Source organism: Camarhynchus parvulus, chromosome Z, assembly GCF_901933205.1.
Source record: "Camarhynchus parvulus chromosome Z, STF_HiC, whole genome shotgun sequence".
Taxonomy (NCBI): Eukaryota; Metazoa; Chordata; class Aves; order Passeriformes; family Thraupidae; genus Camarhynchus; species Camarhynchus parvulus.
In genome coordinates, this window is record NC_044601.1 from 60,025,115 (window position 1) to 60,084,042 (window position 58,928).

Genomic DNA, 58,928 nt, shown 5'->3' on the forward strand with positions numbered 1-58,928 from the left:
GGCTGCATTCAGTATTGAAAAGGCTCAGCTATTGATGTGCAGCATAAAGGAATGCAAACATGTACTTCATTAAGGTGTTTACAGCCAGCTTGCCTTCCTGATCTTCTGCTCCAGCAGAAGCTTTTTCCATTTGTGCCTGAAGCGCAGAAGCATAAGTTCTTCCAGAGGCAGGTGAATACTTTCTGCTGATGATTTCTTACAATGGATTCGTTTTGTCACAGCAGAGGTCACCTTCATTCTGAATTACCTGGAGACCTCATGCAGTATTTACAGCTGGGTGCTCCTTCACAAAGAGCTAGGTTTTGCATAAATCTCTACAAATTGTGTGAAGGACTTCATTTTCTGGGATAGGAAGGAGATTTGAGTATTGAGCTTAGCTGAGTCTGAAAAAAGCATTCTGTGTACAGAACTATACATGCTTTTCCAGGGTAAATTGGAGAGGGTGAGGAGTGGAAGGGGCAAAACCCTTCTTAGGGTCTTGCTTCCTTTTTCTTGGTTTGTAATAAAGTCAACATGACAAATGCTTTTTGCCAGCATTTGCAGGATGACAGAACTTGATAGGATAATAGAGTTAACTTGGAGAGGAGTGGACACAGAAGATAAGGAGAGCTGATACTTGAGCTGGAGAGACAGTTACGTGGGGAGGGCACCACCATGTTGAGTACAAAGGCAATGAATGGGGTTCTTCAGCCTGTGTTAGCAGGGCATGGCTAGACATTTACACACAGTTCTGAGCCCCAGAGGGCTCCCTCTGCTTGGGTGGTAAGTTTGACTGGAGTCACAGCTTTAAAAGTGCTGTGGACGCTGAGAAGATGTAATGGAGGACTGCTACTATCTTGGCAAGTGTTGGGATGGGCAGTGGATGCTCAGTGCTGCCCTGGTTTGGATGCTGTGGACCCCTGTAGAACAGTAAATGCTGGTGTTCAGTAGTAGCATGTTTCTCTGCTTTCAGCAAGCATTTGTTTTCCCTGGTTTTCATGTAACCTAGTAAAACAAATAGGTACTTACCTTAATGTTATCCCTCAATGCTTAAAGTAGGTGAATAAGACATGCCTAGGAAATGCATCTGTAAATTTTTCTCATGAAAAATTTTGCAGACCTAGCAAGACTGATTTCCTGTGGCCTTGACTTTCTGGCCAGACCACTCAATTTTGTCCTTTCTTCTGACATTTCCTGCCCTTGCCCATGCCAGAACATCTTCGGTCTCCATCCATCTCCTCCCTGTTCCTAAGTCGTGTGCTGTTCCAGCATTTTCTAGGTTTGTCACTGCTGCTGACTTGATGGACTATTCAAAAGCTGTGACTCAGGTTCTGGAGGACCAGGTAATGCTCATGACTTGACATGGCCTGGCCACATAGCCTCCAGATTGCCTGTTGGAATCTACCAACTTATGAAATAATTTTTTGTCAAATACCATCAAAATTATTTATTGGTTTTCAAAGCAGGTGATGGACATAACATTGATTAGATGCCCAGTGTCATTAGTAAGGAAATCAGGGTAGGAGAATGCAACAGAAACCTCTGTACCTGCAGCTCAGGCGTGATCCAAATCTGAAGTTCTCAGGCTGAAAGCAATGCTTCTCTCAAATAGGAAAATCTGCTCGTTTACAGTCAAGTCAGATATCCCACTTTTCTCTGGGATTTAAAATGAAGTAAATTTTTTTAAATCTTGCATTTTGTCTGTTTCTGGGTCCTGAAATAAAATTTTCATTATACTGTAGAAGCCAAAATTCAGTCTATTTCCTGGAAACCAGCTGATATTTCTACAAGTTCTGAAACTTACAAACCTTATTGCTATTTGAAGAAAATTTCCAATTAAGAACAGCTAACGTTACTAGAAATAATGTGCAGTTTTGCTAATAGAGTGTAAACCTTCAAGTCTTCTTAAGACTTTTAAAAGTCAGAACTCTGTGGGCTCACTTTGCAATCAGTGGGATTAATTTCCTTTTGTTTTAGAGACATTAATTGAAAGTATGTTTATGCATGAATGTGATAACAGAGATGCTAATTTCATGTAGAGGGTGTAAGTGCCCTTGCTTTATGTTTTGGTGATGCAATAATATATTTCCATTCTCACGCTGATCCCAATTCATAAATCAAAACAGAATGTTCCTCACTACCTTCCTTGAGTTCACTATACACATGAACCCAGTTAGTTTCCTACAAGCCACTTCCTGTATTTTCCAGTTTCCCATCCCAGACTTTCCACTGTGGATTCACCATTAGAAAATATTTCTTCCTTTTCTGATGGTTGTTAATTTAACTTTGGAAAATACTGGTTTTATACCCACCAGCTGCCCTTAGCTTTTCCTTTTGCAGGAGGTGGTGGGAATATTTGAAGGTCAGATGAGAAGTACTACAGATGACTTAGGCAGTTCTCAAAGTACAAGGTCTCTTACTTCGCTGTCAATACAGAGCATGGTTGGTTGGGAAGTTGTATATTTATTTTATTGTTGTTGTTGTTATTTTATTATTGTTATTATTTTGAGTGAGTAAAATCCTCCTGCACAGCACTTTTTCACAAACAAAAACTGCATCAATAAAAAAGCAGGGTGATAATCCCAAAATGTATATTTTCTCGTGCAGCATATCTCCTGTAAATTCAGGGCTTTGTTGTGACGGTGCCTGCACAAGTGACAGCAGAACAATGGTCTGTTCTCCCAGCAGATTTGGGATTGGGTTACACCCAATCCGCAGCAAATGCAAGGAGCTGCCAGAGGGAGTCCTGCTAATCACTGCCCAGCAGTGCCCTCACACTGCTGCTTGCCAGCTGATTTTATGGAAATCAGTGTTTTGCTTTTGTGGATTAGCTTTCCATCAGATCAACTCGTTGATCCAAATCACCCCGTGGGGATGCAGGAGGAAACAAGAGGAGCAGATTGTTTGAGGATGACCGTCTCACTTAGCAGCCCCCAGTCAGAGCAGATGAGGTGAAAGGTGGAACCGCAGGTGCTGGAAAAGTCACTTTCCAGCTGCTGTGCTGCTGGAAAAGAGATAAATCCTGGGAACCACCTCTAATCTGCAGTGAGCTGAAATGCTGTAAACAGCAGGCATGGCCAGCTCCAACTATTTAACACTTCTGAGGGAAAACAAAAAGACAGGGAAGAAAGAAGCACAATCCAAACCAGCTGTGTTTTGAGGTTGCCTGTAGAAGTCTTACAGGATGATTTAAAGAACAGCTGCATTGGATCTGACCTGTAAGTAAGGTGAGCAAACCCAGTGGACTCAGCTTATGGCCATCACACATGTTCTGATGCTCTTCACGCCTGTAATTCCTTAGGCTGTGCTTTGGTTGGGCTGGCAGAGTCTTAAATACCATTTTGCTGCCTGGGCTGCGAGCAAGCAGTGATTGAGGGCAGCTGCTGAAAAGCAAATATCGTGTTCTGACTTGTAATCTAAAAACAGCCATTGCTCAGAAGGTGGTTTTGGATTCCTGGTGCGTTCCTGCTGTTCTCTTCAAAGCTTCAGCCACACATAGGTGAGCTGACTGGTTACTCCCCCACACTCCTTTATCATATTTCACTCACTTACTTCTCATTTGTATTTAGGTTTAATGCAGGTGATCTGCTCTGTCTATAATCTGCCCATTATCTCTCTCAGGTGTAGAATTTAGTACTTTCTCTAATTTTCCATGAAAATTTATCTGCCTAATGTTGTTCTGAAAGCAATGGTCCTTTTTATGATTCAAATTGCAGCTGAGTAGCTGTCTGGCAGAAATGATGATGAAAAGGGCAAGTTAGTGAAAAGAAATACAGTAATAGTAAAACCATTACTCAGTGGCTTGGAATTAAGTAGAGGCTGCATGAATATGGCAAACGTCCAGAGTTCTGCAAGCAATAATGAATGCTAGAAACAGCTGAAATACAATTACCAGGGATCCAGAATGATTTTGGCAGCAGGAAATGACTGAACATAAACTTTTTTATAATCTTTGGGTCTTATTAAAGTAGTAATAGCCCTTCTTGTGCTGGTTGCTGACATCAATATTCTGTCTAGGTTGATGGACATCCTTCTTCTCCTTGGACGTTTTCCCTCTCAGTTATTAATATACAGCTTTCTGCCTTCCAGTTTCAGCCTCAAAAGGAAAATATCTCTCCGGCTGCAACATACAGAGGGAAAAGTTGTCTGACATCTTTGCATATGTTAGGGGAGCATTGTAAATGGCTGTTCCCTGCCAAGAAATTTCTTTTGAAAAGTTACATTTAGTCAGTAAAATAACACCTGAGCGTGCCGAACTAGAGTTGAAAAAAGGCAAATTTAATCATAGGACTGAAAAGGAATTCTTTAATACACCGGCACTGAAGAAAGGAAAGAAGAATTAACTCTTTCCATGGAGAGGTGGGGGAAAAGACACACTGGGCTGACTGTGCCCCTGCAGGCCCAGGGGGGAGCAGAGATCCACCTGCAGCCCCTGGAGGAGCCACAGCAGAGCAGGTGGATGTGCCTGAAGGAGGCTGTGACCCCATGGGAAGCCCGTGCTGGGGCAGGTTCCTGACAGGAGCTGTGGCCTGTGGGGAGAGCAGCCCTCACTGGGGCAGGTTCCTGGCAGGAGCTGTGGCCTGTGGGGAGAGCAGCCCTCACTGGGGCAGGTTCCTGGCAGGAGCTGTGGCCTGTGGGGAGAGCAGCCCTCACTGGGGCAGGTTCCTGACAGGAGCTGTGGCCTGTGGGGAGAGCAGCCCTCACTGGAGCAGGTTCCTGGCAGGAGCTGTGGCCCATAGAGAGAGCAGCCCTCACTGGAGCAGGTTCCTGGCAGGAGCTGTGGCCCATAGAGAGAGCAGCCCTCACTGGAGCAGGTTCCTGGCAGGAGCTGTGGCCCATAGAGAGAGCAGCCCTCACTGGAGCAGGTTCCTGGCAGGAGCTGTGGCCTGTGGGGAGAGCAGCCCTCACTGGGGCAGGCTCCTGGCAGGAGCTGTGGGCCCACAGTGGAGCAGCCTGTTCCTGAGGGACTGCACCCTGTGGAGGAGACCCGTGATGGAACATTCCATGAGGAACTTCAGTCTCTGGGAAGGACTCACCTAAATTAACATCTGTGGGTATTCACCCAGTTACCATCACCCATGGTGGTAACTGGTGAGTGACCTCTCCTAGTCCTTATCCCAACCCATGAGCCTGTAATTTTATGTTCTGCCCCTGCCCTGTTGAGGACAGGAGTGACAGAGTGGCCTTGGCAGGCACCTGGTGTCCAGCCAAGGCCAACCCACCACAAACACTTAAACACAACAGCACCCCTTAACAGCGTCTCTTCAACTGTGTGAGCTTTTTGAAAACCTTTATAGCAGGATTTTCAGCCCCTTTAGGTATGGCTGAGTATGAAGATTTTTGAAGGAATTTTGAATGAGTTAGAGATTTCTGAGGTTTTTTTATCTTTTACATAGACAGGGGAAGGGGGGAGTTTGGCCCACATTTTTACTGCACGGTTCAGAAAGTCAAAAGACTCTTAGCTGTAAGACATTTTAAGGATTTATTGACCAATAAAACACTGTTAAAAAGGATATTTATGTTTTTGACCCAATGCTTCAATATTTTGTCTTACAGACTCATGTTACAGTATAAGCTTTCTTAGCCAATCATGTTATGATACACAAACCTACAGTACTGCATTCTAAACTTCTTGTTTACATTTATAACTACTTTTATTCTTTCTATATCCTAAACTCCAAAATTCTAAACCTTGTTCTTCTTAATTCAACATGTCTCTGCTTCAAACCATAAATCCACATTCTTGCTTCTAGTACCTAAGTTTGGAAGCCGTTTCCAAGGTCTCAAATAAAATCCTGTGTTTAATTCTAAGCTTTACCTTACAGGCTCAAAGTTCCGAGAATCCCCTGCATTTTGGATTCCAACAGCTGAGTGTAAAAGGTGTTGGCCACATATTTCATGTGTCTCTACTACTTGTTCAATTTGTTTAACTGTTGGTCTGCCAGTAGGGGCAGCCATGCTTGCAGGATGAGCTTGTTCAGTGAGAATCACCTACTGATTCAGAACTCCCAAGCCTCCTGAAGGTCTCCCTGGGCCAATTCTCACTGATGAGCTATGGCAGTCTAAGCGGTCTGCCTCACATGGGGCAGGGAGTAGCTGTGCCACCACTCAATGGCCACTTTGGTGGGCCAGCTCCATCAGGTTTTTGAGATGCATTTGATGGCAGTGAGGAGCATGAGGTGAAGGACTGCTCTGTGGAGAACTGGTAGAGGAGAAGCCTTTCAGAATGGTGCTTGTGTCAGGTGCTGGCTCAAAGAGCTGTGTTAAAGAAGCTGTCCCCAGCTGTTTGATTTATCCTGTGCTCAAAGCAGCAGGGCTTCTTATATAAACCAAACTGCATCAAAGAAGCTTTATTCCTAACTGAAGTAACCTACTGGACACTGAGCTGGCCAACTGCCCAGTCTTCCTGCAGAAGGGAAACTGGCAGATGAAGGAAAATTAGGAATCTTGATTTTTTTTACTTTTGTCAGCCGTGCTAAAGAGCCACAGTAAAAAGTCTACTTTGAAATAGTTTTATCTGTCTGTGTATTTTCAAATTTCTGTGCAACATCATCTTTCCAAAACAAACATGCCAAAGCAAAATGGTAAAAAAGTAATCTTCCCTAAACAGTCTTGGTCCTTCATATTCTATGCTATATTTCCTCATGTTAATGGCAAAATGAAGTCCCTGGTACAGTCTGCTTCAAGCACAGCTTCATAAAAATCATTTACTGAAGTTTTACTTCCGATGAAGTAGTATAGCTAAGAGCAACATGGACTTGCAAAGCATCAGAAATAGTCACAAAACAGAATGTCAGAAACACTTAGCACTTTGTATTAGCCTTGTGTTAATAATGATGAACAAACACATATTCAAATGTGACATTCATATCTGAGGCCAAATTATAACCTTGAGGTCATGTAAGACGTAAGTAATGCCTTGGTTTTGGCTGCAGGATGTTTTTGACTGATGGTAAAATGGGCCAAGCTGGTTCTGCAGTTCCAGGCTGAGTTTGCACGGAGGGAAACAGAATACATTTGATTTAAAGAAGAGGGAAAGTCCTAATTTTTGGTTTGGGATTGTTTGGTTTTAGGGTTTTTTTGCAGAGCTGTGTTTCAGAGTGGGACCATGCTTCCAAGATAAGGAGTGCTTTCTTTGCTTTGGCATAATGTCTGGTCCTGCTCTCCTGCTCTGAGCAGTGGGAGATCACCTTGCTGGGTTTCAGCCACAGGTGTGTTTTGACCATTAAGGCCAGTAAAAGCTTGTGCCTTCTGCTCATGTATTTATTCTGTTTCTGCATTTGTTGCTTGGATTGCGGTTTTCTAAAATTTTCTTTCTGAAGGGCTTAACTGTGTAGTAAACAAATGTTAATTAAAATCACTGTTTTATCCCTTAGCAAAGAGAATTAAGCTGGTACCTAAGTAAATATTAGGGAAAGCACTTAGTGAGAAAAGGCCATACATACCAAAGTAGGACACCTTGATGCAGATGGCTGACTCATCAGTGTGACATAGTCTTAAATATGGACATGTGTTAAATATGGAAAGCTCAGATGTCATTTGTTGTACCTCAGCAAGAGCAGAAAGATATATATATATATATATATATATATATATATATATATATATATAATTTTTTCGTCCAAAGATGCCTTGTAAACCAGGCAGAGATCTTTAGTTACTGTCTATGTAGGTGAAAACACTGATAACACTGTGCAGCCCTTCTCATTCCTCTGCTGCAGACAAGGGCCTCTCTCACGGATGCATTCCTGTTATTTGGAGGTTCCTGCACCACACCAGGGCCACATTTTTAGGCTGCTGGATGTATTTTTATTACCAGTTATCAGCTGAGTTTCTCCACTAAGATTTTGTTTCCAACTTCCATCTCAATTTGCAACCAGTTATAATTTAGCTGCGATCCTTTTCCATCTCTCCTTCCCAAGGAAGTCATTTGAGCCTTGAATGTCTAATCCTGGCTTCATTGATGTAGCTTATTGCTGTGAGCATCCCACTCCCCCAGGAGCTGTGGGAGGCAGATTTTTGGGAGGCTGTGTGTTGTGTAGTCAGCTCTGAAGGAACTCTGTGCAGAAGGAACTCTGTGCAGTTCCTTCTGCACAGGAAAGTGATCTGAGGATCACCTGCCACCCGCTGCTGCTGCACTAAGCCTGAGGCTCTGAGGCAGACAGATACCATTGTTCTGGCTTGGAGTTTTAATGTAAGTGGATTCAAGAGCAAAGGAAAGCTTCTTCTGGCCAGATCAAGGTAACATTTGCAAGAACTTAGTACCTTTAGAAAAAAATAAATACAATAATGCAGAAGTAAGTGGCCCTCCGTGAGACACCAGCACACCAAACTAAACAAGTGATGCAAGCACTTTTTCACACTTCCTTTCCTTTTCCTCCCAGATACAGAAAAGAGTTTTGGGGAACCACTCTCTTGCCAAGCTTTTCAAGACTGTTTTTGTCAGGCTCACTGCTGCTGCATGTCTGGGCATGCAGGGAAATGCACCAAGCTGCCAGTTCACTCAACAGCCAGTGAGGCTTCTGGATAGGGAATGCTCCTTCCCCGTACCAGCATCCCTAGAAAAAGAGTCCTGTAACCTTTCCAGCTTTGCTGTGTATTTCTGGTGTGGTCTGAGCTCTCTTTGCCTTCATCAGTGAAGTTTCCAGTTCCCTATCTTCTTCCTCAATCCAGTTTTCAGGGAGAGAAAAAAATACGCTAACCGGCAGAAATATGAGCATGCTATGGAGGTACAAGGCTGATGGTAAAACTATCCTTTTTTCTTTGTTTTCTGACACTCCCTGACTACTAGTCAGGTTTCTGCTCTGTTTGAATTCACTGTGATAGCTACAAATACTAATTTTAAAAAACAGGAGACATTCTAGAATCACCTCACTCTGTGTCTCATAGTTAAACACTTCTCAATCCTGAGATGAGCTCAGTTGCTTAGACCATGGTGCTAATAATGCCAGGGTTGTGGGTTTGATCTCCATATGGGCCATTCACTTGATGGTCCTTGTGGGTCCCTTCCAACACAGAATATGCTGGGATAATGTGATCTTTACTTAGTTCTGTAAATATAGCCTCATGTTTGGTGCTATATTAGTACACAGCAGGAGTCCTTACACATTTGTAGCTCATTAATAAACTCTTAAATGCAATCAGGACTTATGAAAATGTACTTACTCCACTGGACAGCAATAAATTTTTAATAGCTGGCTAACCTTAGAAATAATGCTAAAATGCTTATCAATCTCTATTACGCAGTTAATGTCCTGAACAGCCTTTGTCCCAACCATTCAAATTATCAGGCCAATTTTAATTAGGAATGTGGTCTGCAGTCTAGATTCACTTAAAAATTCTTTGCAGATCCCCTATGAAGAGATTTCTGTTTGAATAACAGCTCTTTTGCAGCAGATTTATATATTTGCATAGATGGTTAAGTGCTTGCCAGTGAAATTGCTTTAAAAACCATCCCATACAATGATATAGCAATGATACCATTTTACAATACAGGACATAGATGTTTTTTAACAGATATGATCCAGTGCAGAATTAACCCCCCAAAATACCAATCCATGTTTGACTTGTTTTAATCCTTTGGGGATCAGTTCACAGGATAATACTCTGAAGCTCTCTACCTTGCAGTCACCAGAGGCACCTGGATGACAGGTCAACACAGGAAGGTGACAGTGCTGTGGAGTGCTCTGATGCTGAGCCTCGCTTCTGAACTCCCACAGCTAAGGGCAAGTACATCCCCTCCAAAATAACCTTCTGGAATTTTCTCCCATTGACATCGTCAACCATGCGAGGCAGTTCACAGCAAGAGGGTGAGACAGAGTGCTCCCTTGGACTTGACTTGAATTTTATTCTCCCACGATTTCAAAGCTAACTTCAGCAAACTAATTAGACACGCTTCCAGAGCTGCCAGTGTACTTAATCTACAAATGTTTATCAGTGTTTTCTGCTCCCTGGGTAGAAGGTACTACAGAAGGTATTGACATCTGTGCTAGACTTAAAAACCTTCTGGCATTCCCTGTGATCACAACCTCCTGTCTGCCATCAGGAGTACAAACCACCCCACACAAGCAGGGTGTGCTACCTCTGCCAGGAGCAGCACAGAGAGTGCAATGCACTTAGCTGATTTCTCAAGAGAAAGGTAACTTGGAAATGAAGCTTTATCTCCCTTACAACAATTTTTATAGAGGCTCAGAGGTGGCTGCTACCAAATGCTTCTAGACTTTTCCTCTATTTCTCAGCTGCTCACACACCTTTTCTGAGTTAATGTGACTACTAGTTCCTGGAATCTGTACTGTTCTCCCTCACTGACCCCATGGCTCTGTTTGCCTCATATTTACAGTGCTAAAATTACCACTAATTGTTTGATTGTCTCTGCATGGGCCTCTGGTCATAACCAGAGGGTGTAAACCTACTAAGAGTATTCAACACTTATTCCACACACACTCCGAATGCACACAAGTACTCTCTATTTAGACAAAATGAATGCTGCTCTAATCACTATTTATTTTGTAAATTAGAACTCGGTGGAAACATTTTCTTTGCGCCATCTGGCTTGATGTATTTTTTAATCAGTTGATGAGTATTTTTCTATGTTACAAGGAGCAGATAGTAAAGCATTTGTTGCATTAGGATGTGAAGTAAAGACGTTTCAAAGCTGAACTTGTAAAAAATTCACTGCATTAAACATTTTAAATTTTGCCAAAATACCAAAGACAGTTTTGGTGAAGGTTTCATAGGGCTCATTTTGCACAATGAACATCTGTCAAGAAAACGGCACATTTTTCCTGGGAATGCTGGTTGAACAGGACCCCTGTGTAGAAATGACAAGACTTCACAATTACAAACAGCACTTTGACTAATAATTTTGTCATTATGATTTCACTGCTGTAATTGTAATAGTAAAATAGCCAGTACAGATCCTTGCAGCCAAAGAATTTCACTCAGATACAAGAAGGAAGATGATATTACAATACAAAGATTTCAGGAACTAGCAAATCATTTCAACTCTCCTGGAGATAAGAAAATGAGAGTATCTGGAAATACTCAAAGTTAAAGAATGCTTTTTAAATTAGCAAATGCGCACAGCACTTTTTCATGTCTGCCTTTGGTCTTCCTAAAATGCCAGTCATTCTTTTTCTAAAAATCCACAAGTTATTGTAATTGCAGATAAAAAACCTAAAAGCAGCATGTGCTGGTTTTTAACTCAAAGTCTTTTGAAGATAAATTTTATTACTAAGTGTCTGCATCTGATTTTATATGAGCTCAGTGTTCAATACTGGCATTTATGTTGCTGAAAGTAGTAATTATATACACAAATTTCTGAGAAGCCTAGAACATTTTCCTTGAATCATCCTAAGGGAGAAGCTTAAAAAATGGGTATTGGAAAAGTTACACTGGCAAATTTTGAGTTTATAAATTAACAATTTAAACAACATCCAAGCAGTTGGGCATTTAAAGTGAAATTAGTTTGTTGTACAGCTAGAAAGTCATCAGTGTTTTTTTACTTAGAATAATTTGCTGTTAGTGTTGGAAAACCCATTCCTAAAACTAAGAAGAAAAGCCCAGGTGGTCCACCCTGGCTACCGAAGGATTTATTTAGTAACCAAAACAACAGCAAAAGTAAAACAGGTGCAGCTGAAACTGAAAGAGACAGTATTACATGATCACTGTGTACCAGACACTACTTCTACGGTCAGCTGACCATTGACTCTGGTTTCTTCCCACATACAGTATCACACACAAGCCTGCCCACTTGTCTCTTATCTCTGATCTTCTCCTTCTTTCATCACTCCATACCTTTCAGCATCTTGATTCTTCTTGGTAGTGCAAATCCTCTTCCTGGAGATCACACTGATAATAGTGCATAGGACAAATCTCACAACAGTTTGTTTCCAATTATTTGCTGGCATTAATGTCTAGTCTACCACTCAAGAAGCATGTCTGTAATCAGCATGATATTGAAGACTTTTTGGCCTTAAGGAATTCCTATCACATTTGGTCCTGATCCTTGGGTTTCCATACTTTGTACTCCAGCATAGTGCTCCTTCAGCAATGATCCTGTGCCCATACATAAGACTGTCCTGTCAATAGATCCCTAAAACCATACAGGGGAACATGGCCTTTTTCTGGGCCATTGTTTTGAAGTCAGATCCTCACATGGATTCAGGCCATGGCTCCACCTGACACTTGCTTTTACTGGCCTAAGTGGGAGTGTTAAACTTTCACTGGGAGGGAATGGAAGGTACAGGCAGGAATGTAAACAAGCTTGACTGGTGAAACTGCTGGATAGTGGAGCCATAACAGAGTCAGCAGCCTTCTTCTGGAAAACAACTCCTGTTTTTTTGCTGTCAGCTTCAAAACATGCACATGCTATTAATCTGACTGTTCTTCAGGAGAAAATCTGCCCACCTATGTCTTGTGATAGTACTGTGGCAGGAGCAGTGGGATTCACCCTTTGCATCTGAAGATCCAGAGCCTGGCACATCTGTTAAGCTGAGGTGTCTGCAATTTCTCACTTCAAATAGATGTGTGTCATGCTCCTGACATTCAAGTTGTGAAACATTTGTTTGTAGGTACAAGACTATGAGCTCCTACCTCAGGTGTTAAATAAAGTTACTTTTTTGGGACCTGCTGTCCCAACACACACTTTGAATCAGTTTTCCACTCACTTTTCCTGCTGACATCACTGAGGTAATCCCTGCTCCCATGGAGAAGCAAATCATGGCAACTGCAACTAGCACAGCAGAAAGTAAGACTCTGAGATTCATGCCTTTGGTCTTCTCCCTTTTATTTCAATGTCCCAGGTGGCTAGCAGCAATTAAAAATATCCTACCTACTTCAGAACACTACTGCATTCTGCCAGAGATGGGCTTAAGGATAAACTAGGATGCATTACAAGGTCAATTTACTGCAAGATGAACTAAACTATTTATAGACCACAGCCTGTGCTTTTGTATTATTACTTCTTAACAGTGTTTTGAAGATTTTGGGCCTCAGGTCTCTGGACAACACTGGCATTGGGATGGGGGAGGAAGGGGAGTCTGTACCCAACAAGGTGCCCAGTGGCAACGCAAACAATCAACAGCCAACCACAGTGCTGGGGGCTACAGCCTTCTGAACTCCTGATAAAGCCATGCAGGACTCAGAAATATTTTTCAAATACTGCTTGGCACTGCAAAATAAATCACAGTTATGAAGGTCATGAGAAAGGATCTCCAGGTATCCAGAGAGTGCTCCTCTCTGGCACACGAGCTCTCTGCTGTTTAGAAAGGATCAACAACAACAAATTTATGTGCTGAAATATGTCTTGTTTCCTATCCTTTTCATTCAAATTTTGGCTTTGTATATCAATGTTGCAATGGTGTAAAACAAAATAAAAATAATTGGCTCAAAATTCAAGTGTTTGTGTTCTTGATTCGATTCATGCTGAACTTAGTTTATGTTCATCAGGTAATGAGTCAGAACTGAAATTAATAAAGAAATACATTTGTTTGAAATGATACCATTCAAGTTGTGCAAACACTTAGTTTCTCAGTCAAAAAAGTGACTGTTATGTATAAGGAATTTCAGTGGACACCTCATCATAATAAAAACTAAATTGATCAACAAAAAATGATTAACCCATTAGTGATCCTAATTTGTTTGCTTTTGTAACAAAATACAGAGAAGAGGGCAAATCAATAATATAATTAGCAACTTTTAAAAGACTATTAAACCAACTATTTTAAAGACTGATTTTCACAAAACTGAAGTAGTGATGAGTCCTTTGAGGCCCTTCAGGAAAGGATAAAAAAAGACAAAAAAAAAAAAAACAACAAAAAAAAAAAAACCAAGGAAAAAAAATTATGAGCTGATAATGGACATTCTATTTGTTAACCTTCAAAATGCAATCAGCACAAAATGAAAATGTATTTAAATGCCACAGTAATCTAGTGGGAAAGTGAAAATAAGTGTAACAGCCCAAACAGTGCATTCTATTGATAAAAATGGAGATGATAAAATTGCTTTAAGAAAGGAATTAGAGAAAATGTAAGTTGTGCTTGAATGTGAATTGAATGTAGGCACAAGGCAAATTATACCAATGATATTACTAAAGTGAAATGTAAGAATTGTTAACATTCCTGTCAGAAAATGTTTAACAAATAGCTTCACATTCTGGGAGAATAGGTAAATATTATCAGGCTTGACAAAGATTAAATTCTTTCCAGTAACAGTGCATTAAAAAAAATAGCAGCACTGCAGTTAAGTAATTTGTATCAATAAGCCAGGATAGCTTGCATACAGGCTTTTGAAATATCTTTTTGGAACCTCTTTTTGATCTCCAAATATGGCTCTCAATAAACCTTGTGAGCTCCAAAGAACATGAAAAAAGCTAATACAGTGACTATGTTAAAAGAAGGCAAAGGGAATGACCCAGGTTAATTACATGACTGTCATCTGGACTGTAATCCTCAGGAAAATATCCAAGTTGCTCAGAGAGGACTAAATGAATAAATGTTTGAGTTTCATTACAACTCAGAAATGACATTTCCAGGAAACACATCTTGTATTGCTCTTTTTGTATCTCTACTTTGAGCAAACATTAATTTGATAAAAATAACAGTGATGCTATATCCTTCAGCTTTGGTTTGGCATTTGAGCTGGTACAGTAGGACATTTTAATTAACAAAAAACCCAGAAAGATAAAAATATCAGAATGCTGCACAGTAAGTGGACTGTGAATAATCAGTAGGCCTCAAAAACCAGAAGAGGAACAATCAGCAAACATTTGTGTGAGTGATCTAGGTCCTCTGGGGATCAGGATTGTCCATCTGCTATTCCTTCTTATGCTGCACCAAATTGTCGTCGAGCCACAATAGGAAGGGATGCTATAACTGGGGATGTGGAAAATAATGAAAGCTAAGGTCACTTTCAGAGTGACTCAGAGCTCTTGGTAAACACGGTCCAGTTAGAAAAAAAAATCAAAAACCCCAACAAATTAAAATACCAAACAAACAACTCATTAAAACCAACACTCTATTTATTCATATATTTTATTTATACATTAAATACCTATTTTAATATCTTTATATCTATGTATCTCATAAATACAATATTGGTTAAATGCAATATTCTAACTGTGAACTAAAAAGTGTAAGCCATCCTCGCCTACAGCATGACCACCTTTATTCTGCAATAAATGACACTGCCTGAAAACTTACATGGGATTTGTCCTTGATAGGAGTTTTTTTTACTTTTTGGTGTGCTGCATACAAAAGGGCTCCAGGTTTGAAAAGGTGCCCATCAACAGCAGAACTGAGGGGCTCCATCTCCAAAATCTGAAGTGAAAACTGTTGAGAGCTCACCTGAGTTCACCTGACATGTATATATACATAGAATCATGAAATCTTGGCAGAGGTTGGAAGAGATCATCTCATTCCAACCTCTGCCATGGACAGGGACACAGAATCACAGAATCAACCAGGCTGGGAAAGACCTCTGAGATCTTTGAGTCCAGCCTGTGACAGAACACCATTGTGCCAACCAGATCATGGCACTGAGTGCCACATCCACTCTTTCCTCAGACACCTCCAGGGATGGCAACTCTGCCACCTCCCTGGGCAGTCCAGTCCAAGGTCTAATCACCCTTTCTGTGAAGAAATGCTTCCTAATGTTCAGCCTGAACCTTCTCTGGCACAGCTTGAGGCTGGATCCTCTTGTCCTGCCAAGGCAAGAGGCCAAACCCCACCGGGCTTTCAGGGAGTTTGCAAAGAGTGATAAGGCTCCCCTTGAGCCTCCTTTTCTCCAGACACCCCCAGCTCCCAAAGCCGCTCCTCATCAGCCTTGTGCTCCAGACCCTTCCCCAGCTCCTTTAGCCTTCTCTAAACTCCTCAGTGTTTTGTGAGGGGCCCAGGATGGCTCACGGGACACTCCAAGTGTGGCCTCACCAGTGCCGAACCCACGGTACGGTCACTGCCCCGGTCCTGGGCCCACATGCCTTCCACCAGCCCAGGCTGCTCACAGGTCACCACATCCACCCCAGCAGTCGGACCCCGTTTTCTGGCTGAACTCGAATGCTCAATCATGGGAACAGGCTGCCCATGGATGTGCTAGAGTCACTATCCCTGGACGTAAAGAGCCGTCTGGATCCGGCGCCGGTGATGTGGTTGAGGGGTTACAGGGGCAGTTCTAGGCGGACGGTTGTACTGGATTGTCTCGAAGGTCTCTTCCGACTTTAATGATTGTATGAAACCAAGCGGACTTGCGGCTGTGCAAACGAGGCCCTCGTGGAAGGGCACCCCGATCCCGAAGGCAGCTCAGTGCCCGCCCCGGGTCACGGCGGCGCTCCCTCAGCCGCGGGTCCCTTTCCGGCGCCGCCCCGCCCGGCGCTGCCACATCCTCCGCTGACATCAGCCCGCGCCGCCATATTGAGCCGCCGCCGCCGCCGCCAGCGCGGCTACCCCGGACCGGCCCGCTCCCCATGACTGCCCTCGGCCGGGGCGCGTAGGGCGGAGCGGCTCCAGCCCGGCCCGTCCCCTCCCGAGCCGCCGCCGAGCCCCGCTCTCTCCTCGCCACCATGACTTCCCTGACCCAGCGCAGCTCCGGGCTGGTGCAGCGCCGGACCGAGGCCTCCCGCAGCGCCGCTGCCGCCGATAAGGAGCGGGGCGCCGGCGGCGGCCCCGAGGATGAAGGGCGCCGGGACGAGTCCGGTGACGACGAGAAGGGCGATTCCAAGGAAACGCGGCTCACCCTCATGGAGGAGGTGCTACTGCTGGGCCTCAAGGACCGTGAGGTGCTGCCGGGGGCGCTGGGCAGGGGGTGCCCGAGGTGACACCGGCTTTTGGGGGTGCTGTGGGGAAGAGGAGCCTGGTGGTGGGATGGGATCAAGGGCGCTGCAGAGTGAGTGTGGCTGTGGGCTTGGGGCAGAGGGGATGGGGGACGCGATGTGCCTGGATTTTGTTTGGTGTTTTGGAGGAGGTGGGGAAAAGGTGCACGGATTTTGGGGAAGGGGAACCCGGCAGAGTTTGTGGCGCTGCCGTTTGGTTGCGGGATTTGCAGAGGGGCTGATATATGAATACACATGAGAGGGAATATAGAGGACCCGAGAGGACCTGGATATGGGGGCCAGGGCTTCAGGCCAGCCTTGGACTTGAGGGCCTGGGTGAACCTGGTGCATTTATCCTCCTTCAACTTATACGTGCCTCTAATGTGGGAGGGAGATAGCTCTACTCCTGTGGGTTTTGTCAGTCAGAACTCTGGTACTTACGAGGTCCTCAAGTGCTCTAGGGTGCTGAGCAACCCTTTTCTACTAAGACTTTGTAGAGTAATGCATGTGAAAAATATCTTAAACCTGGGGGGAGGGTTATATGACAGAAATGGGCTGTGAGTAATGAGAAGCGTGTCAAAATGAAGAAATGGCATTATTATATAATTCTGTATTTTTACTGAATTTTATTTATTATTATTTTTACTGTATTTTACTTTTTTTTTGCTTAAGAGTTTTCCATGATACTGTAAGTCATTGAGGACTTTGTTGGATTTTTTTTTGTTTGAAAAAGGCAGTCAATATAGAAAGCACACACACTGTGGAATGAGAGTTCTATCAGGGAAGCAGTTTAATTTGATGTGGTGTATGATTAAAGGGTGATACACCCTTATTTTAGATATGAGATACAATATGGATTTGATTAAGTGACCAGCTTTGCTTTTTTTTTTGTCAAGTAAACTTGCTTTTGTTTTTTAATTTGTGTGACAAGTAAATAATTTAATCCAGTTCACTGATTTGAATGGAAATCTCTTGAAACTCTGCCTTCAGGAGGTCAAGATAAAATGGGAGGGAAGCTGGTAAGTCGTATGTTCTTTGACAGGGCATTGCATCTGCAATAAATTTACTGGTTGATAGTGAATAAAGAGTGGTTTTCTTGATTAATGTTCACTTTTTAGCACATATCACAGCACCAAGGCTGTCTGAGTTAAAGCAGCGTTTGGCCAGTACTCTTGGGCACATGGTGTGACTCTTGGGGATGATGCTGTGCAGGGCCAGGAGTTGGACTCAATGATCCTTGTGGATCCCTTCCAACCCAGCTTATTCTGTAGTTCTGTGATCTGTGTATGTACCTGCTACAGTAGCATTGTGTTTCTCTCTCAGACTGTGTGTTTCAGAGCATATTCTTGTAGTCCTATCATTTCAGATGGACCTTGCCATGGTGTCCTGATAACCTCAGTAGATAGTGATCTCACCTTCTGCGTGTGATGTTGAAGGGTTGTTGAATTGAATGCATGTGAGCATTTTTCTTTCTGCATGCCTGAGTAGTTGGGGGAGAGTAAGTTAGGAGTGGCAGGAGCGATTGCTGGCAGGATTGGCTTAGAATACCTTACCTTGAGAAAAGTGGTATAAACTGGGTGATCTTTCCAGGTTTTTTGACCAGGATTGTGTGCTAAATCTGCTGAATTGGTGGACATTATTCTGTAAAGATCTCAAGGTAGGGAGCATTATGTTTGCCAGGAGGAATATGTGGCACAAGTCTTCGTGTTGCATCAAAGTTAACATTGGGTCTAAAAGTCTACCTTTGTGATAGTGTGCCTCAAAGTTATAAGTTATCTGACTTTGCTAAGCACAGCAGTGACATACGTTGAAGAGGATCTGTTATTCCTTTGTAGAGGAAAAGGAACTGAATGGTTCCAGTGGCATGGATATCCCTAAGTCCCTTGAGATTTTGCAGTCGAGACATCAGACACAAAGAACTGTAATTTCAGCTCTTGGGCAGGGGGCTTAAATGCAGGAGCTGTAGCATACCCTCTTTGTGAGCTTTGTTAGACGTGAAGCATTGGGATTTAGACTTTGGTTTAGGGCCTGCTTGTGCCCCTGTGTACAGGGTACACAATTTAAACCATTTGTCATGTGTTTTCCTTCCAAAACTGGAAATAAAACTACAGGCTCTTTTTCCAGTATGAATATTTTTTGTTCTCTGTTGTTCTAATGATAAGTAAGCAGAACCAGCTTACTTTACACATCTGGAAATGTTTTTTTTACAAAGTCTTTACTTCCAGTAGAACTGATTTACTGTAGCATTTGAGTGAGACTTTCTCAAGAGAGCAAGCAAAGCAAAGCAATATAGAGTCTGTGAAGTGTAATTTTGAAGCTATATGAAGTCTAAGGGACAGGCAAAGGCAAGTTTATGAGATACAAGCTTGATTGCAAGTCTGTAAATTTAAAGCTGAGAATATCCTTCCTGTTTATTCCAACAGGAGAAAACAATTTAATGTTTACTTTAAAATTAAAAAAAACCCCACAAGAAGTAGACTGGATTGGCCAAAGAACATATGAATAAAAAATATAAAAACAAGAACTCTGTTTTGGCCAAAGAACATATTTCTCTATAAATAGGTGCTTTCCCAGAACACTCAGTGATACATGCGTTGACTACACAGCTTTCAGATTTTTAGGTAATTTTAAGCACTAGTGGATGTGGCTTAACTTCATATGAATTGTATACAAAATAGCTTACATGTACAAAGCTACTTTTATAATTTCTAAGCATACATGGAAGAGTCTTTGCTACTAGAAGACAGTTTTTCAGGAAGATATTTAGTGATGCATTGATGAGTTCAGTGTTTCCAGGAGATTGTTAGATAATTGTATACAAAATAGCTCACATGTATGGAGCTCCCTTTATAATTTCTAAGTGTACACGGAAGAGTCTTTGCTACTAGGAGACAGGTTTTAGTGATAGGAAGATATTTAGTGATGCATTGAAGAGTTCAGTGTTTCCAGGAGATGGTTAGATACTTGTGTGAGTCTTGTTTCCAGGGTGGTGTGAGGGTTGTAAACAACCACAGCAAGACTTTTAAGTTGTTGTCTGGTTGCTGCTGCAGTATGGAGTCAGTGATGGGAATTTCTGGCAGATGTAAAACAAACACACCACCCCTCAATCCTATTCCTGACATCTGAACACAATTACCTGTATTTGTACATGCTTCTTGGACATGGCCTTTTTGTTTGTTAATGTTGTGTTCCCCACCAGTTTAGCCTAATTAAGTTGTACCTAATGTATGTGTTCTGATTGCTCTTTTCCACCAACAGTTCTTTTTCAATCTGTATTTTCTGTGTACACATAACTATTTTTGTATTCCAAAGTCAAGATACGTTATAAGGGATATGGGCTGAAATATGTGCATGCTTGCATAACACGACAGATGCGGTGTCCTTGGAGGAGCAGGTAATAAACTGGAAGAAAATACATAACTAAAATTTTTCAGGGAGCCATCACAATACCTGCATGTATTTGGAAATCCTTCAGAAACGTGTCTGGAAAAGAAAGGTTCATCCATTTAAAGCAGAGCAATAGCCAGTTGCTATAGGAATGAAAAGCATGCGCTGAAGTAAACCAGTGCTGTATTAGGTAAAAAAAACAATATTGTGATAGGATGGGTCAAAGCCACAACAAAAGGGAGTTACCGTGTAGAACTACTGAAGCAAAAGAAGGGAGTAATAAATATTGGAAGTTATATTCTAACTTATTTGAAAATGATAGCTAAGAGATGAGTACAGGGTAGCGGTTTCATGACAGGTCCTCCCAGCATCTTGAAATTCAGTCTCATAAAAATGGAGAGGTTGTGAGGTGGTCCTGCTATGTAACTTGCTCCACTGAATTTCATCCTTGTAGGATTTCTTCTGGTTGTGGGTTTGGGTTGTTTTTTCTTTTTTCCTCCTTTTTGAAATTTTCTTTTGGTAATTGTTTGGAATCTATTAAAATATAGCAATGCACTCAACTGCTTTGATCCTCTATACAATTGCCACAACTAAACAAATTGAAGCAGAGAGAGAGACCTAGCACCCAGCAAGATAAATTATTTATTTGGTCTGTAACTAATTCCTCACTCACTGAGAGAATACTCATGTAAAGTATGCTGAAAAATACCTGGCTACTGCAGTCTATTGCAACATTAAATATTTCTTAGATTTTTTACCCTTTCTTAGCTGAAGACTAAAATGTCATTTGTGGGAATGAAGTAATGTTAAATCACTTCATTAGGTACAGAAATTATTTTGGATCTTTGTTACTTATGTTTGGCCTTCAAAAATTTCATTTATTGCTGAAAATTTGGTTTTGCATCATAGCTTTGTGTCCAGATAGGTCACATGAAGGTCTCCAGCTTATGATATTTTTCATTGTATTGAAGTAAGCTTTTAGGGAAGTAGTGTGCCTGCTTCAGATGGGCTATTTTGTATTGACCAGATTAGTATTAAAATGTAGTTTCCTTATAATTCTTACAAATATGAGTGTCTCAATTGGTTTCTGAATTTTATGTTTTAATCCTAAAAGTACTTTTTTGAAAGGTGGCATAGAAATTTTGAAAACATTCAAAACGTGGGTGGTGTTTTTCCTGCTCTTAAGGCTTGACTTAGTGAAATGGATACTGTGATGCAGAAGTCTTGGGAGGATTTGCCTTTGTAAGAAATTAACAGGTTTTGAAAAGTCTTCTTTGTATCCTTTTAGTCTTTTTTTGTCTCATGAAAACAGTTTCAGCAAGAGGCCGAATGTCAATTTAGAAGCGCCCAAGTTTTGCTGGAAAATGTCTGAGACAAGTGTAACTCGAAGAGGCGTCCACTGGGAATTCATTCGCATTGCAGTTGAAGAGTGATGTATGAATGTGTTGAAACCTGGACAAAGACATGCTTTTTCTCAAACGTTCAGGGCCTAATAACAACAGAGTGTGTAATGTCTGCGGTGAAAAATTCTTTCTTTCATAGTTGCCTACCTTTTTGGTCTTTTTATTTTTGTATTTCATGTTCTATAGATAAATGACAGACTAGGATAAGATGGGAGGTGTGGGAGGAGGAGTACCCCATTTCTTTTTGCTACAAGATGAGTAAAGTGCCTCTTTACCATGCTGCTGAGTAAATCCTGCTTTTGGGCTCTTTTGAGGATATGCTGATTTTGAATCATTTGCCTGCAGTTGGTGTGGTTATCCCTGCTTTCATAGCGTGGTTAATCTGTAATTGATGTTATTTTTCTGTAGATAACTTTGAGTGTGGAAGGTCCCTTTTTTATGGCAAGCTGTCTGGTGTAGGGCAAACACAAAAACATTGTCAGAGCATTTTTAGTAGTGCTTTCCAATTTTTTAAGTGCTCTCAAACAGAGCTTTAACTTAAGCGCTCTTAAAAACATGCCATAACTATTCTTCCTCTCCCTTTAGCAAGCTGCTTTTATTAAACATTTTGAATAAAGTATATATATAAGAAAATTTTGCTCTTTACTGCTAGAAGATAAATAATCATGAAACTGAAAATAATATTTTATATTAAAGAAGTAGTGGTTTTTTTCAGGTATTCTTTAATCCTAATGTAGCTAACATTTAGTGCGACATAAATAGCATGTATTTCAATTAGTTGAGGCCCATGTAATGGACTTCTTTGCAAGGGTAAATTGACCAGACTAAGTACTGTAGATAGTATCTTTAATAATTACTTTCTTACAGATCATATAATTACTACAGCACATACTCATCTCTGTGTTGCATTACTGGAAAGAGGGGAAACTAGTCTGGAGTAAAAGTGCTTGGTTTCCTCTGAACAATATTTTCAGTCCATTTTTTTAATAAGTTTTAGCAAAGGAAGAAAAGAATTAGTTAACTAGCCATGTGCCGCTTTTAACTGTTTGGGTTTTTTTCTGGTTTGCAAACAGGTCTTAGATAAATTTCAGTTACTTACTTTCTCTCAGAAGTATTGATAAAATGTTACTGCAGAATGATTTCACATGTGCTTTTCAGACATAAGAATTATGAGATTACACGTAAAATAGTTCTCAACTGCTCTCTTCCTCCAAGTACACTGTGTGTAAGCCTGGATGAGTAGAAGCACAAGTGAGTAGCAGCACAAAATCACTGTGCTGTTGGTCTGAGTGTGAACCAGCATTGTGCATGCCAAATCTTTCCCACCTCCCCCAATAAAACCTGTACTAAACTACCATGTTTCACCTTTTTTTTTTCTTTTTTCCTCCCATGTTTGTGGTGGACTGTTGAGATAATACACTCTATAAGCGAGGTCTTTTCTAAAGGGAGAGATGTTATTTTCAAAGCTCTCTTTTTATTTGTGGATGTTACAGGATTTATTCATCACACTGGGAAATTAGTTGTCAGGCTTTTTGCATATCTTTCTGTTGCTGATACTCTTTTAAGCACTTGTAAGCTGCTTTTTGCTGTATACTTTCTAGTCATCTGCCTTTGTGGTCTTATTAAATAGCATGATGTAGTTGTGTTATTTAGAGTCCTTAGCTGCCAGACTGTCTTTTGTACATGGTTTATACTGGGAGGTTTGTGTTTACCTTGTCATTCTTGTACAGCACAGCACATTGCACTTCCATTTTTTTTGTTTCAATAGACACTTGATTTTACTGTGGCACTGGGCAGTCTCTACCAAGAGAGAAGCCTTCTGTATGTATTATGTTGTAATTTCAGTATTCTATCTTCTGCAGTGCACAGTGACCAGGCAAGTATATGACGCTCGTTGTGTAGCTTGGGGTAAACGTCAGGTGGATATTCTGCCAGTACTAATCACTCAGGGAGGGCTAACTGCAACTACACTGCTTAAGCTGGATGTACAAATGGAAGTCCTGCTTTAGGAGCTTCTGCAAGCTATGCCTGAGATTCTCAGTTTATAGTTAGTATATGTTGAATACTAAATGGAGGAACTTATTCCTTTCAATGTGAGAACAGTGCAGTGGGTGGACTTTTTATTTAACCTCAACAAAGATGTTGACATGGCATTATTATGAGTTACTCTGTTTCTTGAAGATTGCTTGCACCTGGACAAGTGAAACAAGGGAGGAACTAGAAGCTTGTTCTGAAAAGAACTGAAAGGAAGATGGATGATATTTAGACTAAGAATAGAGGAATCTCTGTCCATTATGTGCATGCTTTTTTAAAGACCCAAAACACTACTCTAGAATTCCATTTGCATGTTAATCAAAATTAACCATTGTGCACCTCCCCAGTTTGAAATAATTCAGTGTTTTACACAGTGTTCTTAATTGTGGCTGCTGTAAAAGAAAAGGTAGAAGAGAGGGAAGGTGTAGATGTTTTATTTGGGTGCAGATATGCTCTATTTATAAGGACAGAATTATAATTTTAATAAATGTGACCTGCTTAGTCAAAGTTAGTGAAACCTCCACCTCTTATTTAGTTGATCGATAAGGGGCCTGCTTTGTCTGTATCAGAAAGAATACTAGATTCTGGTTTTTCCTTTTGTTTTTAAGAGAAGTGTGCTGGACCTGTCTGCGGTAGAGTTAATTTTCGTCATAGCAGCCAATATGGTGCCATGTTTTTTGTTTTTGACCAAAACAATGTTGATAACAGAAAACAGTGGTGATAACACACACCCTGTGCTTTCTGTTGCTGAGCAGTGTTTGCACAGCGTCAAGGCCACCTCTGTTTCTCACTCTGCCCAACCCTTCAGTGGGGGGTGCAAGAGGCTGGGAGGGGGCACAGCCAGCACAGCAGACCCCAGCTGACCAGAGGGGTACCTCAGGCTGTGCAGTGCTATGGTCAGCAATAAAAAGAGAGTGGAGAGAGTGGGGTGGGTGGTCATAGCCAAGGGACCACCTGAGCATCAGTCTGCTTGTGGTGGGTAGTAAGCATTTGGCATCAGTTACTTTTGTTTTTTCACTTAAGGTCTTCATTTTCTCTCCCCCCATGCCAAAGTGACTGAGGGTTTTTTATGGGAGTTTTATGGGACTTAGCTGCCACCTAGGCTCAGCCCAGCACTAGGGGACACTAAATTCTAATTTAACATTTCTTTCATATAAATGTTAGATTTTATGTTCAGTGACAATAGGAGGTAGAGTAGAAATCAGTTTGTTGAAATCAAAGGTTATTGAACAAACTAATTACGTCTTAATTTTGCACCAATATGGAGAATACAGATTGGACACTGATGGAAGGTGGCTTTACAAGAGTCATGCAAATATTTGAAGTCATTATCTGCGTGTGTATACAGTTAATCGTGAAGAAAGTTAGGCTTCTAAGTTTGTCTTTTCATTTCTAAATGAGCAGTCAGACTCTTAAATGTTGATTTAATCAGAGGTCTCATAAGGGTTCAGCAGTGTGTGTGCGCTAGTTTCTCTTTAGAAAATGTATGGTTTTTTTATTATCTCCATTTTAATGAGAGATATGCCTGTGTAACGTGTGTGTGTACGTGCTTGAAAACATGGGCAGTAACATCTGGCTTTAGTGCTTTCAGTACCTGACAGTAGCTGCTGTGTGTTACTTATTCCTAAATGCAGTGGCAGGTTAATCAAATACCTGACAAGTTACTTGTCAAGAATACTGTGCTTTGTAGAATATGTAAGCATGCTTTCTTAAAGTATTTCTGTGTTTGGCTGTCAGAACATTTCAGAGATTTCCCCCACTAACTTATCTTCTATTTATAACTAGAGTACAATTTATGTTTCAGTAAATGGCTAATGATTTCATTTGCATTAAAAGAGGTAATCAAGAGGGAATAAAACTCAAAGTCCTTGCCTTGTAGTATTCCAGTAATAAACACTCCTGCACTCTGGCTTGACTTTTTCTTCTTAATTTTCAGAAGTTTCATAGGTTAGGATGTACCATTAGATGTTCCTGCAAGTTTCTGGGTTGAGAAGGTGGTGGCTTACTTGAAAGGTCAGATATGCAGGAAAGAGCTATCTAGTATAGGTTGAAAAAGACTTAATATAATGTGAAGAGGAATCCAGTTTATTTAAATTGCACGTGATTGAAGTTTGAATATTTTTCCTTTGACACATGAGAAAATCCAGAGTATTCCTATAGCAGTGTCTTACTTGAATATTTTTTTTAGTATTTACACATTTTGGGCATCTTGTTTTTTTCTTTTTATGTTTCCTGATGGCACCAGCTTGAGAGGAGCTCTTGACCCCTTGAAGTCATGGAGGCCCAGCAGAGAGACCTTGACAAATCAGAGGGTTTGATACCACCAGCTGCGTGAAGTTTAACGAGGGCAAGTGCCAGATTCTGCAGCTGGGATGGAGGAACCCCAGATGTGGGGAGGAGTGAGATCCTGGAGATGCCTCAGGCACATGGCAGGATTGTTTGGGGTGTCCTGTGCAGGGCCGGGAGTTGGGCTTGATGATCTTTGTGATGCCCTTCCACCTAAGGTTATGGATACAGGATATGATAGATTATGATGCTGTGATTTCTGAGGGTGGACTGGTAAAAGGGATGAATGTCTTCTAAAATTATTTTGTTTTCAGAATGTCTTCAAAATGTTTCTTTCCAGCTATTTCTTTTATTGTATCTGAAATTCCTTTGTTACCCATTTTAGAGATATCTGAAAAATGAAACTCACGCTTTTGGTAATTAAATCTGTTGTTTGTCTATATAATACATAGAAAATAGCCTTCTCTGAATGCACCCATATCAAGTGAATCTGGGTCGTGTATTTAACCAAATGTTTTAAAACAGGTTTGTCTGTAGAAAAGTGAAAATCAGTATATGATAGACAGTAGGCGTGAAAACCATTTAGTAAGGAAAATGGAGGGTTATTCTTTTAGAATTTGCTAATAATTAAGAATTTTATTGAAACATATTGTTGTCTGAACCAAAATTCAATTTTGTGTTTCAGGATTGCTTAGTGTCTTGGAATCTAAGCTGGGGGACAAAAATGAATGTGTTCTCAGCTTAACTATTGTTCTTGTATTCCAGAATTGTTTTGTGCAGAATGTTTTTTTTATTACTTGTTTGATAAGTCCATTGATGGGGGAAAAGATTGAAGCTATTATTGAAGAGTTGTTCAAGCAAGACACCCTAACCCTGAACATCTTATTTTATTTTGGGCTAAGGCCACACGGTTCCTTGCCAAAAGAAGTTGATTTGGAACTTCCCAAAGAATGCTGCCAGAGAAGCTGGACTTGGTTTTCTCTTTAAATGTCTGCCATTGTGCAGTACTGTAGTGTCATGGAGTATGTTATTTTCTTAGAGGTAATAAGTTGATAGCTATTAAGAGCTAATAAACTGAAATATGTATTTTGAATGTATATTAGAAAGTAAGAAAGGCTGGGTCATTAAAGCATATGCGTAATTTGACTGTGTCAACCTGTATTGTTTGAGACTTATTGCCTGCTGCAGCTTCTGTGCTGTGATTACATTCAGGTTGATATAAATTACAGGGACCTGCATTGGAAAGAAAATAACATATCTTTTTAGTTCCCTGAAGATGAAAATGGATCCGTTCATATAAGATATCTGTGGTGAGAGCAGTCATCCTTTACCTTGAGAATTCAATTTTGGACATTCCAGCCTATGTTCAATGAATGTTGCAATAGTTTTTCCTTTCCCTCATCTTCTGTAATTGTTTTCTGTTTTGCATTTTCCCCACATTCCAATAAATATGTTTAGTTAGGCTGGCAGAAAGGCTTCTAATTGGTTCCTGCTGGACTTCAAGGTGCTTTATATGTTTATTCCATCTAAGGCTCCTGGAGCTAAGTCAGAGGTTCACAGAGGTCTGTATAAGGACCTAGCTGAGGTGGAACAAATGGTGGCTGGCTGCAGAAGAGGAGTTCTAGCATTGACCAGCATTTCTGTTTGTCATTGAAAACTCAGAAAAGTTTGTGGACCTTTTTGGATTTTGTGTTCTTGCATTCCAAGACCACTTTGCCTGCTATCATGCTGTGAAGCTTGTTGTAACAGTATGCTGGAAGGAAAGACTTCCTTTTTTTTTTGTTTGCTTTTTTAAAAGAGTTCCTTATTTCTAAGGGATAATCTAAAATTTATGTAATTGAAGTTTTTGACTGAAAAAGTCAGGTGTCAGATTTATTGGACAAATACTTTATAAAACATACTCGGTATTAAGTTAAGCATCTATAGCATCAGTCTTGCTGACTCTGACCCCATTCAAGAGATGCAAAACTGTATCAGTTGTTCCTTATGGAGCGATGACATTCCTAAATAGATTACTGACTTTTAACAGCTTTTCATAGCTAAAGAATATGTAAACTTATTGCTGTTTTATTACCCAGTAACTCAGTTACTGACTTTGATTTGCCTGAGATTTCTTTTTGCATTTGTGTTATCGCAAAGAAGAGGTTTGCTTACCTGCAGCAGTGTCAGACCATTTATCTTTCTGCAATCAGCAGTTCCAGTCAGCAGTTTCACCTTCAGCTCAAAGGGATAGGAACAGAATCATGTACAGGTGTTAGAAGACAATGCTCCATACTGTTCTTTGTCCTCTCCTAGTGCCGTCAGATGGTATCTCCTTTTAATTCAAGAGGACGTAGTGTTTCTGTTAGAGAAGAATGCTGGTGGTAGATGCATTTGGAATGCTTAAAATGAGGCTTTTGGGTCACCAGAATGAATTGAAACTCTATGATAAAACATTATTTACCATAATAAACTGAGTACTGTTGTTATCCTTTCTCTATATGTTCTGCTTATATTTTGTACTTTGCCCATTTGGATTTTGGAGTAGCTCTAAGATGTGTTGTAGAAGTTCTTCAGGAGATGTAACTGCTTTTGAAAATTCAAAGTAGTATTAGTAGTTGTTGAGAGACTACTTAAGGGAAACAGTTAATTAAGATGGTTGTTGTCTTTTTTGAGACTATGATAGCCCAATGGCTTTCACTCCACTTGTACTTTTCATTAAAAATCCAAATACTTTTAGACAGTGTTTGTTTCATAAGCAATCATAGCTGTGAAGCAGATTAAAGTTGTAAAGTTGCTTGTGACCAGTTCTTACATTGGAGATAGGATGTAGGGGGAAGAAAGCAGACATCTCTGATGTGAAAATTGTTGCAGACCAAAGTTCCTAATAACCCTTCACCTGCTGCAGAGCACCTGGATGGTGTATGCTGTTAATCCTTTCCCTTCTTTTCTCCCCAGCTCTCTTTCTGTCATAACAAATCTACTACTTGAGGAAGGAACTTGTTGACTAAAAAAGTGACAATTCTGTCACAATTGTGATTAAGTCCATTATGAAATACAACTTGCCACAGTCTCTCTTTCAAGATAAATTTTCTTTGCTTTTCTTTTGCAGTAGGTTTCAAGTGGGTGACAGATGATGATTTTATTATTATTATGTTCTATCTGTGCCTTGTGTTGGTTAATAATAGTCTAGTAGGTGCCTCTGAAAGAACTTGCTGTTTCTTCAGAGAATCAGAAAGGGATGCTATTGCTGCCTTGTCAGATTTAAATAATATAACTTCCAGTTTATGATCATCAGGGTAGTCATTGCTGAAGTATGAAATGGGGGGCTGCTTTTTGTCTTTTCTGAGCATATTTTGGTCATGAGTGCCTTCAGCACAGGTATCCCAATAATATACAATTGTTTTTCCTCTGTTTTTGTCCCCAAGACTAAGTTCTAGTTGAAACTATTCAGGTTATAAAAACTATTCAGGGTTTGAATGCAGTTTATCTATTGAAGTGTGGGTTGTCACGGAATGGCGTGCTGTTACGTTTTGCTGTCTGTCCCAACCACATTCTTTACCTTTTCCACTCTGTCTCTGAAGTTTGCTCACATGCATGGTGAATCAGGTGAGGAAAATGTCAATTAGCTCTCAGAAAGACCACTTGCTTATCCGGCTGACTACACAAATGCTGTTGTGGGTTCAGATGAGAGAACAGCAATGTACTTCCATGGAGTGAAGAAATGCTTTGTCTTCAACAGCAGTTCAGGCTTTCTACTGCTTCCTTGGTTTAGTCCTCAAATGGCTAAAAATGAAGATATGGGGAAGGACGTACCTTCTCCAGTTACATGCAAGGTTTTGTGCAAGGCTAAAATGAGATGTGGTGACATTGATTTGAAAGGTCACTAAAACTGAAATGAATCTCTCCAAGGTAAAAAGTAGTGATTCATAAGTGTTGCTTGTACTGGGAAAGTAATTGAACTCTGGGGTATCATTTTGTCCTGTTTCTTTTCCTATTTTCCTGCTGTTTTTCCCCTGGTGTTTCTCCCTGCCACTCTTGGTACCTCTAAGAGAAGAAATTTGAGTATACATACATACATATGCTAGATGTAAGTAGACTCTTTGCTAATTGTGGTATTCAAAATGAAAAGCAACTCATATAAAATTTATACCAGCAGATGACTCAATTTACCTTTTCCAGTCCTACAAGTGATCTGAACTGACTTTGAAAAGTTTTTTTTCCAAGTTCCATGTTCACTTTAGTTAGTCCATCTCAGGCTTAGATTTCTTGACAACTGTTTCCTCGTATGCTCATCTGAACAGTAGAACTAAACATTGTGGTTTTATCTGTCCCCAAACTATATATTTATTGTTCTGGCATGTGCATTTGGCAAGGGCCCCTAATTGGACCTGCAGGTAATTGTTCTCAGTAGCTTCCCCTGATGCCAGCAAGCATGGGGAATTTTCCAGTGTGTTTGTCATCTGTGATTTGTGAGAACATAAAAATAGTTTGCTGCACACTGGAAAGAACAGATAGCAAGGAAGAAACACCTGTTTGGGAAAGCTCAACACTTGTTTGTATATAAACAAACCTGTAGTTTTGTGTCTCAGAGCTTTTATGTTGCTACCCCCAACAGTGTTTGAGTGCCATCTATGCAGAAGAAAGGAAAGTAACAGCAAACTCCAGCAAGTTTGGGAACTCTGGTTTTTATTTTTTATCATCTAGGTAGAGTTTTTTGCAATTTTTTTTTTGACTGAAATACTATTCTAATAGAGAACAGAGTACCTGTAAATTCCGAATTTACTGTTTACTAATGTGAAAGCTTTCTTTAATCTGGATTGCGCCTCCTAGCTGAGAAACCCAGAATCTGAGGATTTGATGTCTTCTGACAAGACTGTAAGGTGTATTACCTCAGAGCTGGGACTCCCAAACTCCTCAGGAGTTGTAGTTGTTCACTTCTGCTTTCTGTTGTTTGGCCAGCTTCCCTTCTGATTGAGCTGCCATGGCTGGAAAGAGTTTAATCAATATTTTATTTGTTTTGTCTATACATGAAGTTTCAGAAATTGCATTATTTACCAAATTTCAAAGTCTTTTTGTTTGTGTCTTTCGTAATAGAAAAATTTAGAGTTTCCTGAGAACAGAAATTCAAGGGTTTGGGTAGCTGTAGTGATGTTTCTCCTTTAGAAGGTTCCCTTTGATTGATTGGTTTATTTTGGTTGTTTATTATAGATGTTTTAGTTCTGTGTTTTCGTAGAGGGTGCTAGGTGAAGGTCTAAGGAGTACTATTGAGTTTGAGTTTAAAATGAAAAGGCTTTTAGTAAGAGAAGTATAGACTGGGTGGTATTATGTGCATTATCCCAGAGAAACTTCTGTTGTGGTTCCTCATAAATGTAAATTGAGTCTGAGTCAGGGCCAAAACTTCGACCTAACACTGACCTGTGATAATAAATATGAGGCTGTGTGGATCTGAGGATGGGCCTGAGGGACCTGTTAAGTTAAAATAAAGAAATACTTTATTTTTTTGCAGAGTAGGCGTTAGTAACCCGCAATTTACCTTCACATACTGTTACATGACTTTATGATGCTTTTTTAAAAGCCGCTGATTTCCAATTGCAATGGCTCTGTGATCTGCAAAGTAATCTGCAATAGCTTGAGACTCTTTGGATTAGAATGCATTGGCAGCTGCAGTCTGTGTTCTGTAAACAGCTGCCCTTAACCACATGAGTTAAACACATCATATTTATTTATATTACCATGTGTGTACTTTGAAGCCTCAGAGTTGTAATTCTGCAAGCATTTTGCTTTCCTTCTCTTGAATCTGAGGTATTTTCATGGATTTTTTACTGTGCCCTGCTCCTTTCTTGTCTGTGCCAGGTATGGTAGAACTGCTGTTCATCTATTCCAAAGAAGTGGAGAAAGAATATATATTTCTGTAGTGGGAAGAGATTTTTAACAACTCTGATAAATAAAACAAAGCATTCTTAATTAAAAGATTACCCAGTCCTTTCTGAGTCTTTTGTTCTATGTTTTATTAAGAAAGTTTTATTTTTTTAACTGTGTAATCCATTAGGGAGTACTTCTACATAAACGTGAGATGACATCTACAGCTCAATTGGATTTTTTGCACTGTTACTGCTTCAAATTGCACTTAGGAAACAGAAAATAGTGATGTTGATTCGGTGGGGTCTTTCTGTTTGGTTTTTGTTTTTTAGTTATTTGTTGTTTGTTTGTTTCAAATAGAGTTAGTGTGACAGTAGCCTGGAAGCTGTGAGAGTCGTTGATCTGTGAAGGTTGGCTGTTTTGTGCTTAAGTGAAATGATTTTGAAGTTTTGTGCAAGTCTTAAAGCAGCCTTAATGGTGTAGAAATCACTAACATGGCACCAAGTATCTTGAGACCCATCTGATCATTTTTTGTCTTCTCACTCTGATTTTTTTACATACTTACGAAATGATAGTGGTCCGTGGGTGCAGTGCCCTGTTGGATCACAGATAAGGTGTTAGCAATCTTCTTTAAAGAAAAGAAAAATTACAAACAACCTTATGAATTTTAAAATCTCTTGGGTAACAATGTCTCTAAAGAGACTAAGTAGAAGCAGGAAGTGGAAAGTCAGGTAGTTTTGGGAACTGGCCTCTGTTATACAATGGACTGTTTAATAGTTGGCAGTTTCAAGTGATTAATGAATAACTAAAGAGGAATACCTGTGTGAGCTAGAAATGGGTAGAAGTCAAGTGAATAGGAGAAAGTGAATAAATGCCACAGGAGTTGGTGGGAAAGAAATGGCCTAATGAACACGGATTTTAAATAACTTATTCTTAAAGTGGAAAGAGGATCTTGGTCTCAGCTCTGTGCTTTGCCATATCTGGGTGGAAAGTCAAACTTTCAAAGTTAATATGGAAACAAGTATTTGGTGTAAACTTTATTCTAATTTCCCTTTTTGCTTGTTTAGCAAAACTAGTTTTTAGCTGAAAGTTTCTAGGTCAGGTCTGACGAAAAATGCTTTTGTGCTATGTTTGTGTAAATAAACATGACAGTTGTAAACAGTTTTTTGATCTTTGAGTCATTGTAGATTTAAAATTTTGTCTTGCAAGCTATTCATAGCTTAAAGTGCTATTCTAGTGTGATTGCTGTCAGATAAAAATAATCTCCTGCTTTGTAAGTCTTACCCCCTGCTGCTTAGCAACTTTAATGAAATAAGTATTAGAGTTAGAGAGTTTATAAAGCTGTAAGACTTGCAGGAAGAGGGATGAAATAAAAATACTTGGTATTGTATTGGTGAGAAAACCTGCACTGTTTAGGAGCATTAAATAGTAGAATGAGTTGCATTTCTGCATAGTGGTGTTTGATCTTCAGTCAAGTGTTTTGAGACTGCTAGGAATTGGAATAAATGAACAGTTTTAAAAACCATGTCCCTGTCTTGTTTTGTGTGCTGTAATGAGCACACAAAATTGTCATTGGGGGAATTGTCATTCTGATCCCACCCTCTCCCTGAGAATGTAACCTGTCCACATCCTGATCCATGTGTGGTTTACAGATTGGTTGTTGTCTGTCAAACTTCATTATTGTTCTTGTTTTTTAAAGAAGTTTTAAAGTTTTTTTGAAACTTCTGCCTTCCTATTAAAGCAATTGAGTGGAAAACCAGAAAAGAAATTGGCTACTGACTCCTAACCTGTGCGCTAGCTTGGTTTATCATCTTTTAGCCCTTGTTTCCTTACAAATAGTGCATTATTCTATTTTGCCATTCCACCTTCTCATAAATTATTAATCTCCACCCCTTTGTTTCTCTTTTGAGCATCTTTTCTAGTTATGCTATATACCAGTTAAAGCAGGTGTCAAGAGGGTGTTTGGAATATCAAAGATAAGTGTTTCCCATTCATTTTGAGTTACTCCAGGAAGATTGAGTTAATTTAAAGGATGATTTAGTTAGACTATTTTGCCTGTGAGTTTGTGCTGTAGATTTTTAGTTTGCTTATGTATTGTCTGACTTCAGAAATTATTATGTAAAGAGACTGACTGGAAATAGAATGTAGGAGTCATATCTCTTCCCACTCAAGCAAATACTGCACTTTATCATATGTGTTATGTGGCAAAAAATGTCTGGTGCCAACCAAAATCTTAATTACGGAATGGCATTATAGAAGTAGCTGATATCTGCAAAGTATCAGCTCTAGAGTAGAAGGCTGATTAGATAGCTTCTCAAATGCCTTTCCAAACTCATATTTATGGTGTTTTAAATAAATATATGGGACCTATTTCAGGAATTACCTTAGAGATTCGGGGCTTTTGTAGACTTTTCATAAGTATTGGTCATCTATATAATACAGCTCTTGAAAATAGCTGAGTGCAAAATTGAAACAAGTATTCTCACATTCATGGAAGGCTGTAATTTATGTCATTAGTTAGGGACTGGTTTGTAAATTTAGTGGACTTAAAATATATCTCCCTTGTATCTTTATATGTTGGCAGCTTTCATCTGCAAAAATAAGAAAGTTGGCTTGCTCTTATTTTAAGCTAGTCTTGGTTCTTGGTTATGGCAATTTTATGAAAAGCAGAACATTCTTCTGCTTTTCCCCCACCTTGTCTTGTGTACAGCATCTTTCTATAAAGTATCCCAAAGCTGGTATTTCCAGAGGTGCTTCACTAGAGGACTTTGGAAATATCTTTATGAATCATATCAAACATTTCTCAGAACATTTCTCAATGATTTTACTTTTATCTTAGATACTCAAATATTAAAAAATATGCAAGAACATTGTTGGCTATTCCATATAAAATAATTATTTTTGTAAAATTTTTTTGGTCATAATTGTTGAACAATGGAGTACAAAAATCAATAGTTGTTTCTAGGTACTGATGAGTAAATGTATTGGGTCAAGTGGTCTGTTCTGCCATTTCAGCAGACAGCTGTCGATGCAGAAGCATAGAGAAATCACAGTAGGTGAGGTGTGCTTAGTGGAATAAATGTGGTTTGCAGTTTGTATAAGAACTATGCTTCAAGCTGTAAAAGCACATATTTTCAAGGGATTTAAATGACAAAGTAGTAGCTGTTATAAATATTTATTTGAAAGCTTTTTTCTTTTAGTTTACTATGTTCAAGCCAAAATAATTTGTTCTGTAATTTGTGTTGATTACCATGTTTGTGTTTTCCAGTATACTCCATAGTTAAAACTTAATATCCACTTTTAGTTTATTATTGCTTTCTGAGTGCCACATTGTTTATGCATGTAAAATCACATTAATGTTTCTTGGTCAATCATAAAGCCATGTGATGTCAGTAAGGCCAAATGCCTGATGTCTTAAAAATATCTTAAGTTTATTTTTACTATGTATAAAACTACACTTTATACCTCACAGTTCTTGGTCTTGCCCTCTTTCATTCTGTATAATTTTCCTGAGGATTCCCAGTTCTTCATAAGGCAGAGACTGAGTGTCAAAACTAACAGAGGATGAGACTGTTTCTCTTTCATGTTTTCACGGCGGGAATGATAGTGACTAGCGATGCTACTTCAAAAGTGTGAAAGCAAGAGAACTGCTTAGAGAACACAGCAAGGCCCTTTTTCTGTTCTCTTTCAGGTGGAGATGGAGATATCTTAATGTCTTTCTTTCTTCACAGGGTTACACATCGTTCTGGAATGATTGCATCTCCTCAGGATTGCGTGGCTGTATGTTAATTGAATTGGCATTGCGGGGGCGGCTCCAGCTGGAGGCCTGTGGAATGAGGCGCAAAAGTCTGCTAACAAGAAAGGTAAGCGCAGGAAAATGGTCACATTCACTTGTCAGGCTCCAGCAATACGGGAGCTATAAATTACAACTGGTTCTAAGAAAAAGCCTGGGTTTTTTTTTCCTTTATGTGATGATGATGATTCTGAGTAATGACCTAAGGCAGATGTGCAAAGTTAAAAGTTGTTTCGGTGGTGAGATGAAATGCCTTGGAACATCTCTGGTACCTGTTCTGTGCCCGTGTTTGTTCCCTGGATGTGTCACTGGTGCTATTGCTGACCAGCCGTTGCCAGTGGCTCTGGCTGGGGCATGGTGGCAGCAGTTACTGCCAGCCACAATCTGCCAAAGGAACTGGATTTTGCAATGCCGGTGGGATGTGGGCTCAGGCTGAAAGGAACAGATAACTGCCAGACAACTGATGTGTCCTGCAAGCCACCAGTTTACTTCTGGTGTGCACAACACTGCAGTTTGTGCTTGCATTGCATGGGAAGGAAACCATAATTGTTCTTGGGACCCCTGAGAACATACAACTGTCTAGTTCAAGCATGAGGCTGGTGTGTTTAACTGGTTGTGCTCTCTGACCTTCAAGATGGCCACATCTCTACGGTCCTTTATAGAATTGGGCTGAAGATTTGAGGCCTTTATTTTTTACTTTTACCACTGAATTTTCCCTTGGTACAAAATGTGCAAAGTCATGCTCTTGGAAGAATTTTTTCTTCATCAGCATTAGAGGACACTTGTAAAATAAGCCTATTGAAAACCTGGTTGAATGTTATCTGTCCTCCACAAATAAATTCTCTTATGGCACATTTCTCTGTCAATATTATCTTTTCTAAATTTTAAGGCAAGCTTGTGAATTCCCTAACCTCCTCCCAGCTCCCTTGACTTCAGAAAAATCAAACCTCTGTTCTGACAAACAGTCCCTACTTCTTTTAGCCTCGTTTAAGCATATTCAGCATTGATTAGTTCGCACATTTTTTTTTCCTCCAGAGCTTTTGGCTTCTTAGGCATTCAGTAATCTTCTTAGGCATTCAGTCAGGAGTTATTTTCATTCTGTGAAAACCTTGTCAGTTCTATCTACTTGAAATATTAACTGTGAGGTTGCTGGGCTTTTTAAGAAAATGGAAAAATAACCTGTATGTATATTCACTAAAGAACACAAGCAAAATTATTGGTCTGAGTTGTGATTGGTTTTTGTTTGGTTGTGGTTGCGTGTTTTTTGTTAAATTTTATCGTGTGGTTTGTTTGAAGTGATCTAACATCTACGCAATTTAGAGGTTTTCTTATTCGGCTGTTGTAAAGTATTTGAGATACTTCTCAGTTTTCAGGCAGGAGGGTTCTATAAAAATAGGCATTCATTTAAAATTTAGATGAAGGTTGTTTTCTGCTTAAGTACTTCCCTGCAAATAAAATCCCTAAACACACCACCTCCATCAATTTAGAAATCAGTCTTGTGAATGACTTGTGTTATTTTGCACCTTATTTGAAGTTTTCCATTAACACTAAATTTCAGTTTTGTTTCTGTGTTGGCCAGATTTAAGTCTCTACTTTGTCAAGTGTCCTCCTTGTTCTGCTTCTGCAGGCTTTGCTCCCCATGCCCTTAGCTTTGGCTGGGAAAGAAATACTGTGCCTAATAAGTGGAAAGAGCTGTCTAATAATACATCCAAGGTTGTAATTCAGGGGTGAAATAATTTACTTTGATCAGTTTAGTTTTTACTGGAACCACTCTCTTGATCTTGTCATCAGATGGGGCACAAGTGATAAGGTGAGGAGAAAGAGGGTAAACTGGAGTTTTTCGGGCAGTAGCACAGATGTATAACCAGCTAAGTGTGACTTTAATAATATAATTAACTTGAAAGAATGATAGCTACAATGATTTTCACTTAAAGCCTTAAATCAGGTTGATCTCTGCTGATAATATTTTGTACTTCAGAATGGATCAAGATGCATTAAATCTATGATTGAATGCCATAGAGAGTCAAATGAGACTGAGAAAAGAGTGGACAAGGACTTGATGGACCTTAGTAAGACTTTGTAAGTGGATATGATGTGTTACACATGGCAACATCCTTGTAAATTTGGCTTAAGAGTGTGTAATTGTCACACCATTTTGGAGTTCTGTCTACTGGCATCAATATTAGAAACAAATAAATTAGTTTTGAGGTTTGCAAATGGTTATTGAGAATAGAAGATGGTACTCTACATTGCCTTACAGGCTCAGAGAGCAAACCAAATCAATAGAGTTATTAGAATCAAAAGGAATCCCAAAAAATTCTTGGCAGATTTTCTTCGGTATTTTATTGCTAACAATTCTGAGCAATTCATGCAAGAGTGAATTTTTGTATTAAAACTAGAAAATGAAGTTTACTTAAAAATCTGTGCTTAGTCTTTTAGCTTTGCTTAATTAAAGAGCTGCATTGTGAAAAATGCAAATTAAATATTCTTTATAATTGAAATTTCCTTAGTTGATAAGTACCAGGCAAATCTAATACCTGATTCATCACTGAAAAATTGGAATAAAGAGTATTTTTTTACAATCAGGCTAAGTACCAGCATCTCTGAAGAAACAGGATGTTCCCTGAACTATGGAACAGTATGACATTTCCAGAACACCTTTCTGACTACCCTAAAGTGTTAAGAAAAATAAGAGCTTTCGTTTCCTGCTTTTCATATGTGTGTGTGTATATATATGGAATTGTGTTGATGTATTCATTTTTCTTTCAATCACCTGGTACCTTTTCCCTGATACTTGTAAAGTGCTAGTGTAAACTGTTTAAATTGCCAGATATAATAGTAACAACAACAATATTAACAACTATTATTATTATTAACAACTGTAGTAATTCTTCTATAAATAAAGAAGGATTTTATTTAAACATACTGACTTGAGCTAGTTTAATCTGTAAGTTTTCATTTGGTGCTCTTGATTTTGTCTCCTGAAAAAAAATGTATTTGTGCATGGTTTCTGTAGCTACTTATAGGGGTAAACAGCAGTTACATTTTTTAATTTTGTTATGTTCCTCTGAATCAGTTTTTTTGTTGTGCTTTCCTGAGTGAAGAACTCAAATAATTTTAGAGGTTATTAAATAAGAGACTTATATTGTATTGCATTTATTGTTGCATGTGAAGGGGTTTATTAGTGCATGTGTATTTTCCTTAGTAAATGTGGTTTAACTGTAATTAAATGAAACTCTATTAGTTGGCAGTGTGTTCTTCAGAGCTGCAAAACCTGAAGATGTCATGAACCTATTTTTATCTGTTCGTATATTGAAGAAAACTAGTTTTTGTACCTTTTTTTTGGTTGTTATTTTCATGCAACCTTATTGTTTAACTCAGTAGTTTGAATAAATTGACGTGAAGCAGTAAAATGGACTGTATTCAGTAACTAATTTAGTGCAGTGTACTTTGTTCTTGGGAGGTAGCAATGAACCTGGCTAGATAAGTGAGTTATTTTCCTTCAAAATACAGCTTTAAGTTTGTTATTAATACTATAATTTTAGCCCATTAAGGTTAATTTAAGTTACAGATTAACCTCAGACTTAAGGTATTTTGAATTAAAGCACATACAGCTATTTTTTTTTTAGTAATGAAAATTTGCCTTTTTCAATGTTGCATATTCTTAAGAGAGAGTTTGTTATTTTTTTAAAAAAATTATTTTGGTTTTCCTAACTGGTAGGTTTTTTATTGACGGGTATGTTTGTCATATATGAATGATGTCAAAATACTGACTCTGTTTTATTCATTCTTAGGTGATTTGCAAGTCAGATGCTCCTACAGGGGATGTTCTGCTTGATGAAGCTCTGAAACACATAAAAGAGACCCAGCCTCCTGAAACAGTACAAAATTGGATTGAACTGCTTAGTGGTAAGCCTTGCACATAAGGCATTTGCTTTTTTTACCCAAATAAAGCTAATTATCTGGCATCACTAGAGATTATATTGCAAGGTTTTTTGAGAGAAAATATGCAAAAAAGTTAATTAGTCTGTCCTCTAGGGTAGTCTCTTGTTGATTGTAGCCTTTAATCAAATATGAGTAACTGTTGCTTTTGACTTAACTTGGTACAGAAAGGATCTGTATGGAAGTGTCAGAGGACATCTCAACTCAGTGGAAGAGGTGCCTTCTGCTGACTCTGAAGTAAATCAGGACTGCACCCTGGAGATGTAACTGCCTTTCTCTGTGTTTGGAGATGATGGTTGGTGGAAGTTCAGAGCCTGAGTGTGGGCACTGAGTATTCAGATCTTTCAATAAAGAAAGGAGGTGAAGAGCTCATAGCTCGCACATAAAACTTGAGGGTGATTTGGCCATTAATCATAAAGAAAAAATAAAGTGTTAGGAGTTTTATTTTTTCATTAACTGAAGAAATGTAATAAATATTTTTAAATGTTAGATACTTCTTGTTGATCAAAACAAAGTCTTCAAGATGAGTACTTTGCACACAGCTTTCTGTGTAAAGCTAGTAAATAGTTGAGAAAGAATGAAATGTCAGTGATCATAGAATTTTGAATAGGTTTGTTTGGAAGGGACTTTTACAGGCCATCTAGTTCGGGCCCTCTGCAGTCAGCCAGTACACCTTCCACTAGACCATCCAACTGGACATTGGATGCTTCCAAGGACAAGGCACCCACCACCTCTCTGGGCAATCCATTCCGGTGTCTGATTGTAAAAAACTTCTTCCTTGTATCTAATCTCAGCCAACTCTCCTTCACTTTGAAACCATTACTCATGTCCCAGGCTCTGCTAAAATGTCTGACCCCATCTTTCTTGCAGTCCCCCTTTAAGCTGAGAAAGGCTGCAGCTCGATTTCCTTAGAGCCTTATCCTCTCCAGGCTGAGCTGCAGACAGAATTGATCAGTAGCCTTCGTCTGTTTTCACAAAGCACATAGATGCAGCTTCCTTGGAGTAGATCAGAGCTGTACTTCATTTGTGCAAACAGCGCAGGAAAAAACCCTGCACTGTTGACCCTCATTGTCAACAATGTGGCTGTGAGGTTGGGAGTAATGAGATTTGGAAGTTGCCTGTGTAAAATCTGCTACTTTTTAAAACCGATAAGCTGCAGAAATGAGCAAAATCTCTTTGCCTTTCTCTGCTTTGCCTTTCTCTGTTTTCTTTGTTCTTCTCATTCATTCTGCACCACCCTAAACAGTCTTCCTTGCACACCATTCATTCTCAGATCCTTGCCATCCCCCCTCTCCTGCTCCTTGGCTGTCAGGCAGGGGGGAGACTGGACTATATGTCAGGAGGGGCATGGCTGCTGTGGAGCCGTGCAGTTCAGTTCTCACTCAGCTCCCCTTCCCTCTTACAGCTGGGAAAAAAAAATTATTTTTCTTGTCCCAAATACATAATTTGTGCTGACATTTCACCTCCTTTCCCAGTGCAATGCGCATCAAGTTAGGACTGGCTCAAAAAAGGTCAGCTAATGAATGAACTAGTGTTGTAGGTTTTCTTTGAGTTAAGCTAAGGCTTTCCTGACCCTGCTGAGCTTTGGCTCTGTGAAGATAGTTATCATCAGTGCTGTGGCTAAGGCTTGAATCAATAATTTTTACTAACATATGTTTATTAATTACTAATTCTTGGATGGCATTAGTGTTCTTCGGTTCCCATGGTTTAGAGATCTGTCCTTCTGAAGAAAAATATTTCAGTGGGTCTGGGTGGGGATTTTTATTTTTATTGGTTGGTTGTTTTTGCTTTATTTTGATTTATTTAAAATAAATTCATAAACTCTGTTAGAATTTTGCCTTGGGGACCAGGTCGATCCTGGAAAAAAATCTACTCTGTCAATGGTTATCAGTGATGCAGAGTGCTGCTTGGAGTTACAGTACATGTGAGTTCAAAGCCATCAAGTAAATAAATGTGGACATGTAAGGTGATGTTTGCCAGGCTGATGTTTATAAGGTAGCCTCTAAAGAAAGCAAAGGTAGGGAATATAGACGTTTGAACCAAAATGTCAGGTTTCCTTCAGATGTAGCAAACATCTCTCTCCGTTTCTACAAAGTGTCTCTGTAATTGAAGAGCTTGGTCACAAGGTGTCACCGCAGCACTGACTTTCAGCCGCATGGCAACTGCACAAAAATCTAGGAAGTAACCTTTGCCCTGTGAAAGGTAGTAAGGAAACCACTTTTTTGTGTTTGTGTGATAGTTTCATTTATGATCAAACTGGGGAATCACATTCAGTGATGTGTAGTTGGACTTGTGTAGTTCAGGCCTGGCTGGGTTTTCTGCCTTTCACTCTGCAGTTGGAGTCACCTGATTTGTTTGCTTATCTTGGCTGTTACTTGGATACAGTGTGTGACACCCTCCACCACAGTGGGAGAAACCTCAAAGTCACCTGTAGCTTACTGTTGTTGTTGTTATTATTTTATGCTAACCAATAAATTTTTTAAAGTTTGGTACAGAAGTTCTCATATCATTTATGAAAAATCTCCATCTATGTAAGAAATACTTAAAGCTGTTCCTTTTCTTGCCCCTTAAAATGCGTAGTCTTTGACATCAGGAGGGGATTATGATAAATTCTTAAGTAAGCCGGAATTAAAATTTTTAGCCTGTTAAATAAGCTCTTAAGCAAAGGCAGAATTCGCAGTGATAAACAGTTTTAGTTGGAGCTGTTGATGCTGATTTTGTCCTCTGTCAATTTCCTCTATGCATACAGTCACACACTCTGAGGGCCCAGTTCTGCTGCTGTAACAGAAGGCATTAGAAATAATTTGTATAGAAGCATTAAAGACTCTGTCTAATATGTGGTTCATGTGAGCACACCTGTGCCACACACATTCTCACAGTGCATGGTCACTGTTTCATATGGTGGAGGCGGGAAGGGGGAGAGGAGTGGAAACCTGCAGAAATAAAGAAATCCACTGGGTAACTGTGCATTAACTTGTCTCTGTGGCAGAAGAAAAGCAGTAACACTTCTCCTGGTCTCTGACATGGTAAAAGACTGTAGAAAGGTGCTTAATTGTACTTTATTTTTATTGTTACTTAAATAAATTCTGCACAACTGATTGTTTTTTTTATTTAACAATACAAGGTTTCTGTTTATTTTTCATATCTGTAATCAAGACGTGGCTTAGTATTGTTTCATCCAAACTGTCAGTGTACCCCAGAGCTGCTCCAAGGAGGTCTCCTGGTCTCTGCCTCGATGTCAAGGATCGGAGAAATGCTGACAGGAGCACAGTGTCTTGTAGTCTGCTATATGATTTTGACAGCTCATTCTGCACCACAGAGGGCGAAAAAAAATCACTGCAGCAGTGCAGCTTAAACTTTGTCTGACTGTTGTGTGGTTTTCTTGCTGTTTTAGGTGAAACATGGAACCCACTGAAGCTGCACTACCAACTACGAAATGTCCGTGAGCGATTAGCTAAAAATCTAGTGGAAAAAGGTGTACTGACAACAGAGAAACAGAACTTCCTTCTTTTTGACATGACCACACACCCTCTCACCAACAACAACATCAAACAGCGCCTCATCAAGAAGGTTCAGGAGGCAGTTCTTGACAAGTGGGTGAACGACCCCCACCGCATGGACAAGCGCTTGCTGGCGCTCGTGTACTTAGCCCACGCCTCAGACGTCCTGGAGAACGCTTTTGCCCCCCTCCTGGATGAGCAGTATGATTTAGCCACAAAGAGAGTGCGGCAGCTCCTGGATTTAGACCCTGAGGTTGAATGTATGAAAACCAACACGAATGAGGTTCTGTGGGCTGTTGTAGCAGCTTTCACGAAGTAACTGCATTCAGACTGAAGCGTTCTCTCTTCTTTCATGTAAACCAGTTTTTTTCTCTTTTATTGACTATTCATGTCTTCTGTAATTTGTACCTTCTCACATGATGAATCGGCTTTTGTTTAATGGGAATTATAAGTGGTGTATTCCCTCATTCTCTATCTGTATACAGGATTCTGCTGGTACAAGAGACTTTCCTGTTTAAAACAACAGAAGAAGGGTGAACTGCCATATTGGCATTCCATTTCCTATTCAGTTTGAGTTACCTTAAATACTTTGTTTAATTTTTCACCTCATTGTTGAAGTGGTTTGTCACCAAAGCTCCATGTTGAAATGTCTGTCAGGACATTTTATACACAGATATTTTCAATTACATATAACAAAATTACTTAAAAAGCAGAAATGCCATTAAGCAGCTTTGTCAATAGTTCCTGTAAAATGCCCCATAAATTTTAATTTTCATTAATGCAGGTCTCTTGTGTACTTATATTTTCATTAGAATGATAGCTGAGTCATAAGGCTAGTATAGAAAGGTCCAATTGTTTCATAAACCAGTTTTGCGAGGGGATACATTCCATTATATTGTGTATATATAGTTCAAATTGTATATTAACAACTGCCCCATCTTAGTATTTTGCAAGATCTACTTACTTGTACACCTGGTGCCCCTTATTTGTTGTCAGCCATTGCCATCTGATGCAAAGAAAGGCCTCCTGCAGAGGTCCTGTGTGTGAAAGCTGTTTGTTTCCAGAGTCTCTGGAGTTTGTCATCCAGGTATTCTCAGTCTATGCATTGCCGTTGAAAATTAGTGAATGGAAAGAGACTGCTTTCTATCATTGGTACTTTTTTCTTTCCCTCCACTTCTGTATGGAAAAGACTCATGACCAGTACAATTCTTAAATGCAGTTTTTGGTTTTGTACACAAATTAATGTTTGTCTCATAAACCTTGAACTATTTTACACTTCAAAAACAAAAAGTCAGTCCTAGCAGGTGTTGCATGTAAATGGTTAGCAAGTAATGGCAGCAGTTCAGAGAATTCAGATTTCTGTAATGGGATGCTCTGCTATATTTTAATTTTTATATATACAATTATGCTGATTAGCACACTATTGTAAAAAAACCCAAAACCTATATAAAACCCTGGCTTTTTAAAATTTATTGCCTCTTTGCCGCTGCTTGTTATTTCCCATTGATTTCACAGTGTAAATATTATGCATTGAAAAAATTAAGCATTGATTTCTATACTTTTTTCATCATACCAATGCAGATTTATAGTGGGGCTTACAGGTGTTTAGAAACCTTTTGGTTAATATTCAGAACAAGAATACTAGATGGTGTATAACTGTAGAGTTGAAATTTAAGAGATCCCTTAATCTGTATACTAGCTTTTTACCTACCGTAAATAAACTATGATCTTGAAAGTGCCTGAAACAGAGTAAGCATGTCACTTATACTTTTTTGTTGCTAATTAGAAAGGTTTTATTGCCTAACTGAAAGCTTTAGTTTATATCCTTCTTATTAGAAAGGGAGAATTTATATTAAGGAGTTCAAACTGACTTAATCAGTGGTGTTGCTCAGATCTGCAGGATTCATTGCTGGCAGTGGGGATAGTGCAACTGTGCCTGCCCTATATAGACCTTTCAGTCTTGAGCACAGCTCTACAGCCTCATCTGTGACTGGACTTCCAATTTTGCACTTCATTTTCAATCACTGAGATGCTTAAGTAGTTGACTTTAAAATGCAACTTAAATTCATCGTACCTCTAGAACCTTTTTTAAGAAAGGTTTTTAAAAATACAGTCCTTGACATTTAATGGCACACTGTTCTTTCAGTTCTTAATGCTATTTCTTTAGACAAATGAAATTAAAAATATATTGTAAAGTATTTCAAATTCTGGTTTACAAATAAAAAGACAAACAGTGTTCTCTCACTTGTAAGATGCTGTGTTGAAAACTTTGAGTGGCTTGGGCATGAACTTGGGACATCGTCTTTTAAACATTTCAAGCTGTGATTGCTTTTAAGTGGAAGGAAAATAAAAATTGCTGTGTTGCTCTTATATTTGACAGCTTATGGAATACTTTCTGTATACTTGGTAGTAGATGCAGCTCACAGCTTTCATTGTCTCTCTCATGTGATCTGTTTTCTCATTTTCTCTTGCTCTTTGAGAGGAGGAGAAAGTAATTCGGCAGAAAGGTCAGAAAAATGGTGGAGTGTGCAGGAGCAAGTTATGTGCAGAAAACTTTTTAAATGGTTTTGAAAATCTAAGCTACTTGAAGCATGCTTCAGACTGAAAGTATCCTTCACAGTCCTTTTTCTGGCCTCTCTTCATCCTGTGAGTATTCCATTTTCCTGCTAGTTTCATGTTTGTTTGTGGGGGATATTGGAGTTTTATCACCCTTATGGTCTTCATGGTTTAGAAGTAATCTATGGTTTAGAATCCTTTTTTAATTCCCCCTTGAAAGATTATTTGGGGTTTTGTGGTTTTTGGTTTGGTTTTTTTCCACACAGAGGATAACTGCACACAGTATTTATCAGCTTTATTTTGCTTAGATAGGACCTCTGACCGTGATAGGGAGAGTCTGTGCTGGACATGTCAAAGAAATTGGATGTAAGTGAGGAAGGGTTTGGGAAGAACAACAGTGTCTTTTGCTGGACCACCTGGTGTAAACCTGGATGTGCAGGGGAAATAGATGAGCTTTTGGAGTCCCGAGTCCTAAAATTGTGCTTCCAAAGGCCCAAAACCTCCAGGAAGGTAAGTTTGGCAGGTTAACAGGAACTGATTTGGCTGACATTGTTGCCTTTGTTGCTATTTCAGGTTTTAAAAAATGGTTAAATATGGGAGACTGTGTTGATGAGATTCAGGTACCCTTCTTCCTGTGGGCTGCTACTGTAGCTCATAGAGACCTGCCTGGTTTCCAGACAGTTCTGTCTACTCCAAACCCTTGGCTCTCAGTGGCTGCTTCAAGTGAAGACTCTTATCCAAAGCCTGAGCTTGAACACGTGCCTCGAGGAACAGCATGTATTATTCAGGGACACATCCTTTTAAAACAAACTTTCAAGTCAAAACCAGGATGTTGAAAGTTAAATCACTAAGCAGTGTATAGACACACGCACGCACACACACACACATTTTCACAGTCCTTGAGATTGACATTGTCCTCTCTTGTGTTTCTAGAGGTGGCATTACAGTGCTGTTACATGGACTGGTAGTGAAACGTGTGTACCATAAATTATGCTTTTGAGGCAAAATTTGCATAAGTGGCGGTAAAAGGCTGCTGACTGTGTGCTCATGTGTTCATGCCCATTTCTCCTACAAGGTGAAGATATGTATTAACTGATGTGTTCTCTGTGAACTGGACTGAATCTGTACTGTAACAAAATAAAGCACTCTTTCATGCTATCAGCTGCAGGTGGTTACTGCGTATCACATGCATGCAATACATAAAGGATATATTTTTTTTTCATTTGCTCAATAATTTCCAGTTTTTCCTCAGGCTGCATTATTCACCAGTTTGAGAAACAACTTTTTTTAAAGGTTTTCATCAAAGCGTTAGCTCTCCTTCAGCTGGGCTCTAGGCAGTTCAGGCAGCCAAATTCTGTTATGTCCCAGTTATCCCTATTGTCCACCTTTTTCTGTGGAGGGGGGGTTCCAGCTTCAGAGAAATATGAATTTTTTTATAAAGTAATTTATTTTTGAAAAGAATTTTGGAAAAAGTAAGTTTACTCTGTGGAAATGCTTAATGCCTTTAACAGTTTAGTTACTTAGGAAATGAGATGCTGTCAGGTGCTTTGTAAGTATTAAAGTGAGATCTCAGGTGTGTGTATGGGGTGACTGCCTTGGGGCAGTGGTTGGGGAAGAAGCCTGGTCAAAGCTGCTGTCCATGTTAATCTCTGAATAAGATCTGGAGTTTCCTCACAGTGGGTCTTGCTTTCTCCTGCCCACAGAGCAGCAGCAGGAAGCCTGTGGAAAGCTGATGGTAAGAAATGTCTTCTGACCCTGAAGAAAGCTGCTGTGGAAACACAGGAAAACCTGGGTCCCAGGACAGCAGACAAAACTAGGGAAAGCAATGCTGATAAATAGTAGCCTTCGGCTTTCCCCCTAACCTCCACCTTTCTGTACTTCGAGATAATCTGCTGTTTCAACTTTTTTTTCCCCTGACTCTGGGCTCTGGTTTTTGTTTCTTGTCTTCTTGCTTGGTGACTTCAGCAACAGTGTGGCCAGAAGGACCAGGGCAGTGATTGTCCCCCTGTAATCAGCACTGGAGTTCTGTGTCCAGTTCTGGGCCCTGTAATCGGTGGGGATATTTGAAGTGCTGGAGCGTGTCTAGAGGAGGGGAACACAGTTGGGGAAGCATCTGGGACATAAATTCTCTGAGGAGCAGCTGAGGGAGCTGGGGATGTTTATCCTGGAGAAAAGGAGGCTCAAGGGGGACCTTGTCACTCTCTGCAACTCCCTGAAAGGAGAGTGTAGCCAGGTGGGCCTCAGGCTCTTCTCCCAGGGAAAAAGTGACAGGACAAGGGTAAATAGCCTCAAGTTGTGCCACAGGAGGTTCAAGTTGGACATCGGGAAGAATTTTTTCACTGAAAGGGTGGTTAAGCACTGGAATGGGCTGCCCGGGGAGGTGGTGGAGTCACCATTCCTGGAAGTTTTCAAGAAACAGCTGGATGTGGCACTTAGTCCTGTGTTTTAGGTTCATAGTGAGTCACAAGCTCATTGGCGTGCATTAGTTATGTACCAGAGCCTTAGGCAGAGGCCTGTCAGTTAGGGCATATAGCTGTTAACTATAGTATCATGGGATCAAAGCCCATCTGTCTAGTAAATTGGAAGGTCCTAGCTTAATTAAAGCACCTGAGTTGATTCCCCATCAAAGCCTCAAGGAGCCTCCTTCAGCAAATGGGTTTGTCAAAAGTAGCTGCCTTGATAGCTGAACTGAAGCAGCTGGTGGCCTGCTACAACTCATAACACCTGGTTTGTTGAGTACAACCTGGTGCTAATTTACCTTGAAACTTCTCTTTGCCAGCTTCTAAAGCAAGTTATAGTCCATGCAACATGGAGAACTTGCAGCTGGGGGTGATGATTTTACTAGTTCTCTAATATAAGTAGATTTTGTGAGCCAGTGCTTCAAGGACTTGCTATCTCTCACTCAAGCTTTTCCTACAGTGAGACTATTCTATACAACAGTAATTTTCTCTTTTGGGCTCTCTGCTTTGTTAAAAGAGTTGAGTTTGTGCTGCGGGTCAAAGAAGCAGCTCTGTTTGGGTATTTATTTTCCCAAAGGTGTAGACACACATTATTTACCAGGTTTCTTTATGTGTATATTATGTGATTAAAAGGGATGAGTGGGAGAAGAAAAAGGTATAATTACTCTAACAGTGTGATGGAATGAGCCATTTCTGTGGCACAATGTACTAAAATGTTTTGGTCTTTCATTAATTTTCTTGATTACCAATTCATCGTTCAGTTAATTCTCATCTAGTGCACCTGATTTCTGCTCAAAAGGGTTTGCCATCATGTAATGCACTAATCCTTAAAGATTTGTGTTCTGCTGCCCCTTTCTTTTTTACATTTATTCAAATCTTGGCTTTTTGTCCCTTTGACATGGGATTGATCTTGAAGGTAGATGTTAAAGAAGACTTTGGTGGTTGTGAAGTGCAATGACAGGCAGTTTATAAGCTTTCTTCACTACTGCCAGGGCATCTTTATAGGTCCTTCTTTGTTTTCTGACTGTTCAAATGAAACCAAGTCATGTCTCAACCAGTTTTTGAAATCCTGCTTTGACTCCTTAAATTTCTCAGGACTTCAGACACTTCGGAAAAATACAATTTAAGTCATGAATAGGTTTTGCAGTGCTAAACAGAACAATTTCTACACACTTAAAAATCTCAAACCTTGTGTTTTCAGAGAACTTGTGGAAGAAATTTATCAAAGCCAGATGATTTTTCCAAGCAGGAATCTTATGGTAACCCACTCAGCAGTGTCAGTAAGCCAAGTCCTTGGCAGAGAAGTCACACTGTTGCCTGAACAAAAACTGGTCCAAAGGAGCTTCCTGTCCTGGAAAGATTTGGGATTCCTCTGGTCATTACCCTTCCTCGTGTTCCTAAGATCTTGCATGGATACATGCTTCATTTCTCTTCACTCCCAGTGCATTTGGTATTGGCTGTGGGTCAGAGGCTGGGAACACTCTCTCAGGTGATGTGGGAGCTGGTCTCCATCCCGGCAGGCCATGAGCTTCACATCCATGGCAGACCTGAGCGTCCTCCCCTGGCACCTGCTCCTGGAACGGTCCCACTCCATGTGCCAGGGGAGACCTCTGTGGCAGGCATTTATCCCTGGAGCGTAGCAGAGGAGGTGGGAGAGCTGGGCAGTGAGAGTCTGGCTGTGCCCACCAGTGAACGTGCTGCAGATGTGTCTCGGGCTGCGCCTGTGCCTGTGTGGGAGGGAGCAGCAGCTGCTCACCAAGGTCCCACTCAGCCCGGAAAGCGCCGCGCCACACGGGCGAGCGGCTCTGCTTGAAACAAGGGAGTGCACGTGACCTTCCTCAAGCTGGAATACGTACAAATAAAACAGGCCTGAAATAAAATGCAATTATAAACACATAATAACAGCTGGGGTCTGTTTGTTGGATATGTTGCAAACAGGAAACGGAGCTAAATTCGCTGCATTATTAGATGCCTTGCTGCAAGGATGTTGCCTGATGTTAGGCTCTAGCTATGGAGAGCTTCCTTCTGAGATCCAGCTGAAGATTTGCACACATTTTAATATACCCAAATCTGAGATGCTCATCAAAAAACATCAGAATGTACAAGCAGTACTGATATGCAAAGAAATTTGCACACGGCATTTATAGACATTTGAACCACCTCCTAGCATTATCTTTTAAGAGGAGACAAAGTTGTCTTTTGATTGTACTGAAGTATCCTTCTTTTTAAATTTTAAGTTTTTTCTTCTTGGACAGGACTTTCTGCCAAGATCACATATGGCTGACAGTCAGCACAAGGGTTAAGGATTTGTGAGCCACACACAGCAGATATGTCTGGCACGTTTTCAATTTCTCTGCACAGCAATAGAGAGAAGCAGCAGCCTTAATTGAAGTATGTCCTCTGAAGGTAATTGCTTCAGAGATAACTCGAGGTACAAGCAGTTTGGTGACTATGCTCCTCCTAGTGTGTCTTGCAGGCTCTGTTCATCAGCAGCACAGAAAGGAGTTCAAAAACCCTGTGGGGTTGCAGTAATGAATGAGGTTTAGTTCTGCTTGGTCCTCAGCTCTTCGCTTATACAGTCAAATGAGTCCCAGCTCTCCCACGTCAATGTCTCTGAGCTGCCCAGGGCTCTGCAGATTTGCCACTTGCCTGTTTCAGATCTGCAGCCAACTGTCAAGGCTGCCGTGGGAGCTGCTCTGCTCCCAGGGTCTTCCTCTCTCCAAGACTAGGAGCCTCATGTCCCTGGGCTTCCTTCTCTGAGCCCTGGGGATCTGTCAGGTTCACAAGACAGCACCACGTGTGGTGTTCCCAGATGAGGCAGCCCATAGTGAGCACTGTGAGTCTGAAAGTGAGAGAGACAACCAAGTGGCATGAGAGATGAGGAAACACTGATGTGTGCTCTCCTCTGCCTGCCCCAGAGCTCAGGGTGGGCCCCAAGAGCTTGGGATGGAGGTAGGCAGCCAGCATCAGGGACTGCTCAGGGAGGTTGGATGTACAGATCCATACAGCTGGATGGGATTCACCCCAAGGAGCTGACAGTGATGGACAGATTCCGCTGGGAATAACCAGAGTGACTCAGAGAAGGCCTTGGGGACTGGGCCAGTGTTGTGCCTGTCTTTGAGGTGGAGCGCAAGATATGGTCAGCCTTGTCTGGAATCCTGTGGAGTGCAGGAAATGCAGCCTCTTAAGGCCACTCCAAAAATGTAATAGAGCAGAAAGACACTAGGGAATGGTCCAAGATTCATTAAATCCAACTTGCCCTGACTGACAAAATTACCTTTTGTGATGAAATGCCTCCTGTGGGGACTGGGGGGCGACTATCAATGGATGTTTGGCTGCAGAGAGTCTTTCAACACCATCTCATCATTTTTGGGAAAGAAGTTGTGGAAGAGCTTATCAACGTTAGCAATACCATGTGAGGTGTGGCTTGGGGTCCCCTGGTTCAGAAAGAAAGTTGAGGAAATAAGGTCCAGCAAGAGGCAGTCAGGATGATCCAGAGCCTGGGGCTCGTAGTTACAAGAAGAGGTAGAAAGAGCTGGGATATTTTAATCTAGGGAAGAGAAGGACTAGGGGTACACAGTACTTGGTAGGGGAGTTACAAAACTAGCAGGCATCAACTCTTCTCAGTAGCAGCAGATAATACCCCAGCGGGTGATAACATCAAGCTGCACTTCCGGAGTTTCAGACTGAACTTCAGGAAAATTTCTTCCCTGGGAGGGTGCTACAGCTGTGAAATAGACTAACCAGAGGCGCTGTGGTAGCTCCATCCTTGGAGGTCTTGTGCACTGGTCTAGACAAAGCCACAGCTGACCGGATCCAGTGTTGGCAAAAACCCTTCTCCAAGTGGGAGGTTGAGCTGGACGACCTCCAAAGGTCCTTCTCAGCTAATATTTCTGTAATCATGTGATCAGTTTCATTGCTTGGACTGTGGCTGCTAAATTGGATATTCCAACAAGTTTCCTGCTCAAAAGGTTGGTCAAATAGCAGGGAAACAGAGGGTGGTCTGCTCATTTTCTTTAAGCAGCAGAAATTCAGTCCTCACAATATTATTCAGCTTTGTCCTGAATGCCCCAAATTTTCATATGTGCCAGAAGCTTTGCTCAGTTCTTTCATGGGACTGGATTTAGATGCAGATTTTCAATGTCTAGTTTGACAGATAAACTGGAGTTATTGCCATCCAAACCGCCACAATCAATACTTCTTTTGCAAGATGGTGACAGCATCAGGCAGATAATGCAATGCACCAAGGGGTCTCATCCAGGCAGCAAACCCCAAGGAAGGCACCTGCCTGTGGTTTGGCATGAGGTATGAGGGGAGAGGCAGAAACATAGCACCTCTGCCCATGACTGCCAGAAGAATAGCAGAGCTGAGAAGTTTTTGGAGATTTTGCAATGTCCTTCAAGTCCATGGGTGTGGTTAATAGTTATTTTCACTCCTTCATGAAGAAAACTCTTGTTGTGGATACTTCTGTTAAGTAAAGGGAGGTGAGAAACTATTTTTCAAAACATGAATTTATGGGATATTTTCAGCAAATACATACACCTGTTGCTTTCTTCAAAGACAGGATAGCATATCTGCACTGGTGAAATACTTGCCTTTCCTAATTAATGCACATTCATTTCTATGAATGAATATCAAGGAATTTAGTGGTGTAGCATGAACTTGTATTCCCTGCAGGGATCACTCCTGCTGTACTGCTCTGCACAGTAAGAGACTCTTTCATTTACAGCATAATGTTCAGCATAGGTTCTTGTAGTCTCCTGTTTTTCAATTCAACATCATCTAAGTCCAATAAGCAAATTGCCACCTCTGTCCAACCTGCCTCAGGAAGAGAGAAAGTCTAATGCCACTTCAGAAATTAGCAGCCAGAGCACCTGTCCTAACAAACTGTTATTATTCCATAAGGAGAAACATCAACCAGGATCACTTACTCTCAATCCAAAACAACAACAAAAAAGAAGAGTTAAAAAGCAAACTCAGCTGCAATTCTGGTTTGCTAAACAGTTGTACTCATATCATAAATTGTGGTAATTGTTTTTTAATTAAATTAAGTGTGCACATAGCTATATAATTAAAAAGCATGTAGGTGTTCCAGATTTCTTTAGAAACTAACCACCACTTTCAGTCTTGCTGTCTGCTTTAAGCCACAGGGCATGTGAACCAACTTTTCTGAATCTTTGGGAAAAGGAAGGGGAAGTTTTAAAACAGATACTCCAAATTTTCAAAAAGAGTGTTTTACAGCAGCCACTGGAAACTGGATCCCTGGGTACACAGCGGGATGTGCCAGAGACAGGATGGAACAGAAAGGAAGGGGTAGAGCTTTGAACTGAACTCACTGGAAGCACAGGCTGACCCCAGTGCGCAGGGAAATCAGTGGCTCTGAAAGCATTTGTTGCCTTTGGGAGACAGTTTGTTCTGTGACTATAAAAATGTTACACCATGACAATTCTTGTTCTTGTTGCCTCTATTTGTAAGTGATTGTAAAAATGTTATATTGGTTCAATTCTTGTCCTTGTTGTCTCTGTTTATGTGGATGTGATGTCTCCAGCTTTTATCACAGGACAGACCACGTGGATGTTTCAGTAAACACACAACATTTAAGTTTCTGTGTTCTCTAATGCACGAGCTGAACTTCTCAAGTTTTTACATAAAATGCACCTTACTTAGGTGCCTCTTACTTCTGGGACTGAAGGGAAAATTCTTAGTCTCTGCTCTGTGTTTACTCTAAATGAGTCACTTTGCTTTCTTGTTAGCTTTCCTTCATGATCTGCTGTATCACATGGTTCCTAAAAACCCAGCCCAAACCAAAGTAAAATGCACAGTATTCCACACAAGTCAGGTATTCCAAGTTGTAAAGAGTCACTACATATCTATATCATCACTTGGCATGCTCTGAGATGGATAAGCCTCTCCTTGAAGCTCCAGGATCTTGTGCCATGGCTGTTAAGCATGTTACTTTGAAGATGAGGAGAGACTGTCAGTAAATCAAGTCCCATCTCCTCACCAAAATCTGTATCTGTTACCCACTGTGTATCATGGGTTTTGGCTACATCAGATTTTCTGGTGAGACATCCTGCCATGATGTAAGGAGATGTCAGGAGACTGAGAGCCTTACACTTCTTTTTCATGCTTCACTAACTTCATTTGGATGAGATTATTGTGGTGCTGATACTGTGCAAGGGCTCTACATTTGCAAGGCAAGTATCCTGACTGTAACTTCCAGCCATTATATTGAGATATTTTCCCTCTGAAGATGCATTGACATTGAAATGAAGTAAATTCAGAACTTCTTCAAAGATAGACTGAACTGCTTAAGAACATGTCTGTGCAGAAGAGCACACACATTCTCCTGGCACAGTTATACCAGTAAAACAAAGTGCTAGGCACCAACACAGCTCCCCACAAGGGCACCTTTGTTTTGGGGTAGAAATAGACTTTCTTTTCCTTTTCTTTTAAGCTCCTTCCAAAGGCATCTTGGAAGATCTCCCAGTGCTTTCTCCTGCCTGGGGGAAGATTTGGAGGTAGGTGAGGAGCACCTGAGCCTTTGCCATGGCTTCACCCAAAATGCCACACGTAAATCTCGAGATGCCTTGGGTCCATGATCCTCTTGGATGTGGGACATGAGTTTTTACAAGGGCTGACAAAAGCTCATGACAGTCCCTGCCACTAGTTATCCTTCTAGAAAAGCCCAGCACCCCGAGACCTGCTGGCACCCCACTTCACTGTCACAGCCCATGAAACACACAAGTTGAACACTTTTACAACCACTTATACAGAAGAGCCGTTTCTGATTTATACCTCAAAGATAGTTGCCTCAAAGGTTGGTTTAGGTTGTTGGGTTGTGGGTTTTTTGTTGTTGTTGTTGTGGTTTTTTGGTTTTTTTTTTTTAGGTAAGTTAAGAGCAACAGGAATATAAAGGCATGAAAGCTCCCTAGAACCTGTTTCAGCCTGTAAGTGGGTCACAAGACACAAGCGCTGAGTGAAATAACACCCACACAAATCAAATAAAAGAGTAGCTAACCTGTATTTAAAAATAATAATCTTTCTGGATGCCTTAGTCATAGTTGTCTTACCCATGAAAAATTCAACACACCAAGCACTTAGTGGAGAGCCAGCCACAGAGTATGCCTCCGAACCCAGATAGAAAATTATCAGACTGACATTAGTAGTTAAATCACCTCCTCCCAATGCTCCAGGGACCTGGGATGTATGCAGTTTCCATCAGAAATAATGAAATTCATGAGTGTGAACCTTGGAAGTGGTGCCTAGTGAGAGCTTTATGGGAGAAAATCTTACCAAAGTATCTCATTTGGAAGTTAGCTGCAAGAGAAAACAAAAAGAAAAATTCAACAAACAAACAAAGCACCTGAAGAATGAGAGAGCAGGTAGCTCTGCACAAATCCCTGCATGGACACCAGCTGACATTGCTGAAAGATGTTGCTGTGGAGAGCCCCGAGCTGAGTGGGGTTATCATCCAAGCGGCTCTGAGAGCCTGCTCCGAGGTTTTTATCTCTGCTGCTGGCAATTACAGCACAGGCCCAACCGGCCCCACCGTTTGCTGCAATTACCATGGAAGGTTTGTGTTCCAGTGGCTGTATCTGGCTGCTGGGAGGCTGTGGGCAGACACAGCCATGGGTATATGGGGCTGGGCAGCGCTGTAGGGATGGGGATTTTCCCCGGAGCAGCCCTGCAGGAGCAGGGCTCCAGTGAGAGGAATGCCTTCTGGAACTCTGACTCCTGGTACTCCAAAAAGAATGCCTGCTGGAACTCTGACTCCTGGCATTCCAACACCTGCCTGGGAAGGGGGACACGGGATCACAATCCCAAATGCCTGGAGGGGCTGGCTAATAAGCCAACAGACCCCTCAGCCTGCTCCTTGCTGGGCTGGCAGCTGGGGAGCTCTGCCATGTGTGGGCCAGGCCTTGGGCCCACTCTGGCCTGTCCATCCTGGTGTGTTTCCTTCAGTGTGTTCACATCCCGGTGTGTTTCCATCGGTGTGTTTCCATCAGTGTGTTTGCATCCCGATGTGTTTCCATCAGTGTGTTTCCATCCCGGTGTGTTTCCATCGGTGTGCTTGCATCCTGGTGTGTTTCCATCAGTGTTTGCCCGGCTACGCTGCCCAGGGCCAGGGCCAGGCCCGGCCTGCCTCCGGCTGCTCCACACAGCCGCTGGGCTGGGCTCCCTTGGGCTGCTGCTCTGGGTTTTTACCCACAGACACCAGACCAAGCCACCGTCCCTGGCTGCCACGCCAGCCTGAGGTGAGCTCCCCTGCCGAATCAGTCTGGGTTTCGCTGGGCAGATCTGCCCAGCTCCTGTTTGCCAGTGCGGCAGCGGTGTGGATGAAGGGCAGCGGGAGGTGAATCAGAGCCATGAGTCACTCGGTTTTAGCTTACCTCTGCTTCTCTGCTGGGAATCAGAGATAACTGCACATAATGCAGTTACTCTCCAGCTCTGGACTTGCCCTCTCATAGGCCTGTGCTTTCATGGTGAAAGCGAAGAGAGCAGGGCATCTCTCCTCCTGCACAATCACATGGTACCCAGACATGTCTACAGACTTCTGTCCTCCCATCAGCAATACCTCTGTTTTATTTTTTTTTAATTCACACTAAGGACCAGAATGGGATAATTTCACAGCGAAAATGGTAACTGCTCAGATATACAACAGCAGGAATGTAAGGCTGTTTGCACCCTGGCAGCAGAAGTGGACCTTCCTCAGACAGGTGGTTTCCCCCAGCTATTCAAGCCTGAGTTTTAATGTGTCCTGATGCAGCAGCCTATGAATAAACCAAGGCAAGGGGCTCTGCCCAGCAGCATGCAGAGTACCCCACACTGATGGTATAAATGACCAGGGTACAGACTGGCTAAGGTGAGGATTCTAGGTAGCCAAATTATGGGGCATTAGAGAGAAATTCAACAGCACGTCGCAGAAATGTTTTCTGTATTTGTTAAGATAACCTCATGTTTGCCAATCAGTTTACAGTCAATGCTTTCATGGTCCCACAGTTCAGAATGATAGGTGACACCAGAAGTGCAATTAGTGGGGCTTTTCTTATCAAGCTGTAGTTCAGCTGTTTTTGGATGATGATGAGAACAAAAAATACTTTTATTGCCCATAAATACAGACCCTGAAATCTGTGGGAAGTTCCCTTTACCGGTTGAAAACACACTTTAGAAAGAAAACTAAAACTCTTGACCTTGAAATAGCTTCTAATAGAGTCTAAAAGCAGCACATCTAGCTGCCTGTTACAGACATTAATCGCTGCCGTATTTTTCGCAGCATGTAAAATCTAAGTAATAGAATCACCGTCCTCATTGCCATTCTTGCAACTAAAAGCTGATAAATAGAAGCACTGACCTCAGCTGGTTGATTTAACCTGATGAGTCATGGTCTTGAGGCCACATATGCTTCCTCTCCTCTGCTAATATTCTTCTTCCTATTTATTTTTTTAAAGTGTGCTGGCATGCTGCGTACCATAGAATAGCTTCTCTAATGGGCAATTCCAGAAATAGAAATATCCCACTGGTTCCCTCTCCTTTGTCAGGGCTTCACAGTCCCCACTTAGTCTACACAGAGCTGCAGCAGCTCAAAGAAATGCCAGCAGAAATAGAGGATGGGCAGAGCTCAGCTCTTGAGCAGTGAATTCCTATTGAAGTTGTCTGTCCAAGAAGCAACCTGGCATATTCTTCCCTTTTGCATTACAGGGAGCTCAGCTATAGAGAAAAGTGAAGCAGATGTGGGCTCCTCCACTTCAGCTGGGAAGCCTTGTACCTGCCACAGCAGGTGGGTTCTGCCCCCAGCAATAGCTTTGGTGTTGCTCTCAATGAGATTTTTCTCTGCAAAAGTCTCACTTTTTCATCACAGCTGAACAAGAGTTCTGAATCACAGTTGGGTTGGCATTTCAGTCAGGATGGTGGCCCACAGCAGGCTCCTTGCCTTGGTGCCTTGTCCTCTATGTCTGGGCACCACGCAGAAATGCAGAGTGGAAAACCCTTATTTGTAGTAAACTCCATTGACATAGGCAAAGCCCCATGGAGAATTGAATAACAGGAATGCTGAGACAGCAACATAAGTTCCTGTCTCCCTGACCTCCGCCCCAAAGTTTTTCTCTGTAACCCTAAAGGCTATGTTACTTTAACTCTTACTATTGGTCAAATCTGGATCCCCCTGAAACCTATAAAAGGGGCCTACTTTAGCCCATTCGGCAGAAGAAGAGCTGCTCCTGCGACCCTTCTCAGACCTCCCCAATAAAGCCATCTCTGTGGAACCAGCCAGAGCCTCTCCTTCTCCTCTCTCGCCGTCTGCTGCAGCCTCAGCCCAAGAGCACCCCTGCCTAGCAAGCAAGAGCTGAAATCCTAAGGGCTTGCAATCACTAGAAGAGCTGATAACCACCATGCTTGCCTAGAGGATAGCCCCGCGGCATTGGCCTGAGCTACTGGCAATTTGGGCACCCTGTCCCCTTGGGGACTGGACTCCCGAGATAATAAGGCCAGAACAGAGGCTTTATTATACTTACTGATCTCCTAGAGAGATGTGGTTTGTAGCTCTGTGACTTTGGAATTTTACACTCACAGGTACAATATTTAATGACTGGTTGTGGCACTCGGTGCTTGGTTGGCGTGGTGGTGTTTGTCAAGGCTGGATTTGATAACACTGGGGGTCTCTACACCCTAATGATTCTGTGGTGCTGTGAAGGAATGCCAGCTGTCCTCATTGCTGTACCTATGTTGACCTAAGCTGGTGAACCATGGTCCTGGGGCCATGTGTGCTTTCCCCACCACCATCCAGATGGGTACAGGCAGGAGTGACTGCGCAGGAAAGGGATGAGATGAGGCTGGGCAGATACGTGTGCTCAGCACCCCCAGTCACACAGGTGTCCCATAAATAGCAGACAGGATGCCAGGCCAGGAGGGGATGTGAAGGACTCTGGAACTTTACATCTTGGG

General features: G+C 40.9%; 1 protein-coding gene across 2 annotated transcripts; it reads left to right on the forward strand.

The window, feature by feature from the left end:
• The first annotated feature begins 16,367 nt into the window (after positions 1–16,367).
• On the forward strand, positions 16,368–44,704 carry GOLPH3 (golgi phosphoprotein 3). Of its 2 annotated transcripts, none has more exons than XM_030968387.1 (4): positions 16,368–16,750; positions 35,466–35,597; positions 39,322–39,436; positions 42,864–44,704. In XM_030968387.1, exons 1-4 carry the CDS (start codon positions 16,535–16,537, stop codon positions 43,286–43,288), a joined length of 888 nt encoding a protein of 295 aa, XP_030824247.1. In that variant the 5' UTR covers positions 16,368–16,534; the 3' UTR covers positions 43,289–44,704. The 2 variants fall into 2 exon arrangements, with proteins under 2 accessions (XP_030824247.1, XP_030824248.1); XM_030968388.1 differs by having other exon boundaries at positions 16,368–16,720.
• Positions 44,705–58,928: the final 14,224 nt, after the last annotated feature.

Bases quoted from the DNA above. Each gene is read 5' to 3' on its own strand.
- GOLPH3 (XM_030968387.1), top strand. From the start codon at position 16,535: ATGACTTCCCTGACCCAGCGCAGCTCCGGGCTGGTGCAGCGCCGGACC. The intron at 35,598-39,321 runs GTAAGCGCAGGA...ATTCATTCTTAG, and splicing joins AAAGTCTGCTAACAAGAAAG to GTGATTTGCAAGTCAGATGC. The intron at 39,437-42,863 runs GTAAGCCTTGCA...TTGCTGTTTTAG, and splicing joins TTGGATTGAACTGCTTAGTG to GTGAAACATGGAACCCACTG.